The following is a 72,089-nucleotide window of genomic DNA, read 5'->3' on the forward strand; positions in this document are numbered from 1 at the left end:
CTAAAGTCCCATTGTATGTTTAAAATTACAATACACTAGAACGGCAACAATTAATGACGGTAGTGGGACCAGATACAAGAAACCCCACGTATTATCTGATATAAACTGATATTTTAATAGCTTTTATATAGTAAAAATATAATCGAACATTATCGGTGTTTGATACTCTATTCCGTAGTTGAAGCTGTTAATCATTGTCTGACGTATTTTTTTTATTCAACGTTTCGTTTGTAAACAATATATGTGTAGAGGGAAACATTTCATATGAAAACAATATTATTCGTCTAGAAAAAGCATGCATCATTCCATTCAATTTGAGCTTCTGTTCGGTTTTAGAGGTATGTTTATTTTGGCTGATTAAATAATATTGTGAAACTCACGTGTTAAGGCGATATATTTATTACTAGACTAACGTTCTTTACCTTAATTCTCTCCGTGCTGGATCATCATCATCATCATCATCATCATCATCATCATAATCATCGTCGTCGTCGTCGCCGTTGTCATCATCATCATCATCATCATAATCATCATCATCATCATCATCATCATCATCATCATCATCATCATCATCATCATCATCATCATCATCATCATCATCATCATCATCATCATCATCATCATCATCATCACCATCATCATAATCATCATCATCATCATCATCATCATCATCATCATTATCATCATCATCATCATCATAAAAATAATAATAATTATTATTATTATTATTATTATTATTTTATTATAATAATGGGACTAAACTTGCCGCTTTGATAGCAGTTTTCGTTGAAAGTAGTCTTTCTGTGAAAATGCAGTTAATGCGAAAAGAGTCAGCCCATATTAGCCTGTGCTGACTAAACAGGATAATTAGGGTCGACATTTTAATCAAATGCATTAAGGGTGGGTTCCCCAGAGCGCGGCTAAATTAATACAGCGTTGCAAGTTCCGCTGATGACATACCGACATAGATGTGCAGGATGTGCGAGGATGACATACTCAGTGAATGGTACGAACGGAGTGAACACCTAAATAAACTTCAGTAATCTCTCAATCTGACACATTTGATCTCTTAACCCTGAACAACGTTAAAATGTTTATCTCAATTGTTTACCAATATTGACATATTGTTATAAAGATATGGACATGTATTGCCTTGAGTCAAAAAGCTAAACACCTTTACATGTTTGAGGAAACTGAATCTAGCTACAGTATACCCATTTAACACAGTGTTCACTCATATTTGAAATATAAACATTTTGTGAAAATACAGTATGTAAATGAAAATCTACCAATTTTTTCAAAATAATAATGCTGACACAAGTGCACATAATACGAGGGATCCAACAAATCTGTTTATAAAACACATCTAGCTGATACCATAGCACCGTTGTGGTTTTGGAACACAAGTTGGGGTCGCTTTCTGATTAATATTATCAGTAATCTTAAAATTAAAACATTATCTTTGAATCAAATAAGAATATAGAAATCCCAACTAATATGCGCATATTTGCCAAGGTAACTGACTCATTGTGACACACATAGACCGCTATGTTCCGTATATGTTTTATTTTTGCTGAAGGATTTCATTAATATAGTTTTGTTACTTGAGCAAACTCATTTAAGAGAAACGACAATGTGCAATGTCTCCCGCGTAATCAAAGTCCATGATATGACACTAGTTTTAAGACCCTCTATAAAGTACACATGTATTCGAAGGTTACCAGTGTCAGACTAAAGATTCCTTTTTTAAAGCTCTGACGTCAATTGATTATGACTACCAACATGTGTGCATATTATTTGTTGCACTATGCGTGAGTAGTACGAAAATGTACAGTATAACTTTATTGGCATCGAAGGCAATCCTAGCAAATTTGGTCCACGCTTAACAAGCATTCGTTTATAAATACATTTTGAGCAATTTTGTTACACTGACAACACAACAAAACTAGGTTTGATAGCACCATAGTCAGGTTATTAATTTCATAGTGATTTCGAGTATCTTAAAAACAAGGTATTTTGTTCCGTGTATAAAAATGTTTATTTTTTAAGCAGTGACCTAACACAAACCACATCTTGAATAAGCATACAACTGGCAATCCTGACGATTATTGTTCAAGTGTAACTTTATTTAAATTGGTTCAGTGACACGGTAAAATTGCAAACAAATCCATCTATGTAGTATTCTTTAACCTGGGTAAACTTACGGTAAACGTTTGCAATACACCTTTTATCCGCATGTTATCTCGTGGGAAAAGCACATATCGTCAACAATAAAGTTGTTACTTTCATAGAAAATTATATATAGAGAAAATGGAAGCACAATATGAGCTACAGATTCTGTCAACCGTATAGGCGTTTATATAAGAAGTTAATTTTTATTAAATGTTGTATTTTATTTTAAGATGTTTTGGGGGACAATGGCGACGTCTATTAACCATGCTCTACATGTCTTTTGTTGTTTTTCTCATGGTTTGGCAACAGGTTCCTTTCAATAAATGAAGGGCCGCATTATTATAATTAGGTTCTCTTCTGGTGTAGCAGACAGAAGTTCCACTCAGTATCACGGATTATATTAAATAAGACCGACCGACATTTGTTTAGTTTGAGCTTTTGCCATATAAGTCCATGTAAATTGGTAACATCCCATCCGTTGTTGTCCTGTATAATGTACCATCTGATACGTCAACAAGTGCATATGTCTTCGCACATTGCCGGCACTCCAGACCTATACCAGAATTTCATGAAACCTCATACCTATGGCATCACTGATACTGTCTGCCACGAGAACAGTATGATAACCTAACTATTAATACAATGGGAATTTCGATTGCATTCGGAGTCTCAATTATTGTTTCCGTAAATTATTTTCTGGCTGCCGTTTATATTGCTAGTGATTTTATGGAAAGTAAAGTATACATTAATCATGTATCAATATGCTCAGTAGAGAAAATGCATTACATGTATCGTCGTGTAGTTATTACCAGACTACGTATGGTCAAATACATTTTGGACATACATTTATGTTTGAATCACAACGTTGACTCGGAGTTGTTGCGTATTTATTGTGTTGACTTGGTTTGATACTTTCACATATAACACTTGTGTTAATTTTAACTGAATGATAATTTAAAATGAGGCGATATACACTACTATTAATCTTTTTCTGCAAAAATGTAAACAGTTCTTTACTAAATATGTATGGTACAATAACCAAATTTATAGAAATTCTTATTAAAATTATATAATTATTATTTGGTTTATATTAAGGTTGTGTTCAGTTTTGGGAATGTGATATCAATTCAAATTCAGACCATTTCTTCCGAAATGGCATCATACATATGTATTGATTTACTCTTTTACATTGAGCGTCTTACAAAAACCATAATTAAAGCCATGAACGATACTAAGGAGCAATACAAGTAAACTGCACACTGTTCACATCTTTGTGTCAAAAAGATAAGAATCTTATTAAGACACGGGCGTCGAGGGTTTGTTTCTTAAATGGTAAGCATATAGTTCCATTGTAAGATATGGTTCAACGTCATGTCAAGGTATGACTGGATATATAGAAGACCGCTTTACTCAGTTTGTCAGTCACATGTTCGTAAATTATCACGCCATTGATGTTCGTTACCTAGATTGTTAAGTCATTGTTATAACACATACTAAGTGTATACTTGATATTACCATGTGCATCCACTCACCAAAAACGCAGTATTCATATGCATATGTAATAAATTAATATTGTTTTGTCTTAAAATAGTTCTAAACATATACCACCAAATGCGCTATAAAGCTTCATATTTTGATATGATTAATATGACATATCTTGTGTGTGATTTATACATGACATAACATTTGCATTATACATTTAAATATCGTTATCATTTTGCAACTGAGACTGGATTCAATATGTTTTACTCATAATGCTTCCAATATCACTGTATTAAACTCCTTTTCGTATTCAATTAAAGCACAATATAAATAATGCTTCTTCAAAGAACATTTTGTATAATGATGTGTACGATCAAAAATACAATCGGCCCTACGTCGTTTGCCTTTTAACCAGAATTGTTGAATACCACGATCGAAAATGTAATTAAACATTAAGTATGATATGGTGAGACAAAAAGAAATCGGCTAAATTGCTGAACAAGTTACAGTTGTTATTACGTTTCATATGAGATATCGTTTTTCTTACTTCTTTTGCAGTAAATGCACAATCGAGCGTTTCAATAGAAGGCAACAAATCCAAGTGATAGGTGTTATTAGCATCAAATCTACTGATATGTGCAGTATTCGATGCTTGTCTAAAATGGTTTAAAAAATGATCCATATTGATATAATTACTGTTTGAAACATTTTTCTTTTTATATGTATGTATGTATATACAATGGATTGCCAACATTAATTTGAATTATTTTTGCTCAGTTAAGCTAATGTATGCTTATTTTATTGTAATATATGCGTTTTAATTCCCTTTTCACAGGGCAACTCGTTTTTGTTTAGTCTGCATTCCTCGTTAAACCATAACCATTTTTTAACGAATTTAAGTTTATATTTGTTACTGAGTGTACACTTTTACCATGAAGCTAAAAAGATATATCACAAATAGTATTCAATAAAGCATTAATACAGTTATTAAGTTAGTCACGATCCGATAGCAATATTTTTTATTTTTTAAAGTACGATTCAACAAATCCATATTATTTTGCATCTTATCTATCTGTTTAAATTTGTGCCATTGATTTGTTGACATACATTTGTTACACTAAAAGGTTAATTCAAACAGTCAATTATCAGACAATTCGGTAAAATCAAGTACATTCATAGTGCTTATGCGCGTGTACACATTGTAGTTTACGATCATACAGCACAGTGTTTCTACAATAATGTTTTAATACGTATTAAGTCCTGGTTCTAAACGCACATTAGCAATAAAACTCTATTTTCTTTACGAAGCTTAAAAGTGTATGGCCGAACGAATTCGTCTGCCTATCCGCCGATAATCGTTGTGGTAAAATATCAATAGGTAAATCAGGCTCAGGCATTTTAATATAGCGGTCGAGATTTAAATCATGTACCAGATCCGATCTTTAACCTTTTCGTGAGTTAAAACATTTGTTGTCTTGCATTCATGAATGAGTGCGTCTCACTGCAAATCAACTTTCAATATCCGCGTTATTGTATGTGTTAAACCTTCTTTCAATCTGACTGAAAATGATTTGCACTCACTACATTATACGAAAATCGTTTCATTTCAATTATTCATGTCAAATATAATCTGATATATCATGGGTGTATTATGTTCACTAAAATCTGGGAGTAAATGTGAAATCGAAACGCACAATGCATTTTATTATTTAAATTTCATAGTAAGACAAATAATTCGTTCGATATTTTTCCCAAATTCATCCGCGCTCAGGGGATTTTGTTATAACAAATGAGATTTCGTATTTTAAATAAATTGAATAAATTATAAAAATGTTACACAAAATAAAATAGTAAATTTATTAAAACATATTAAATCATATTACGCACCTGAAATAGGTTAATGATTGCAACTAAGAATACTATGGTTCTATGGTTGTACAAGAACAAAATTGTTAGATGCGAACTATTTTTTTCCCATACCTTTGTGCATGTTGAAATTCGTAATGCGACTTCAAGTTTCATAGTTTAAAAAAATCTTAAAAACCCTGATGAGTATTTATCAAGAACAATAGAGTCTGCCTGAAGATGAATAAGCGGTCGGTCTTCAACCGTACGTTGACAGCGAGTATGTTACATTAGTGTTAATGTCGTGTTAATATAACTGATAAGGATGATGCTTTATCAATATGAAGTGTTTGGTAAGTACCATATACTCGATATAAGATATCAAACCATAAATAAATGATTCGACCAAAGATTGTATTTATGAGATTTTGAAGGATTTTGAGGACAAAACCAATTGTTAATTTCTCGATACATTTTACGAAGCAAAGTCATGTAGTATCATAACATAAGCGATTATGGTGTACATATTAAGTACGGACTATTTACGCAGATATACTATAATTCAACGCGAAAATGCAACATAATCGTGCTCGTCATCTATAAAAATTATTCCGTTCAATCCGATATGGTATATTGATAAGACATATTACTGTTTTGCCTTCTAAATTGTGATTAAAACACTGCAATAAATTCACGATTTATACGACGGTTAGCGCTTGTGCGTTGTTTTTTATTTATAAAAAAGATCCTATTTAGTGATGTTAAATACAGGTACATTCAATTTTATTGTTGAATACTCCTGGAGATATCTGTTCGGAGATTCAACTTTTTACAAAAATGTGTTATGCTGAAATGACAGAATAAATTACATACGACTTTTGGTTATGGGATTCGTTACATCGATAAAAAAACTTATCAAATGTCGTAATTGAATTTAGTATTTTCAACTGATTAACCTATCGGGAAAACAATATCTCCCCAAGAAGCCAAAAGTCTTTGTCTTTTAGACGCTCAGATAACATCGCTTCAATGCACTTTGTCTGGTACGAATTGAGTTCCTTAAAGTTGGTATGTTTATGTGTCTAAATAAACATGTTTTGTGCTTTGTAATAATTGTTTGCTAAAGACTTGGTGAAAAACATACAATTTAATATCCCTTTTATATCTTTCAACACTAAACAAGATTTGCAACGTGAACAAACAATATTGTTAAATTATGTTCAATTAATTCAAATACATTTGTATTAACGATACAATGTCGACTGTTAAACATCTGCAGCGCAAATACTGTAAGCACATATTTTAGTGTAAAGCTTATTACAAATGTAATATTCATTGCATCAACAATTCTTCTACATCTGCTAGGTCTTAATTAATATTCTATGGCCTTTCCTCTCAGTTGAAATAAACGGTTAAGCACACTGCTCTTTTTAAACAGGTCTCGAATAGAGACTCGATATTTGCTCTAGCAGCTTTAGACACTACCGCGACTTCTTTGGAAATCGGACCGTTTAATAAATATTTGTGGTAGGTATGTTATATTGTAGCGGTTCAAACAAAAGACTTATGTCATGTTCTCTGGTATATTTGAATCGTGACGACATGTGAGATTCGATTGCTGATTTGGTTAACACAGAGATGAAAGAAATGTGATTTAACACTTTTCATGATCAATGGATAGACGTTTGGATAACAAATCTAAAAGGAAATAATGACTTAGTAAATAACTGAAATTTAGGAGGCAGGAAAACATCCGTTAAAACGAATATCCGAGAGGCTATTTGAAAGAAAAGTACAATGCAATTCAACAAAGTGAACTACTAAAACAAACAAAACAGTGAAATATGCAGTAATGAGTTTAAGAGTTTGTTCCAAAATCAAGACGTTTCCTTGACAGTTCATTACAATCCCGGGTTCGATACTACCCGACCCGGGATTACGACGTGACTTCAGTATCGCCCAAGAACGAAACATGAATATCGACCTGTGGGGAGTAATCCCTCTGAACAAAAGGTCACTGACATTTTACACACCTGGGTCGACACAGGGTCTGATTCTCAGGGGAACACGACCGCAAACGACTCCGGATGAACCGGAAGCGACGCTAGTTAACCAGTTGACGCCGGAGTGGAGGGTTCCGATTTTGGGACCAACGAGACAGCAAACGCAGCTGTACAGTAAAACAATACGAGAGGGGCTTTCCGAAACGCGGTAAGATTCTTCTTTGTGCCACGGACACCTCAGTTTGAATTATTGTGTTGTGTATTGCGTAAGTCTTGAGTTGTGAAGGTAATTTATAACTTGTAGTATAAAAACACGTTGACTCGTTACGAACATGCTCTAGGCACACTTGCATTCACAGTGTTAAGTTTACATCTGTAAAGATTACTAGATTAAATAGAGTTTCTGATAAAAGTTTGCTGTTAAGTAAATAAAAGGTCTGGATTATAGTGTTAAATAATTATTGTTATACTCTCCACATCAATTTTCAACGAAAACAATGATTTAGCATATATCATGTACGAGCAATTCATCCACTATTTTTTTTTGTCATTTCCAAAAGTCTTTCAAAAAATTAATTTCTTAAAGAATAAGCCTTCATGTTTACATTCCAGTGTAAATGTATTATATTTTGTGCAACTGGTTTTTAAACATGCGAAATTGCAAGCTCTCCACTATTAATTTTCGCAACACATGTTGGTGTTTTCTAATTACGTGGTTGGCCTTGCTATATAACAAATATGTATTATGCCTATAATTACTTTGTGTTCATATCTTTGCTATTTCTAAACACTCTTTGAAAGATATTGTACACTTGAATTGTTGACTTTCAGGCTGTTATTTGAACAAACCTTGGCCATAAAGTACATACTTTTTATTTGAATAAGTTGATTCAAAGTACAAAACACTGATACTGAGCAGCTGCTTTTATCACTAATCATCGGCGACACTACTGACACCTTAACCCATTTATGCCTAGTGGACTCTCCCGTCCTTGTAAATTGGATCAATTTATTTCCAAAATTAGGGTTTCTGGTATACTTATTTCTATATTTAGAATATTTCTTACAGAAATTCCTTTAAGCAAACAGCGCAGACCCTGATGAGACGCCTTATCATGCGGCGTCTCATCTGGGTATACGCTGTTTGCAAAGCCCTTTTTTCTAGACGCTAGGCATAAATGGGTTAATGCGATTATCAACGTCCGTATTTTGCATTTACATTGAAAAGGTTGTGAACTGTATTGGGCGAATTTCAATGTAGACCTAATGAGAAATAATTGACCAGTTTTAATCCTCACACTTTGTGCGACCCCACGCAGACATATTTGTAGTCCTACTGATGCTTTAATACTTGCTGAACTCATTATACCCGAGTAAATATCAATCAATAGTCACCCGCGCAGAATAATAATTAATATGTATATACCCGATTATTTAATAATGATTTAATTTAGTTCATGTTAGAAAAAGTTACCTCGAGTTTCTAATGTTTATCCTAAAATGTCATTGTATTTTCAAAATCACAATTGCACTTAACCATTTTACGATAATTGGGAAAGACCACAATCAATGACGTCAATGAGACTAGATGCACCTGTTTGCAAGGAACCCCACGTATTTCCTGATATTAACCTGATTTTCAGCACCTCTGTATGGTACACATATACTAAAAGGTAAGCGGTTTCAGACAATCGATTCCGTTGCTAAACCTTCAAATCCCTCTCTGACGTTAATAGTGGGAATATATATTCCAATTCTGTAATTGTAAAACGATATTTTCATGAAAAATTTTAACATTTAAGAAATAATTCGTGTTCGTTATAGTTTGTTGCCGAATAAACCACGGCCAGATGTTTAGATGCGTAGGGATTAAATCCCGAGTGCGAAGCACGAGTGATTTGAAACCACGCATCTAAACTTCCGACGTAGATTATTCGACAACAACCTATAACGTACACGAATTAGATCGATTCTAACACAGTTGTTACTAAAGATTTATACAGTGTATCTTTTTTTTCTTGTGTAATATTTTATGTGAAGTTCCGCCCATAAAAATAACTTTCGGCTGTTATGTCGATCAGATCTCTGCCCTCGATACTTTCATTCATAAAATACCGGATTATTACGATGGTGGAAAATGTATCGGCATATTTTGTTTAGTTACAGAGCGTGCTTTCATTGTATGAGTTCCACCCATAATTATTGCAGAATTACGCATAGACGATTTTCTTCTTTGTTTATATAAAATTTGGCACGTGCCGTGTTAGAATACAAAATATTTCTATCCTAGAAAAAGGCATGCAATATTTCATTAACTTGAGCTTCTGTTCTCGAAAAAAGTTTGTATGTGCTATGAGCATTGTATAAAGAGACTAACGGACTAACACTTTTCTCCTGATACGATTTTTTTTCAAATTTTGATTATTGTTGTATACGGTATATGCTGCGCACGAGTTATTGTTAAGAACTTACAATAAGCTGTTCGGTTTGTATGGAACACAGGGACTGTAACACTTCAGTCGTCAATTGCTCACACGGTTTTCCAATAGGCTTTGTGTTTACAAAGTTCTTTATGAATTTGTGTGATATAAAGTTTTGCTCTTTTTGTTAACGCTTTAATAATTCAATAAAATCCACAATCAACGAGGCTTTTCTGGGTTGATTGTAATGTCGAATGGCAAAATTATATTTTTATATATTTTCAAAGGAATACTATATATGTTGTTTTGATTTTCTGTTCTGTTATCTAAATCTGTTTTATAAGTATCTTCTTGTGCTGCGGTAAATACGTAATATTGTGTAACTCACGTGTTTACGTGGTCATTACACGAGAAATTGATAGCTAGATTATCATGATGTAACTGAGACGGGTTCATATTCGCGCATTGGTAACTTTCCTTTGGCGACAAAAGTAGACGCGATAGACGGTTTGATTGTTATAAACTATGAACAGTAATTTCATTATTCAAAACAAGTCAGCTTTATGCTGTAACACAGATAGAACGATAGTTGATACAGATTTAAAAAAAAGTTTTATAAAGTATAATCGATTATTTGAGAGTGGTTGATACGCTCTCTCTTTCATTCTTAAGTTCTTGTAAAACATTACTGGCTTAAGCCGCTTTCTTAATGGATTAAATGAGACGCGTTCTGACAAAACTGGGCTTAATGCATATGCAGTCCGCACAGGCTAATCAGGGACGACACTTTCCGCTTTTATGGTATTTTTAGTTTCAAGGAAGTCCCTCCTTAACGAAAGTCAAGATTAGGCGGAAAGTGTCGTCCCTGATTAGCCTGTGCGGACTGCACAGGCTAATCTGGGATAACATTACGCACATGCGTTATGCCCAGTTTTCTCAGAACACGACTCAAATATGATTCTTAAATATTTAGGTTTTGCACGAAATATATGTTATTCATATAGTTGTAATGTTCAATAAAGGGTTATGTAATATTTGTTGCACGCAATTGTACACACTGAACTGCAGTATAAAACACGTTTAGCTTAAGATAATATCATAAAGCAGACTTAAGAATATTCAAGACATTGGGTCATGTTGTTCACACGGTGTGCAGACAGAACAGCAGCTATGTAATACAGGTTTTCCAGCTTCACTGATGACATACTGACGTTGGATGTGCCGGAAAGTGCATATAAAACACGAGCAATGTAAACTCCTAAATAAACTTAAGTAATCTTTAAATCCAACATATTTGATCTTAAAATCCAACATATTTGATCTTATAACCCAGAACACAGAACAACGTTGTAATTTAAATCTCAGGTGCTTACTTATATTGACATATTGCAATAAATATATGGATAAGTATTGCCTTGAGTCGAAAAGCAAAATATCATTAAATTTTCGAGTAAACAATACTTATCTAGCTTAAGTATTCACATGTAGAACAACGTTAAATATAATACTTTTTAACTTTTTACTGATAAATTGAAAAAAAAGTGTTGTGAACATACGAAAAAGTACGAAACTGATCAATTTAGAAAACATACAGCACGTTGACATAATACGCCGGATCGTGCAACCATTTTTTAACCCATTTATGCCTAGCGTCTATAAAAAAAGGCCTTGGCAAACAGCGTAGACCCAGATGAGATGCCGCATGATGCGGCATCTCATCAGGGTCTGCGCTGTTTGCTTAAAGGAGTTTCTGTAAGAAAAGTTCTAAATATAGAAATAAGTATACTAGACATCCCTAATTTTGGAAATACAGTCCAACCTGTCAATAAAGACCACTCAAGGGATTTGGTCGTTGTGGTCTTTGTTCACAGGTGGTCTTTATTCGCAGAGTCGATCGAAACTTTGCAAAATATGCTAGTAGTTTTTTTAACAGGTACCTTATCTATGTATGTGCTCTATTGTTTAAATGTTTGAATACTTAGGCATGTATAATGAAATAAAGGATTGAAAACACAGTTTTGTTTTACATTTGTATATTTATTACATGTTGTATTTCTATTCCCTTATGTTTTTATTATTTATTTAATTTATCATATACTGTATAAATAACTATTGACATACATGTATACGTAAATGTACATGTAATTCTACAAAGAACAAAGTACAAAATACACATAACATAGCAAACATTTATACATGAATCACTACTACACAACCAGTAAAGTTGACAATGATGGACAATAAATGATATCTGATATTTATATAAGACTGAAAACATCCAAGAATAAGATTCCAGACAGATACTCAACGTACCAGTAGAAACAACAAAACACAATAAGCACTACGACCCCCGTCCCCCTCCACTCAAGACACACACAAAATCAAAACACTCACTTAAAAAAATCACTTTAAAATGCTCTGAATTTGAGTTTTTCCTACACCAAGATCACTATCCACTCGTCTACAACTGTGTCCTTTACCTAACAAACTAATGACCTTAACGCGTTCTTCCAACGTCAAAACTTACGCTTGGAAGCCATGATGGTTAACTTGAACTGACAATTACTTTTCTATAATCTATGAACGTCTTATTACGGAGAAATTTAAGAAAAGAATAACTATCAAAATGTTTGTCTTCAATAGGCATCGTAAATGATATGAAACGTTAATTTCCTTAATGTGTTTATGAAAGCTCAAAATTTGTCTTTGATATTTTTGGCAATTAGTACATTAATCGCGAGTCGCTTAAATACAAAGGCAAATTTTTACACTTTCGACAAACTGTCAAATGCATAAAAGAAGCAGACGACTACCAATTAGCAATGCATGTTAAATAAACAAACAACTGCTATCAAGTGCAATAAACTGTCACTTGCCAATACCTCCATAGCGACCGACGAGTCCACTGGTAAGATGTGTATCACATGACTACGCAGCGTCCTGGCGGCCATTTTGCTTTTTGAAAGTTGCGAAATCGTTGATTTGTATGATTGCAGTGGTCGTTGTAAGCTATCAAAATGGAGATTTGGGAATGTAAAAGGGTGGTCGTTGGTCTTTGTTCACAGGTTGGCTTTATTCGCAGGTTCAATATATAGTGAAATCGTTCGGGAGGAAATCGGTGTGGTCGCTATTGATTGTTGGTCGCTATTAACAGGTGGTCGTTCGGGCAGGTTGGACTGTACATTGATCCAATTTAGAAGGATGAGAGAGTCCACTTGGCATAAATGGGTTAAACACATGTAGCTGATACCAAGGCGCTGACATTGTTTTCGTAACACGGGTATGGGCGCTTTCATATGTATTATAACTATAGCATCAGCAATGTGGAAAGTAGTAAATCATATACAATGAAATGAACATGTTTAATTCCCAACTAATATACGCATACTCGCCCAGTAAACATAATCTTAGAACATGCCTATATCTGAGTGTCCCGAACATGTATTTTTCTCCACAGGATTTTATTAATACAGTAAGTTTGTGTTACTTTACAAAAATCTTTTAAGATAAAGAGAACTTAAAGTTACGTTTAACCTTCTCGCATGTATTTTATTTTTGCAAAAACGTAACATTGTATCAAATGCAGAACATGGGCAGTGTACAATGCATCTGTTCTTGCTGAAAAGTTGTACACGTGAACGTGAAAGCAACAACCACAATTGTATAGCCTCTGTTTCAATTTGATAATCTTCATAGATCGCAATCAATGACGTCAGTAGGATCACATGCACCCATGTGCGATGACTCCCGCATAACCAAAGCCCTGATAATAAACCAGTGTCGATACCATCTATAAAGTGCACATATACTCGAAGATAGACAGTGTCAGACTATCGATTCCGCTGTTAAAGCTTTAAATCCCTGTCTGACCTCAACTGATTTTCATAAACAACCAAACGTTCATTTTCATGCATTTGCTTTGTTACACGTCATTCGGATAGTGTGAATTCGTACCATATAACTGTATTGGCAACGAAAGCAAAGCTTGCAAATGTGTACACGTTTTTCAAGCACTCTTTTATAAATGCATTTGCAGCAAAATCATGACACTTCAAACGCAACGGAACGAGATATGGGGATTTTCATTGGTTATATTGCGATATCGAATATCTTAAGAGCAAGATCGTTTTTCGTCTATCAAAATAACAATTAGTTCTATGAGCAATGACCAAACACCTATCATACCGGGAGTGATCATAACACTGACAAGTTTGACGATTATTGATACATTGCAATTTAATTGAAATTGTCAATTTCAGCCTTTTGAGAATGAGAAGGGCGTTCAGTGTATGCGTTAGACTTCTACATCATTGTGAAGGTTGACATTGGACTTTGTAGAAGCAAAATAACGTACATCCGGCGCATGAGGTTGCAATACAATATTTCAGAACATATTACATCGAAAGGTCAAATTGGTTGTAAGTAGAACACTATGCAAACATTAGTTTCGATCAGCGTGTGACCAAAAGATACACTGCCTTTTTAGGGGCATGCAATATACAGCCCATTCCTTGATACATTTTAATAAAGCATTTTATTAATTTCAATAAATGTGTGTGTGTGTTTATGTGTCCCATTTGACGTCGTTGATTTCATATGCCTTGGGCCGGTTGACAACCCACAACCTGGTAAAATGCTTTCTTGTAAATCTTTCCATGTTTTTCGTTTGAACATTTCACCGCTTGTAGTTCAGTTTGTGACTACGGCTTTTACAGCTTTTTCGCTTCACATGAATCGTTACTATTCTTCTTATAGCAGTGTGAAAATGACTTATTCTGTGTGCGGTGAACAAGTTTAACGAAAGAGTTCATGTCGTCAGTGTTTGTTTGGGATAAAAGCATACTTCTTTACATTTGTCATTGATATTGTAGCTTCAGTTCGGAGAGAGAAGATAACAAGTTTATTATTATTTTAATTTATTACTGGTTTCTTCCTTTACTTATTTGAGATCCAGTAACTTCGATTGCCGGTATGAGAGACGAAATGGAATCATACTCTAAGATTTTATTTCACCCAACTGTCTTCCATTGAAAACATGTTGTGAATACTTTCTTCTAACATTGTTTCCCTTTCTTTGTCCATGGTCATTACCCTATCTTCAAAGACAGATACTTAACAATAAACAACGCGGATTATGTTTACTACCCGGTAATTTGATAGCCCAAACCCTATTATCAAACCAAATTATGCTTTCTACTTGAGTTTTGAAAGACGTGTTGTCAATGTTTACAATTAAAAATTGACAAATAAATAGAACATAGATACCTCGTTCGAAAGACGATTATAGTATGTTTAAAGCAGGCATGTTACATGAAAAAGTGTATGTACTTAGCCAATACTGTAACAGTGACTATGCATGAGTTGTATCTAGGAACCAAGTGACAAAACAAGTGGAAAGGGATGGTTTGATAAAAGTAACCTTATTGTGTGAAAAGCAACGTAATGTATACATACTGTAATTTCCTTCTTTGGGAATATAAAAGTACTTGAAGGATTAAGTCATGCAGTTTATTGGACGGTTATACTAGTGCAAGCTGCAGAATAATTAGTATGTGTAGACATCATCTTTTATAATCACGAACACGAATAGTATGTTGCCAAACAGCGGAGTGTGATTTTATTCGAACATTCGGAAATACATTAAATAGTTTATCCGCGATGTCTTGATTCTTGCAGGTGTGTTTTAAATAGCAATAAGATAAGTTCAAGGTACCATATAATATATTTAAGCTGTGCTAGTTTGGTTGGTATATTCTTTAAAACCATCACTTGATATATACCAAATTGTTTGGGATTGTTTTTGTATTTTTAAATTGGCTTTAAATTATCTACGTTTAGAATAAGATAAGTTGTATAAATAATATAAATAGTGTCTTTTGGAAAACAAAAATAATGGAAATTGCGGTTTAACACTTGGCATGATGTAATATTGTTTGACGTAATGAATATATAATGTAAATATTAAACCTTTAAAATAACCGTACATTCACTTTTTGTTTCTCAACTGTAAAAGACTGCAACATTTCACTGTCACTTTGTCTTGTGTTAAATTTTTGTCAATATGATAAGTATTATGCGTTGAGTATAGCTTTTAGAGAAAAATGACCCAGAAGTCACCAACATGGCATATTAAGCTTTAAGATATATTCTAAATGTTATTTATAATAAACCTAGGTTTCTACGGTCGATAATCGATATCAATTATTGCTTATTTGACAAAAACATAGATAAACACTGTAATTTAGTGCATATAATGTTAACAAATATCATACATATTAATAAAATGAACTAAATGACCCATCTGCAATATGAAACTTTACTTGGAGCTCTAAGTTATACGATATCCATTATCATTTAAACAGCCTGATCAGAATATTGACCTATTATTTTCTGCAGTATTTTTGTTTGTCACATACTTCAAATAGTGATCAGATTATGTTTAGCTCTGTGCGACTATGGAATATATTTATAAAAAAAACATTAACTTCAATTTTTGGAACAATTAATAACCCTATAAGCGGTTTACATTGTATGTGTATCTTTCGCAATTAAACTCAAATGAGATTATAAAAAAATCATTAAGACGCTGTCAATATCGGCAAATACTTCATTCAAAATGAAAAATGCCAAATTCATTGATCATTTCAATTCATATCCCGTCTTTATTGAATTTAAGGTCATCTTTGAAATCGGATTAAGATTTTTATCGAGCACGATGTTTATTAAAACAGGCAATTAGTAGCTGTTTATATTGTATTCATTTCGTTTAAGCAGAAATTTGAACTAACGCCCATTTAAACCCAGTTTATCTTTAATGATAATAAAACATTTTGCTCAGTTAATAGGGGGAAATTAGATCTAGTATGTATACAGCGCATGTACAGATAATGCGGGTGTCAGATTATGAATTAGGAACGCAACCTTTTGGTTAACTATAATTTTACATATTAAGTACACCCCCGTTCTTTGTCAAGATGTATTGAATTTAATGCGACATTTAAACAAAATACGCGAAGTGGCAAAATACATACTTACCGGAGAAGAATAATAAATATTTAATTGAACATCTTCTACATTTGCTTTGGATATTTACTGAAGGATTCTCCCGGCGCTTAACAAGATTAAAGAGTGTTTTGCTGACAATAAAATCCTTCAATGGATGTGTGTAGATAAATCAAGATAAATCATTGTTTGCACTTACATCATGAACGAGAGGTTGATCTTCGCAAAACCGTAGACCATTCGGTTATCGTTTATTTAACATAAGGCGATGTAATGTAATTACATGTCTTTTATTCAATAATTTGTTTGAGTGTTCAAGTGGTGACTGTTTTGTTTGAAATTTCAAGTGATGGTTTTAAAGTAGGTAGATTATGAAAGTATTTCACCGGAGAAATGTTGCTTGAAACTTTTCATACTAAGGTATTTCACAAGTGTCATACTATATTTCTGTGAGTATGGTCATTGAATTTAATCAATATTGGACTAACCAGAAAATGCGAACTTGAAAATTGTTGTATAGATCTACAACATTTATCAATTACCTTTTGTACCGATTTGTATCAATATATAGATAACTGAATTAAGTTGGACATGGCTTTCGATTGAACTTTACAAATGCAACCTACGGATTTTATAATAACTATGGTAACGGATTGTTAAGAGCGCCCATGGAAGCAATAACATGTTTACGATTCATATATGACTTGAGTGTTTATTAAATGGAGCATCATACATTAAAGTTGTGACAAAATATCCAGTCAAAAATGACGAGTAAATACTACGCTCCAGTGATATTGGAGAGGTTTAACTCCCGACAGATTCGTCGGCATCACCGACGGATACGAAACAAACAGATGTCGGACTTCTATAACAGGTAATAAGTTCATCCTCACCGCATGTATATTTTGCTATCATGTTTTTACAGGTAAAAATCAGCTTCTTTTCAATAAGCCATGTAAGAATATCAAAGTCAAGTGCTTTAGATGTTCAAAACAAAGGAAATACTTTTATATAAATTTGTGGGTTAGATCTTGTTACATTTGAGGTGGAATTTTTATTTCAACTGTGTCTAATTTGAAAATGGGCAATATCAATTAACAGTATATAAAGTGCCGTTAATAAAGTAAGGACATTCATAAGTATAACTGAAAGTAAAGTGGTTATACGGTAATACATTCGATTAGAAAAATTAGCGACTGCAGTCAATTTATTTAATGTTTTTTTAAACTGTAATAGATTCGTATTGTTATTATGAAAATTATATCATGACGGTCGCATTATTCTTTGCATTACCGGAATAGAACCGCTTAAAATACGGAAACGTCAACATGTTTATTGTGTACTCTCGCCTTGCGAGCTCGTTAACCCTTTGCATGCTGGGAAATTTGTCGTCTGCTAAAATGTCGTCTGCTGAATTTCTAAACTTAGCATTTTCTTCGATTTTTTTCAAAGAATACTATCAGAATAGCAAACAGTTTGGATCCTGATGAGACGCCACGTTCTGTGGCGTCTCATCTGGATCCAAACCGTTTGCAAAGTCCTTCAAAATTTGGTTCCAGCACTAAAAGAGCTTAACAATTACTATATTATTCCGACAAAAATGTCATAGAACATTTACATTTTCATAGTCATAACATATTCCAAAATAGTGATTACCTGTTGTATTACATTACACACGTTTTTTTAAATGACTTCATATATACATCTATAATTAAGCGAGGTTTGCCTAAGAGTTTGATTAAATAACATCTAAATGCTTTCAAACAAAAGAATACATGTACATTATAATGATTTTGCGTTTAAAGTTAAAAAAGCAATTATAAGTAAATTATCATATAATTCGAACAATCAATTTCCATGTTTACACGGATTAAATTAGAAAAGGTTAGGTGTAAGAGTAGATCGAATAAATTGATAATCACCACTTTATATTATTGATTTCATTTACCATATTTGAATGGCAATATCAATTTAGCTAATTCAATGTACAGTTTACATGTGCAATGGTGGATGTAAAACACATTAAAATAGGATCGAGGTGTTTTATGTATAAACTGTCAGGAATTTTATAACCGAGTTATCAATGTGATTTAGCTGCTAACTTATTCCGATGTAAAATAAAGCAAGGCTGGTCTTCTCTGAAACAAAAATCCAATATTCCTGATTAAATTATGCATTTTGAAATTCAGATGAGTATGAATTGTTGACTGTATTATTTATAGCACAGAAAAGCGATTAATCCATACCATGCGTGATCATTGATATGATCACGCAATGATTTCAAATCATAATCCGGAATTTAATCGGATTAAAGTTACTAGTATAAGACTTTCGTAATTAAAACATCACTAGTACTGATTTTTATTTTATTATCGATGGATAATTCAGATTGAAATAAAACCGGTCCAAGTAAGTCGAGATTTTGAACACATACATTTTCTCATTTGTTTTATGTTTCACTATAGTATGAAATCATGTGTAGCATATGGAATAGGTTTAAATGAGCCTCGCTCGGGAAAAAAACGGGCACAATGCATGTTCGTAAACTGTCGCCCCAGATAAGCCTGTAAAGTCAGTAAAGGCAAATCAGGAACGACACTTTCTGCTTTTATGGTATTTTTGTTGAAAGGATGTCTCTTCTTATTAAAAATTCAGTTTATGCGGAAAGTGTCGTCTCTGATTAGCATGTGCGGACTGAACATTCTAATCTTAAACGACACATTGCGCACATGCATTAAGTCCCAATTTCCCAGAACGAGGATAATTAATGTAGTATACGGTAGCTGGTATGTGCGATGGTAACCATTCGGATATAATCGTAATATCGGCAATACAATGTCCCTGGACATATTCTCTATGTCTGCGTTTTTATGAAATGTTTCGCATCATTGATTCAGATCTAAATGCATGGAAGGCCAATATTTATTTATTACAATAAACTGTTGACTGACAGATACTTAACTCTTATTAACTGTTAAAACCTTATCGTAGAGCTGTGCATACAACCGTTAAACGCTTCGATTGAAAGCGGTGTATCTGATGTATTATTCCTCGTGACATTTAGCTAATTACAATAATTTTAAACAGCCATCTTTATTGTGGAAGTGTTATTTCAGTATATAATATTTAATGTAAAATTCAAGCTTCTTACCGATCGTACAATTTCGGTTAATATGCTGTTTATTTAATCATTAATGAATTCAAACAAACGCTTAGTTAATAACGGAGTTAACAAACAAGGCCTGTGCTGTTGTTTTTTATTGTAAAGGTACTCCATACAGACCTGTGAGGCACTTAGTTAACGTTGTATATTTGCTTCTTCATTACCACTGGGGTTTATTGATATGGCATCTAATGCATCATAATATTCATGAGCCATGCTCTGAAAAAGGGGATTTCATGCATGTGCGTAAAGTGTCGTCCCAGATTAGCCTGTGCAGTCCACACAGGCTAATCAGGGACGACACTTTCCGCCTAGACTGGATTTTTGCTAAGAAGAGACTTGCTTGAAACGAAAAATATCATAAAGCGGAAATTGTCGTCCCTGATTAGCCTGTGCGGACTGCACAGGCTAATCTTGGACGACACTTTACGCACATGCATGAAACCCCCTTTTCACAGAGCACGGCTCTTATCTTGCTAAATATACGCAGATATCTTCAATGCGAACAGACCGACTCGATTGCTCGGATTTACTGGGTCAAGTGTGAGGTTATGCTTGTCTATAAACGGATTAAACTTCCAATGCCCTGCATTGACCGACCCAAGGCGGTGACCCCTGTGGTCATATAACAGTTTGTTGTCGTTTGTATTATCATATCGTGTGTAAGCAACTAGTGCCAAATTGGTCATTGACTGCTCAGGTACTATTTTAAATTACCCAGGGTACTCGTAAGTACACCATAAGATACCCCGGGTACGGAAAAAACGCTTTGGGCACCTAGTCATATTCCGGGATACTGGCTAGTATATTGTCCGTGCACTGGGTGGTTTGAACTATTCTTAAGGGTACCCGGGTTTGTTTTAAAAAGTTATTGATCCTACAATAACCAATCGTACCTTGCAACTTGCCTATAATCAAGTGCGATTGAATGTTGACTCTGGCGATTGCTCATAGTAGTCTATATTCTTCTCTTGCAAAATATTATTATTTAGCTCTTTTACTCAAAAGTGTCAAAACAATACCTGTTCATTATCAATTTCGTCCGCCACAAAAGTCTCATGATTACTTTATTCATGACACTTTTTTAGATAAACTGCTCGCATAAAACTTCGTTTGTGTAATGATATACCCGTATATTTATAATATTTTTTTTGTAATTCATATGAAAATTTTTCAGATTAAAGTGTCTGTTTCAGTTAAAATTAATCCGATTATTTATCACTACATCTTTAATGAATGCAACATTTTTGAAAATGCATCTTTTATTGTTTAATTGTTATAAAAAGAACAGCGTATGCATAATCGTCTGTGTGTAACGTAAAATTTTGCTTATTTGCAGTATAGCTGGTTTATACAAACAATAAACCGTCATGATTGGAGGGGGGTTCTTCGTGATTTGATTGATTTTGAATTCAATGCACTGGGTGTTTATATTTATTTGATAAAATGTAAACAGCAATTTTCAATGTCAACGGACTAAGTCCATTATGTTATTTGCTTTAGAGGTAAATGCAGACTGTCCAAATTTCTGCATTTAGTAAGTGTGTGTGTTTCAAAATATTGTATTAACAATATCGCGTTCGCTTTGTTCGCAACTGTACAAATAGCTGAAAGTGTAATTATTACCGTATATTCAATGCCGAGCTACGTAACAATATAATATAACAATGGCATTTCGAACAAAATACTTCTTACTGTTCGCATTTTGTTAATCCTTTTGTTACGTTATATAAAAACTGCATTCCAGTATTTAAGAAAATCTTTATTTTTTTTATTAGGCATAGGAATGTACAAATGTATAGGCATTCAAGGTCTTTAAACGGTTCGTAGGGTTCTTTCCCCATATTACGAAAATCGTCCTGTCAAAAACATTGTTATACATATTAAAAAAAGAGAATAAAGAGCACATATTAAGAACCAAGTTTGAATTATTATATTCGTCCTCACTAATAATAATAATAGTGTTGCTGTTTGTTTATTTTCATTTGTAGCATATAACACCAGTTTAGTAATGGTAGGCTTTATATATGGTTTCAATTAGACTGCGAAACACGATTATAATATAGTGGCACAGTGATATAGCTGGCATCCTTGATGCAATTGCAAGATGTTCATTAAACCATACTCCACAAATTTGTTAATCAAAAACCACATTAGAAACCTTGGATCAAAACGTTTCCGTTTTCAGAGATCACATATATATGTCCGTAAAACAGTCAAGTTTACAGCGTAAATATGTGTTTCGATACAAGGGCGACTATATTAAGTGCATTATCAACTTTCCATGTATTTTTCAGTGTTAACAGTTACATAATAAAATACAATAAATTTAACTAAAAAATGTGGAAATATAATCAAACAACAAGTTTTAATTATTCTTTTGCTATTTAAGTCAAATTTGCTTTTTTCCATTTTTTTGTTGTTGAAATTGAAGTTTATTTCGAACTATTTGAGGCTTTAATTCCATGAGTAAAAAACGGGAAAAGTTAATAATTTCACAACAGGTGAATCGCGAACAAGCAAATCAATACTAATTTATGAAATTCTACGTTTAAGAATTTCTTTTGAAAACAAATCTATTGTAGTTGAGATGCTGGTAGAAGTTCCGGTTTTATAGTGTTGTTAAAATGGTATTATCAGAGTTACAATTAATAAATACAATCGACTATATTTATATTTGTGCTCCGATTGTCTCAAAACATATTAAAAACAAAACAAAAGAACGAATGATATATTCCAGAGCATTACGTGCATTTCACGATAAACCATTGTATCGAACCTTCAAAAAGCTACCGTTTCAAAAGTCACACTTAAAAGCGTTGGAGCGTCGGATAGATAACGCGCCGTTGACATAAGTATAACAAGTGCCGTGAGACATTTTTAGGGTTTCGCCTAGCAATTATCGAGTGTTGTTGTAATGATTGGTGCACTTCGCGAATACAAAAGAATGACTACCGGTTTTTTGCATGTTATAAAATATTTATACCTGTCACTTTGCGATCTACTCTTATGTGTGATGGTGGAACTTAAATTTGCATTTGAATTAATTAAGTGCGTACATAGTTATTGGATCTATCCGTGTGTTAAATATTATGTGACAAAAGTTTATATAGTTTGCTTTAATTTAGTTATACTATATGTGCGCGAATTAATTATTTAAAACGAGTTTAAGAATTTCATCTGTGAGCATTTATAATATATACAAAATGTATTTGTTATGTACATATTTCAGTCACCTTTTTGTAATTGTTCAATTCCGTTTTACATGTATATTATTTCAATCACTAATTCAGATAGTCATTCAGCATTTATTCGTCGAAATAATCCGTTTAATCTTTTTTGAAAACGACATTTATTCAAACAAACTGCTAGTTGGACATATCAGGGGTTGTTTTTATCTTTTCCAAAATCGTATTTCATATATTCCATGAACAAGCTCTAGTTGTGTATTCAATTGTCTTCTCGCGGTTGGCGGACTTGATTCGGGGTTAATGTCCTTTGGTTGTTTTTACACTAAATACCATTTTTTCGATGGTTCTGTAAGACCCCATTTTGGCAGCGTATTTTGCATTTAAAGTGTTTGTTAAAAAAATAATGTATTATGTTTCAATGAAATATATTTCTATAACGTGTCTGTGGACAAAAACGATTCTATTTATCTGCCTATCTTTTTTGTTTTACATGAAAGAGCTCCATTAACACATGTGTATATTTTCGATAATCGATTAATATTGTTACTCTCAATACTATAATTTACTTCATAGACATTCGTTTCTGATTTTCCTTTCATGAACAGTTATGATGCGATAAAACAAGTGATAATAGCGCTCTATTGCTATCGACACAAGATAACCACGACCGACGTAAATTATTCGATAATATTTGAAACCGGTGTCACGATAATCGTTATTTTCATATTTTTAAAAACACGCACTACTATGTTGAGACACAATGTATATATTTATGTTTATATATAAGTCGTTGATATCAAAAACGCTTTTGTATAAAGACTTTAACAAACAAAACGGTCGGAATTACTGTGACCACTCATTTAATTCAATGTCAAATAACTCGTTTATTTGAAAACATGTTTTCCCCTTATCTACATTATATACTTTGAAATTGTTCAACAGTGTTCGAAGAACATGATCAATATAAATGCCGAAAAAATTATATTGATAATAATTTGATTTATGGAACAATCTGGTTAAGAATTGTTCACTTGCTGTATACACTGTCCACAAAAAATATTTGTTGTTTTTGTTTTTATTATATGAATACATAATTGCAAAATCATTAGTAATTTGTAGTATATTCAGTTCAAAATCACATATCGGTTTAAGTACGAGATTGCACCAGATTACGAACATTGTTCATTATATTGAACATACCACAATAACATATTACTGTAATTTGAACTACTTTTTACGAAAGTCAACACTCAAGGTTGATAAGTGTCTTCTTTAACTTGGCAGAAATCAACGAGGTGTCAACCTAGAAGAGTAATTAGCTAAGGACCAGTGGTCATATAAAGAATATGAAACAGAAGTGTGAAATTGTTATGCGAGTTTTTCAGGGTAAAAAATAACCGTGTTTTTTTTTGTTGGATCCAAAATAACTGTCAGATCCGGTTTTAGTATAATTATCTACAGGGTCTAATTTGACATACAATTATCTAGTGGCAATAACAAAAGGGTTTCAGAACAAGAATTGTTGTATAATGCGGATTGCGTGATTAGGGCAGTGTATTCTTGTAACTGTCTGCATTGAAAGGTTTACTGTATTTACAACTATAATCGTCGTGTTTTGTTTGGACAGAATAAATTTAACTCTATGACGCTGCTTTCAGCTTTTAGGAGATTTAACACATTGATTAAGGTGACTGAAATGTAAGATTTTCTTAAAAAATAGAAAACCGAAAGTGTATGGAACTGGAAATAAATGCATGGAACTGTATGTGTTTTTTGTGGCAGAGAACGAAAGAAGGTGTTTTCATGACAATATAATTTTCTGTAATTTGACTCTATGTAAAAATGTGATGAAAATTATAAATTATATGTGAAAATACAAGAAAGTTTGAAAAAAAAAAGTATGAAAATCGCAATAAATAGTTTCAATAAAGTTGACATTTCACTTATAATACATCATATACTGTATGTAAAAGTGGAACAAATGAATGCACTTACATATCAGAGTTCAGGGTATAAATAATTCTCGCGAGAATGTTAAAACTAAAAGTGGTTAACATCAAGTCCCCGCAGTTGTCTCGGTTGAAATGGCCTCTGCTTCATCCTATACCGGAAGCGTAAGTAAATAGTGATTGGCCCAGCTTTATCAAAGATGATATTTAATATTTAAGTTATGACTGAATATTGTTTTGAGATTGCTATTGACAATCTTTGAGCTCTGCTTTAGTTCAGTTTTTATATCGTAATAACCAGTTAATGAGGTGTAGTTATTAACACGAAAATGCATACCATATGTCTTGATAAAATGGAGTTAAAATTGCAGAATATTGACTCGAACTCGTATTATTACATCGGCATGCATCTTTTACTTAACTAACTGGACTTATGCTTTCGAATCAAAAAACGTAGTTTTCACACTCTCTCAAAAGCACATTAACAAGCAAATTCGTTGAATTGATATCCCCGCCAATATGCTTCTGGACACAAAAGTGTTTTATTTTACACTCAAAAAAGCATTTTTTCAAGATACAAAGGGCCATACCTCCGTTATTAACAGATGATGTACAATGCCATTTTGCGTGCATCATCCTCTTATCCATATACTAACTCATACGAAGTTTCAATGAAATACGCCAAAGCACTTCCAAGATATGGCTCCGGACGGACGGACGGAAAGACGGACGGAAGGAAGAACGGACGGTCAACGCCAAAACAATATCCCTCCGCCAATAGGGGGGATAAAAAAACTTCAGCGTTAATATCATCACGCGTTATTTTTACTGTTTGTATAATTTCAATACGTATTTAGCGTCTATAACGAAAGTATCGATATTTATACCTAGTAAAAAAGCAGTCATTATAAATAAATATATTATTAAAAAAAAACTACAAAGTTGGATTTTGTTAATAATAACGCTATATTAAGAAGAAAACTAGATTTCCATAATGCAGTAAATATGAAATAATAAACATAAAGTAGAAAATTGGATTTAAGCGAGGAAAATAAAGAAATTGGTTAGTAAGTTGTCAATAATGTGAATAAATAATGGGTAGCTAAGTAGCAAATAGGGTTTATTTGATTGATTTCTAGAAAACATATTATTGCTATAGTATTGATGTTTTTGTTGTTGTGCGTGTTTCTGTTAGTTCGACCAATAAAAAGTCCATGTACCGGTTGTTGTATTTAATTTCGATTTGAGCCTCGCTTTGGGAAACTCAGGCCTAATGCCTGGCCCTTACCACTGTTATGATTTTTTCGGCGTAAGCTGAATAAGCCAGCTTTTCACCCTGACTTGACCTTTGTAAGTGTCCAATAATACTCAAATAAAATTTCCCGCGGCTAGGTACGAATGAATACACTTCATTTATTCCATTGGCTGATTTGAGTATAACACCAGAACATTGGAAACATATCCGCGTCTTTGTAACACTGTTTTACTGCATGAAACAATTTTATCTCTAATGAAAAGGCCCAATAGATAGAACAGTTTTACAATCAATTTTCGACATAAATACAGTTTGTGCGTTCACCTTTTATTTTCAGAGAATTACCAGCGCAAAAGCGTTTAACTAAAGGCTATGTTGTCATATTTAGTACTTACTTGCATTGCATTTCAACCCGCGAGGTTTCAGGTCAATACGCGGTCATTTTGTGAAAGTCAGAGTTTATATACAGTTCATCACCGGAGTTCGCAAAAGGGGTTGCGATCATTGTGTCTTACTGACAATAACGTAGTGACTGTAATGCATTGCATTCCAATCCGCAAGGTATCAAGGTCAGTTTGCGGTCAGTTGCAGAAATCTTTATATAAACGCCGTCTCGTAAACTGTGTGCACTTGAAGTCTGTTTTGATCAGAAAGATACTAAATAAAGATATTCGGCGATATTATTGTGGTATGTCAATCATCGATTTTTAATATGGTTTCAAAATTTGCATGATAAGGACCAATTTTGATAAAATTAATTAGAAATATTTATCCATTTAGACCAGTTTATTAAGCATGACCACAATAATTCGCTATACTATAATTATGCAATTAAATAAGATTCGAGTATTGCCGGCTGACCTATATGCACTCGTTTATTTTCATGTTTCTTGTGTTTTTCTATTCTGTAAATATAGATATCTGAGTAATAATATCACATAAAGCAAAATAAGCCACGAAATCTGGCGCAACACCCCGTAATTGATTTGCTTATGATGTAGCTAACAACTGCGCAGAAAAAAGGCATCCGCTACTTTTTATCTCATAGAGATAACTTTTGATCGTTCATAAACATCGACCACAATCAACGCCGTATATCTTTTTTAAAGATATTTCTTGTTTCTTTTACAGGAACACTCTTTTCAACGAAAATTTAATCTATGCGGAGAGTATCGTCTCTGAAAATCCTATGCAGACTGCACATGCTTATCTGGGACGATATTTTATGCAGATGCGTCATACACGGGTTTCAAAATGACTGTTTCATTTCTATTGATGTTTATTTAAATTTGTACAAAAACATATGGCGAATATTGTGTATGCATAACTTGGTTTTTGAATCGGAACGTGTTAATAATTTTGCAAAGTGACCAGACAAGATTACAGGGCCCGGGAGATATTACTTACATAAATCATAATCTACGATAAATATCATGAAAAACACAAGGGCTTTAAACCCTTTTATGTCCCCCACCACTATAGTGGGGGACATATCGTTTTTTCCCTGTCTGTTGGTCTGTATGTCTGTTGGTTTTGCGCCAACTTTAACATTTTGCAATAGCTTTTGCTATATTGAAGATAGCAACTTCATATTTGGCATGCATGTGTATCTCATGAAGCTGCACATTTTGAGTGGTAAAACTTAAAAACTTAAAACTTAAAACTTAAAGGTCAGGGTCATCCTTTAAGGTCAAAGGTAAAAAAACTAAATCAAAGCGGCGCAGAAGGGGACATATTGTTTCTGACATTTCTTAGTTAATCTCCTTATATAAAGTTTTATGTGCTTTTTTATACAAATTTTCATAACATGTAATGGGTTTGCTTTCTTCAACATCTTTTAGTATCCAAGCCGTGATATTATTCGATTAATTTTAAATGTATGCATGTGTATAGTGTTGCAATGGCTTCGATATTCACTTCATGTAGTGTGATTTAAGGTGTTAAAATCATACATCGACTGCATTTACAGTAATGCTTTATAATATAATTAGAACGTTCATTGCACTCCTTTTACATTCAGTATAATATGTTTGGACTGAATAGGTTAAAAAGAGACGATTCTTCACGCACATACATTAAGCCCCATTTTCCCAGAGCGAGCCTCAAATGTTAAATGAACGCTTAAAAACTGTCGGAGAAACCATTAAACCATCGAATAAACCAACACTTACTATATTTATCAATTTTGTATAACCTAGACAACTTTCGACTCAAATGTGTACATGTATGGTAAATTCCTGTTGTACAGGCCGAAATAATTTAAGTAAACAAATATGTGTGTTATGCCGGATTTGTGTAACCGTTTTATCAATTTTAAAGCAAATTACATGACCGAGTTCAGTTACTTATTTTATCGGGTTGCATTAAGCTATGTCACCTTACTTTATAGATCAACCCGTGCATTAAATGGCAAATCTTCATTCGAATTGGTAGTTGAATTCAGACAAACTGACCTTATACGTATGCACTCAGTCAGCAAATATTTATATGATGCTTCGATGCAATACGGGTTACTTCACAAAGCTACTTCATAAATAATGAACATTTGAGAGCCAAACTTTATATACAGTTGTTATTTCAGGCAAGCCGTTGTTCCGATAGACGGTCCCACCCGGCAGATAGCGGTGAGCGGCCGGCTTTCTTCCGGTGACCTCGCGGTATTCGACGACAAAGCGGCGAATGCCGTCCTTTTAGACGCCGAGATGCAACTGAAGTCCGGCTATCCGACGATCGCCACCTCCTCTATGGTGGCGCGTCGGAGCCACATGAGCCTCCCGGAAGATGTGGAAAGCCAACCGGATATGAAGTTTTTCGCGGAGCTAGTGAAACCCGTTAAAAAATGGAAATTCCAAAAGGAGAAATTAAAGACGCTTGAACCGTCGAAGCACGGGTTTCACCAGAGGAGTCAGTCTCCGACGTTTCGCAGGCTTGTCAGCGCAACGGAAAAGCTGCAGCATTTAGTGACTTTGGGCGACAGCGATGCACCTAGTCCTAGCGTTGATATTATTGAGACTCAAGTCGAAATGCCTCCGGAGGCGGTAGTGCGTTCGTCGTCTCGTTATACTAAGTCGGAACCGAACACCACGCGGGTGAACAAAGTGGAGTCGCTCCCGGCCACCGGGAACTTTTACCCGACGGGTCGGTTCAATTTTCAGCCCGAGGTGCGGACAATTGAGCCCGTGCGACGGGAGGAACCATTCGTTGAGGAGGACGAGGATGAGGAAGATTCCTACACGTGCACGCCGAGCCCCAGGCTGCTCACGCCGCCACCTCCACCGCCTCCTTTTGTTAAAAAGCATAAACAACGCTCAAAGCGGTTGCATCAAGAGTTTAAGGTAGATTTCAAAAAGCTTGACTCTCATTCGGAGCTTCATTTGTTTCTTCCTCATATACAAGACAATTCAAGGGCGGCTACTCCGGATAGCCCGAATACAAATTATTATAAAATGAGACACGAGTTGCCTCCCATTAATGACTTTCCGGGCCAAAAGTCACCGGACGATGAAAGGAACAAATCAAAGAAAAAACAGACAAAAAAGAAAAAGAAGCATCCTTCGCGAATTAAATCGGGAATTAACGATGAAACTGGTGTTAGCGACCATTTGAACGATGTACCAACACTTATTTCACTCGCAAATGACAATGATTATCACCCCGAGTCAATGTGTGTGTTTGAAAAGTGCAAATTTCACCAGCATAGAAAAACTATGAATATTCGACAACCGTAAATTTTTGTCAGATAGAAAAAATAGTTCCGTGTTCTGTTTTTTGGTCGATCTTTTAATTTTTGCCTTTAACATGTATGCATCTCTCCGTGACGCATATTTCTGTCTTCAAACGCTATATAATTTTACCAAAATTATAACAAATATATTATTTGCCGCCCTTTTATGATGACATATGTTCCCATAATTACCACAAATAATCAAAATATCTTTGCGCTTTTCGATGACTTTTATAATTTAAAACAGGAACTTTTATTTGAAGTATTTTGGTCAAAAGTTTACTTTTATAGGTCTTTTGTGATCTGTCACTGCATTACTAACATGAACATTATAGATCTGTATTCCGTTGCCTTGAACGTATGACACAGAATCCTCCGATAATAAATCCCTTTCTTTCTACCCAGCATTTTTTTGGGATAGAAAATCGAAAACGGAACTCGTAATATTTTGCTTTTTTTGTCATCTATCATCAAATATGTTAACATTTACCTTAAGGACTAGATTGAACAACTAAACGAGAGTGATAAACACATAAGAGGATTGTTGGATATATGAGTCGCGTTCTGAGAAAACTGGGCTCTATGCATGTGCGTAAAGTGTCATCCCAGATTAGCCCGTGCAGTCCGCACAGGCTAATCAGGGACGAAAAATGTCATCCCAGATTAGCCTGTGCAGTCCGCACAGGCTAATCAGAGACGACACTTTCAGCTTTTATGGTATTTTTAGCTTGGCGTTTTCGGAGAAAACCCGAGGTATTGTCATAGCCAGCTCGTCGTCCGCCGTCCGCCGTCCGACGTCCGCCGCCCGCATCGTGCTTTAACCTTAACATTTTGTTAAGGTTTTGAACATTGGCTCTAAAATCAAATTGCTTCAACCTACAACTTTGAAACTTAATATGTAGATGCACCTTGATGAGTTCTACATGCCACACTCATTTTTGGGTCACTAGGTCAAAGGTCAAGGTCACTGTGACCTATAGAAAAATCTGACAAGCTTTCATTTATTCAAAACTGCACACGTAGCCGAGCTTGGCACCCGTTATGCGGTGCTCTTGTTAGTTTCAAGGAAGTCCTCCTTACCTAAAATCAAGTTTAGGCGGAAAGTGCCGTCCCTGATTAGCGTGTGCGGACTGCACAGGCTAATCTGGGATGACACTTTACTACGCACATGCATTAAGCACAGTTTTCTCAGAACAAGGCTCATTTATATTTATAAAAAGTTATGGTGTGCAGTCATGTCTTTCGTTTTTTTATTTCTTGTATGCTAAAAATAATGCATTCAAATTATCACAGCTTTCTTTTTTGATCCGACATCCTTATAAGCGACAAAAACACAATAATACCCGTTGTGGAATCGTTATAATTTTGATGACAGACACAGTATATGTTATTATTTGATGACCATATATGTTATTATTTGATGATATTATATGTTTTTATTTGGCTGTTTTTGTTTCCCAGAGCCTTTGAAACGTTATTTTAATATACATGCTTGAAACACAGATACAATATTGCATTTCTGTTTACAAAAATATATATAGTCTTCTGGAAAGATATTCAAAAGTTAGGCAAAAGTTAGGCATTGTTGTATTCATTTAACGGTATTGAAATCCATACTAGCAGTATTTATATTCGATTACAATTTTCATACAAGGTAGTTCTCTTTTCTAAATAGATATATTTTTTAACTTTATCAAGTTTCAATCTCAGTTACTTTTTTATAACTCAACATATTTTGCAAAAGTTCCAAAACCCTAGGTTTCATAACTATTAAGGGAGAAAACTTTAAATTAAATAGCTCGTCAAAACTGTATTTTAGAGTTATCGGTCTTCATTGTCCAGGTGATTTGTTAAATCTCTAAATGTTTTGTTTGTCTCAGAACTTAACTGTTTAAATATGTTTTTCAAAGTCAAAATACCTGTACTATGATAAGACAAACGCATAAAACGATTTTGTTACTTATATATTGCCATAGAATAGTAGACAAGGTAGTTAAATAAACCTATTTTTCTTGGTGGGTTGTTTACTGCTGCGTGTATGATCAATGCAATTAGATTGAATAATGTTTATACAATTTTACTTATATATTTAACTCATTTATGCGTAGTGGACTCTCCCATCGTTCTAAATAGGATCAATTTATTTCCAAATGTCTAGTATACATTTTTCTATATTTAGAATATTTTTTTCAGAAATTCCTTTAAGCAAACAGCGCAGACCCAGATGAGACGCCGCATCTTGCGGCGTCTCATCTGGGTCTACGCTGTTTGCAAAGGCCTTTTTTCTAGACGCTAGTCATAAATGGGTTAAATGAAGAACAGTTGTTGTTAACAGAACACACAATGAGGTCGTTTTATTCACTGAAATAAATGTCACATGTTGATCCATTGGCAGGTGGTTAAGGTTAGCCACCACTAACAAACGATGCATTCGATTTTTAAGAACTGTATTTTGTCATTTCTCGCAAGCTGTCAAGTTTATTTATATTATTATGTGGTAAATTTGAACAACACGTTTTACATTTGAAACGGTTATCTCATTGAACGAATCTTAATATTTGTAGAGGGTATTTATCTCTTTCGTTATTGTCTTTATAATAAATTTTAGTCATTACAAACTTGAATTACATTATCCTTTGTATATTTTATAATACATGTTTATAAACGGTTACCCATAGTTGTATTTTGTATGTAATACATTTAAAATTTCATTATCAATGACATAAAGGCTATTCAGGGACGAAATTTTCTGCCTAAACTGGATCTTTGCTAGAAAGAAACTTCCTTAAAACGAAAGATACCATAAACGCGGAAAGTGTCGGAATCGATTAGCCTTTGCGGACTGCAAGCCTAATCTGGGACGACACTTTACGCACATGCATTAAGCACAGTTTTTCAAGAACAAAGCTCATATATATCCGACATTGTTTGTGAGTTACCAATGTTTCGTTCTCTTCTTCAGATCAAAGTCACCCAAATAAAGAGACTTATCCACGAAACTTTCAAGTAAAAAAAACTGTTGGTATATTTGGACGTCGAAAAAATCTGCATACATAATGGTATCACGATCACAAACAAAGAAATAGTATATTAATTATTATGTTAACATGAAACACGCTAAGCTGCCTATAAACATATAGCGAAATTACTGCTGTGAATCTACATATCAATTACATATCCATTGTGGTCTCACACACACATTGCATGTAATATTCAATAGTGTAGCAAATTATGTATTAAACTATCTCGCATTTTATGTTAGTTCGTAGCAGGCTTTTACAGCGCAACATTTGTAAAACGTACAGATATGTCTCAAATGGAAACATAGATTGTCATTTAAACAATCTTTTACGATTGTAGAAGTTACTAAGTTTTTCTCTTTATTCATGCACTGTTTTGGGTAACATAAAAAAGCAACGACGTATTGCAAAGTGATATTAAACAATAGCTGCAAAAAACATTGTTCAACATGAATACACCGCGAGCCTAGTCGAGCGTACAAACTAGTATTTAACAGAATATGATATGAAATAACACTGGTTTGGTTGTCAACTTGTTATTTGACATGCTCTTGAATAAATTCAAATTTTATATCTACCACCAAAAATGTTTCTACATTATAAAAGTTGAGTACTCGTACGGACATCAGTTTGAGATATCACCTACGTATCGAAGATGTGGCTTCATTTTTACGTTCGGAAAATCTGTAGCCACTCAAAAAACGAAGAGGTTATCTTTTACAAGTGAAAGTATATTTCGTAATGGTTGCAAAGTGACACTTTAAAAACACTTTTAAACAAAAACTAAAATACAATAAAATATCTGTAACCACACTTGTCACATCAGCAATAACTCGTTCTAAATGTTTCGTCTTATTATTTTGTTTCACTGTGTCAACTGGTCGTTCCTATAATCTAGTCGACATGATTGAACTTTCATTTGAAGAAACCCGTTGCTTTTTCTGAAAATGATAAATATAATTTTTTGATAACATTCGGGAAAAACTGCTCGTGTCTGTTTGATTATATTATGACAAGGAGTTTTTTTTCTTAAGTTAAGTGTAGTCCTCTAAGAATGGAAAACCTTACATGAATGGCAGTCTAGAAACGACTAGACTTCAGTAAGGTAAAACACCTAACAATCAGTAACATGTGGTACCACAAGTTATTTATGGTTGCTAACTGTTTGTAATAATTTCTATGCGGATATGATTACCATAATAACACTTTGTTTGCCCTTCCAAACCCATTCATCGAGTTTTTGTTTCATTTTATGAGAGGATGATTTTTTTCGGATAAGATAAATACATGTTTACAAAACTCCATGGTTACAAATCGACCATATCGCGGTTCCTGGTGTGTGTTTACCACACCGTAAAGCAATAGCACAAAACATTATTATCAAGATAGCAGATCACGCTAGTTGTCCGTCCGTGAGAGAAAGCAGTAAAGACCTGCGTAAATTTTGCGTTCACATATTCGTATTCATTTCAACAGCATGCGACTTACTATTATAATAGAATTCTAAAATGAAAATTAACATAATAATAGGCAAATATTCTTGATAGATTGGTCCATAACACGCCATTTAATTCCGGAACGAGCCTTCCTTACCACATACTCTCTTGTAGTGCCTTCCTTGAACTGGGAACCAGAGGGTCGCATCTTTTTTCTCAATGCCTGCATTACCTACAATGTAAACATTTGATTGCTTGAACATTTTGAGAAAAGAAGTGTTCTTGTATAAAGTCGCATTAGGTAAACTCTTGATGTGAACACATGTTGTCTCTTCAAAATGGTACAATTGAAAACATAGTACCCGTGCCGGATAACCACCGTGGAGGCTAATAAGCAGTGAAACATTTGGTGACCACGCCCAAGGCCCCTAGTCGACCTAGTGCATACTAGAACGCCAGTGCTAAGACAATTTCACTTGTTTAAATTAGCCTACCAGAGCCAAGGCTGACAAGACATACAATTTTCTTTTATAGGTATAAAATGTCATTATAATACTGAAAAGTCAATACGGCAGTCTAATAATTAGATTAAGAATTTAAGAAACCAATCCATATAGTCTGTACACCTACGTATAAAACTATTTATCCTGAACTTAAATAACGATCTTCGATAGGTAGTTACCGTTCGGTTATTTAAAAGTATTTCGTCATAGTCTCAAGAGGCCCTAAAAGTCGCGGGGCCCATTCGCAGTTGACTACTCTGCCTAATGGGACTGCATAGTACATATAATGTCAATAAGCTAACATTGCTTGTTCTATTTCGAAAAACTATATTACTTATTTTTTTATTTTTAATCAGTATATGTAAATTTTGCTGAACACTTAGGTCGCGTTTGTATAAATGCTCATTGAATTACACATATACACATGCTAGCTAGTAATATTTATACTGTGGTGATGTAAAATTGTCATATAATTTCCCGATACTGTAGGCGAGAATTTACATCCAACTTATGCCTCAGTCACAAATTATCTGGTCGCCGGCCGATGTGTCCGATCTCCAGGCATCGGGTAGACTGGACACGTCGGAGCCGTCCGCCGTCCGATGAGTGACAAAGTTTAAAACCTCAGTCACAAATAGACACTGATCACCGTCCGATCAGCGGCCGACGGTTTTTTTCCGCTCATCGGGCTGGCGCCGGCCGATGATCGCACGCACATCGGGTCATTTTGTAGCATCGGGCGGCGTCCGGATTAATTTTTTATATCACATTTTTTTTCCCGACATCGGGCCCGGGAAGAAATCGAGTTGAGATCGGAAAAAGATCGGACGATCAACGAACGGTTATCGCCCGGCGTGCGCCCGACATCGGATTCATTGTACGTGTATCATAACGAGCATCGTCCGGCGTCCGTCGGGCATCGTGCGGAGGCCCTCCGGCAATCAGACGGTCGCCGGCCGATGTATATGCCTCTGGGAAATACCTTTAATTTTGCCGATACACGTTCAATAAATCCGATGTCAGGCGATCGCCGGGCATTACCCGTGTGTTGATCGTCCGATCTTGTTTCGATCTCAACTCGATTCCTTCCCGGGCCTGACGTCGGGTAAAATTTTAAGTGAAACTGAAAATTAATCCGGACGCCGCCCGATGCTACAAATTGGTCTGGTTTCCGTGCGATCATCGGCCGGTCGCCAGCCCGATGAGCGGATAAATACGTCGGCCGCTGATCGGACGGTGATCGGTGTCTATTTGTGACTAAGGTATTACTTAATCTGTGAATTAAATTTTGTTTGCATTTTTTTTATCTAAACGATTCACCAACATGTTGTATACCTAAATATGTAAACAACGGTAAACTGTATTTGTTTTAATACGCGTATATTACGGGGAAATAACGTCAATATGAAACCTGCAGACGTGTTCACACGTTGCACATTTTACCTGATTGTTTAACAGGCAATGGAAAACGAAAATGGCTGCACCCTGCAATAGATAAAAACACGGTTTTGATTGCAGCTTAATTTAATATTTATTTGATATGTCTAAATATGTTGATGAAAACATGTACTGTTTGTGAAATTAACGTTAACACGCATGACACTTTTCTATTATAGTATTTAATGCAACACCTAAGAGATACCTGCAAACTGTTGCAGACGGCGAACAGGTACTGAACCCAAGCCATAGTGTCATCTACGTAAAGAAGACCCAGTACCCACGATACACCAGTCACCGGAAGAAGAACTAGCAGGCAGCGAACTGTGCACCTGAAGGGGAATAGGCTGTTTAAAAAAATCTTGACTCGGCCTGTCTGTTTTTCTAAGGAGTTTCATTCAAGAATTTACTGAACAATGGTTAGGTATGGCATACGTGTTTTAATATTAATCGACGATATATGGTCAACCATATCCGTGATTGGCATTCCGTGACTGATGAGTAAAAATAAACATCGGTTTAACGTAACTAGTTGAAGAATACAAAAATGCTGTTATAACTCAGCGGCTTGTCAGAACAATGTCACTCTGACGTTATTTATGTATTTGGTTTACACGTATATAAACATCAAAACCCGATAAAGACCCGTAATAGAGTTTCTAATCAAACCATGTGTTTGTGTCATTGTGTTTATATAATTATAAGACGCGTCCGTACTTGGCCTTCTCGATGGTGTCTTTATTCGCAACGTATGTAGCCCGATGAACAGCTCGTATAACTATCACTAAGAGGGCGATGTTTACCTTAACAAAGAGAAAAGCATCGTCAAAACCGACACCGTACTGTATTAGTTGTTAGCCCATTCCACTCTGAAAATGATTTAATTCATGCTGATCGACATGATTATTATGAATGAAAGAGGCGTTTTATTGCATTAAAAAATATTTCAGTCGTAAAAAATAGAGAGAGAGAGAGAGAATGAGAGAGAGAGAGAGAGAGAGAGAGAGAGAGAGAGAGAGAGAGAGAGAGAGAGAAGAGAGAGAGAGAGAGAGAGAGAGAGAGAGAGAGAGAGAGAGAGAGAGAGAGAGAGAGAGAGAGAGAGAGAGAGAGAGAGAGAGAGAGAGAGAGAGAGACAATAAGGTAATTAATCTTGAAACGTTTAGAATTGGAGCGAATGCAATGCCTATTGTTTTGTATTTTTGTCGCTTAGGTGCAAATAATTATACCCATTGTATTGGTTTTGTAAAGTATTTGTTGACCAGGTCTATCATTTTATAGATACCCATTAAAAGAAACGGATTGTACAACAAAATCGTAATGCAAAAGGAATTTCAAGGTATAACAATATTTGCAGTAAATACCCTGATGTAAAAGTAAGGTTACTATGCAACCTACCAATATAACGATCGAGGCAGGGGCCACAAATGCCCAGATCGTTCCATCGTCCACGGTAAGCCAACAACTGGCGAAATAAAGCAATTGTAAACATATGTTTTTAATTGACAAACATCTTTGTTGCACATACATTGCTGATCATTTGATATCATAAATTGAACCACTCTTAACGAAATCACAAATATTTAAACTCTTTCCTTTTTATTATGTTCATCTTAACGTTACAACACATCCGCAGGTACAGGTCTTCAATTTTTGATCTTTCATACTTGAATTAGTATCGTATATGTACGATTTAATGCGGTAATTACGAACAATACTACGTGCTTGTTTTCTTAAGACATGTAGATCTGCAATAATTGCCTATTTTAGGGCGGAAACGTAAATGGAATGTGACATAATACAAAAACTATGTAAGGAGAGAAAATATAACAATGGCAAATCAATAACATCATTGCACTTATGAAGAACTGCCTCAAACTGCAAGTACAATTTATAAACTGCTTCTAAATAGTTGAATAATATACAAGAACATGGTAGAAGCTTTCTAGATAAATACTAATATTCGTTATACCTTTTCTCACTACCAAATCCTCTTGTTTGTGTTGCTGCTAGGGAAACGCCAACCACAAATCCTGGTATAACTGTAAAAGTTAAATTGCTTACTGATGTTATGAAAGATAAATGTGGATGTTTATAAAAATTTTCCTTAAACAAAAGAGATACTTGTAGTAATTTGAACATAAATATATTATTAAAACCCACGAATACAATAAAAAAACACTTTTTATCATGTTGGAAAAACTTTGCATCATTTAGTTATAGTTTATACATGTTTTATACAAGCTGGTGCTACTACAATAAAATAAATTTTGACTAAACCACTTATAAACTGGAAAACATACCCCATGAAGCAATCGCCATCTTTTTGATAGTCAACTTTCGTTTGAACACAAATATGATCGACATGAATACATCTATCCCCTCCACAAGCATCACACAAAACACAACCAGGTAGATGTAGTGCAGAAGCGCAGCAATGACTGTACAAATCGTCTAAAAACAGGTTTTATATGCCATATTTATATTAAATGTGTGTTTATTTACAGAAAATAACTAGTTATTGGGATTAAATGACATCTAAGAAAGGTTTATTTTTTATTTTTTAGGCCTAATGAATATCTTTGAAATGTCTTCACAATCACGTTTATCTTTTCAATTAGCATGACATGTTAGACACGTAATCACGCACGATCACGACATATACCCGTAACACACTTGGTTCACAAAACCCAACTGAGTGTGAATGATTTTGTTATTTCACATGTGTAATTAACGAAAAAAAAAAGCACACACTACTTAATATTTAAATCTAGAAATGTGACATTAGACTTAACCTTGTTCGATGTGCGATCTACACCACCAAGGAACAAGGCATACGCAAGTAGCAACGCCAAGGAAAGGTGCATCAAAATCACAACGCGATCATTCTTGATATGCCTATAAATAAAGTTTCATAACGCAATTGTAATTCAGATGTTAAAAGCTAGAAAACACGCTTTAATTACTCTATTAAAATAGAAATTACATTTAACATTTTTTAGATTTGTAATGGCAATAAATAATAAACGACAATATCATTGCCAAACATGGATGTTGTTGTGTTTGTGCTTTTCGTATGCTTTTGTCTTCGGTATAAGTGTTTGGCGAAGGAGCACTTGTCTTTGGTTGCGGAAATAGCAATGGAGATAGGTATAAATACTTACTGATGTTATCGGAGGTGCACATTACTTATATTTGTTAACTAATCAATTCAAACCTACTTCCAGACATATATATTGGCGATCAGAGTCAACAGCAGGCACACAATAGATATACTACATCCAACAAAGGTAAAGATATCAAGACCTTTGATCGCAACGCTGGGCTGCAAAATACAAAGAATGTTTACAAAGGACTGACATGCGAAACAAATATAACATTATGTGATACAGTTGAACAATTTAAAAACAGGATAAGGTTATTGTAAAAAAAAAGGTGCCTCACAGCAAAAGTTCACAGATAATGTAAGACTAAAACAATTTACCCGAAAGGTATCCAACAGTTATATGATCTCATTGTCCGCTATATTTTGTTCTTGATGATTTATTATATATGTTATGTGTTGCAACTTGTCAACATACCTCAATAAACGGACTCATTAACACCGCAAAGTGTGTCAGATGACTACACTGGCAAATTGCAGTCGTATAATTGGACATCTTTAATTCACATCCGTCTGTGTCCCATGCATTTCTAAGATTAATGAAACAACTCCCAATAATAAGATATGATCACACATCCTGCATTTGATATGCATATTGTTAATTATTCGTAACTATTACCAAATACACATTTGAAACAATCGTTTTTCCACGTTATAAGATAAACTTTCGATATGCAAGCAGTTTAAAGCATACAAAGGAAACGTACGATGATAAACAAAGCAACTGATTTGTTTAGAGTTTTAGTTTTTCAAATGTATTTGATATAATACGCATTCATCTGATGTATGGGCGAAGTGTTTGTTATGATAAGTTTTACACCATTGCACTGCACGGCTTTGACCAAATGCAGGTAATAAATGTAGCCTTAAACAGTCGTTGAAACTTACACAGTTGAATTCCAAAAAGTACATATTGGCGTGCCTATAGCATTCTGGAATAAACAAAAATAAATAATTGAAAGTATTGCAGGTCGTAGCGAATGACAAATGATGGAAATTAGGAGCATATTATGTATAGATTCAAACATGTCCACCAATTTTGTTTTGTTGATAATTTCAGGCAGAGACTAACGTTGGCTAGAAATTATTATTTGTGTTACAGATAATAAGTATTTCAACCTACACCAACAGGTTATCAAAAGCAACATTACAATCGTATTTTTGTCACGTTGTTCCTTTGGTTATCATACCTTTGTAATCCGTGTTGCAATCTCCACTACGAATTCGTCGAGGTTCTGCCAGTTATCGAGTGATATCGACACAATTTCAGAAGTAATTACAAATTTCTCTCCGCTTCTGTAGCACATGTAATAGCATAATGTTTAATTTTCTTCAAACAATTTAAAGAATCGGTAGGGCGCTATTATAGAAATTTAAACTGCTTCATTTTAGCCGCAAATCAAGCTTTGATTAGACAAGTAATACACATGGGCAATTTCTTGCTACTGACCTCGATCCTGAGATTTGTGTGGGCAAAATATAATCTAGGAATCTATAAATAACCACTGTCAAAATTGTCGAACCTTGAATAAAAACCAAAAATACAATCAATTTCATTTATAACACATCGATAGAAATTCGTGTCGTGTGAGGCACATAATAGAAATTGTTAAAGTCGATAAGCTACAAACGTCAGATAAGATTTGTTTGTCGTAATAAATGAATGCATGTTTAACAAAGTAATAAGAAATAAAAAAAGAAATACCTATCGGTATAAAAATATAAAGCAGCAATCACAATTTTACAGAGTTGTACATCACTGCTGCTCAACAAGTAATATATCAAGCCTAATTTCAAAAGCGACAATTTAACTTGAAGTTGCAAACATAAAATGACTATAAACATTAACCTTTAAGTGATTTTTCCGGCAGGCTTATATAAGTCCCCATGTGTTCATGCTCTGGGTACTTCATGTCTCCAATTGTATTATTTGTAATTCTGGACACGTGAAGGACTACAATACATTGGGATTTATCGAAAAGTGTTAAAAATGCAAACCAAACCGTTAATTTGGAAGTGTCATATACATTGTTGAACAGATTCATGTTAATGTACACGCTGATAATAAGATAATTATCTGGCTTTTTTGCTTAATTTAAAAATTAGCTTATTATTCTTTTTGTCAGTTTTACCAATGTCATTAGTGTCTATAGTTGTGGAGCCGTCAGCTTCTAACGTCACAGCCAAATTCAGCGCGTACTTTTCTAATACATGAAATGTCTGCATTAGAAAAGCATCCGGTTTCTGAAAATCATACATAGGCTGTTTAGAATTTTAGAGAATGTATATATATACATCTATAAAAAAATATGTAAGACGTTTGTAGTTGATAATATTTACTTGTATTAAATGACGTATTAGAAAGTTATAATTCTGTTGGTGGGTTTTACATTCAATCATTAAGTACTTGAAGTGTTAAATAATTTTTCATAGATTCTCTTTAAATTGTATATTAACACTGAATTGTGAAAATTTCTCTATTGAGTGTGGGATTATGCGCCTTAGAACCGGTTAAATACCCTAAAGCTTGCTTCGTATTCAAAATGCTAATACGTTGATGTCAGTTGTATTCAGTTATAGTCGAATTTCTTGTGTATTCAGTTATAGTCGAATTTCTTGTGTGCGTGTGTGTTGTTTTGACTTGATAGGCTTTTATAATTAACTACATAGACAAGGGATATTGACCGTTTGGCATTTACATTACAAATGGTTACGAATAAGCCTTCATTTAGGCAGTTGCTTATTTTTTGCACTTTGCTATTTTGTTGTTGTTATTGTTGTTTGAAATACGAATCAAACTAATACATCAAGTGTCTTAATGAAAATTAACACAATGGCGCCAACATACTGCGTATGATTGATGTTTTCAATGTGGAAATACAACTCAGTTTAAACCACGAGGTATTATTTCGTCAATGTAGGTGCGATGATTGGGCAAAAGAAAAACATAAAATAATCAAATACGGAGTACATCATATTAGAACTTTAAATGCCAAGAATTGGAGGTTCTAACTGTTTAAGTGGCGAATTTTCCTAGCCTCAGACTGACCCCAGATTAAGTATTCAAACGTTTTCATTTCACTTTCATGAAACATGTCGAAAGTTGACTTGTGCTTTAAAGGTACTCTAAATACTTTTCTGGTACCTCCGAACTGATCTTATTTTCCTGGGAACCGTTCAAACCTGAGCTGCTGACCAGCAAAGCATTCCTGATAGCGGACACGAACTGAAATGTGTCGTAAGCAATAATAAAATATAGTTATAAGTTCCAGTGCCATATCCAATATACAATAGTTAAGAACTTTAGATGGAAAACAATGATTTTTGTTTCCATCAATTAGTATTTTATGATTCTTTGCAAATAAGCAAAACAACACTAATCATAAAAACGACTAAAATTAGGGTCAGCGCCTTCGAACGGTAAATAAGTATAAGTGCTTTTAATCGGATTAAAACTGTCAACCAGATTGACGAAAAAAAGAAAAGTTCTAAAATACCGTATTTGTTACAATTATTAGTTTCTATTGATATTAAAATATCACGACTGGTATATTACATTACATGACAAAAGTTGTTATGTTTTCATATTCAGTATATTCGGTAATATAATTTTACTACCAGTTAACTATAAATAACGCAAGTAGATTGATCATCATCGTCACGTTGTAAAATGCAAATTGCGCATGCGTAGTGAATTGTTTATACTTTTAATAAATAAATTGATCAATCTACTTGCGTTATTTATAGTGTGTATATCGTTATGTCACCTATTTTCGCGATGTACTTTCGATTTCACATCGTTGAACTGTATTACCGAATATACTGAAATTATGAAAACTTAACAACTTTTTTCAAGTACTGTAATATACCAGTCGTGATAGTTTAATCCATATAAACTAATAATTGTACAAAATACGGTATTTTAGATCTTTTCTTTTCTATGTCAATCTGGTTGACAGCTCTTTTAAAGTAAAAGCAGAAAAATTAATTGAAACATGATTATTAAAGTAACTTACTTGTACTGGCCCTACATTGGATCGTGTAAGATGAGTGTCATTAGCTAAGACATTCAACACGCCTATCAATGCTGCGAGTTCCGAGGGATATAAAAGGTGACCCTTTTGTGTGTCATGTGTTAGTAAATTGAGTGTTTGTAATATTCTGTTAACGGGTAGTGGATGAGTTTCAACCTTGACGGAATGTAAAGAAATCATGTACAAAGTTTAGGTAAAAATAGCAACGACCATATACATACGTTATTATAATCAATTTCTTAATTTTTATTTACAAATGATACTAGAATTATTATTTTAACCATAATGTATGTATGACTATTTTTATTGAAACGTTTTGATCAGTTTAATAAATAAATCTTTTTGTTACACCATTTTGTTTCTGAATATTTTAGTGGCATTCTGAGAAAACTGGGCTAAATGCATGTGCGTAAAGTGTCGTCCCAGATTAGCCTGTGCAGTCCGCACAGGCAAATCAGGGACGACACTTTCCGCTTTTATGAATTTTTAGTTTAAATGAAGTCTCTTCTTAGCAAAAATCCAATTTAGGCGGAAAGTGTCGTCCCTGATTAGCATGTGCGGACTGCACAGGCTAATCTGGGACGACACTTTACGCATATGCATTATGCCCAGTTTTCTCAGAACACGACTCATTTAAATATCCGTTCAGTCTTCTGACTCTAGCAGCTTGCCAGACTCTATATGTTTCCGAAAGATATATATACAAGTTTTAGTTATATTTTCATTTCTGTACCATGGTAATGACATCATTTACTCTCTTTGAGATGCAGTTGTACTCTGTTGGTAGCCATTCTCCGTCTGCCGAACAACGTTTAGTCACATCCCCACTGTAGCCTGAAAGCAAAATGTAAACGCTTCTTGAAAAAACGTTTAAATCAAGAAACACAAACATAAGTTTAATGTATTTTAGAGATGAAAATCCTCATTTAAGGCAACTGAACATATTTTGAAAAACTAGTCCATTCGTGTTTATATGTTCAATTTGTCATTACTGAAAAAAAGTAATGCGAATGGAAATAAGAGTTTTACAACTACACCAATTTACAGCTTTTATCCCAATAGTATACACTTTATTGAAAACTACCATAAGGGCATTCGTTTGCTATCTGAGTCCCGAATGTAGATTCTGACCATGCGTTTCCTTCAACATCTGTGGTTACTTGACACATACGAACATTGATGTTGTCTGTATAAAAAAAATGAAAATTCATTGAAAGCCGAGTTTTGCATTTCTGTCGTTTAAAATAAGCATTAGTGCGCAAAGAGTAAAAAAATATTAGAAACATATGTGGTAACATTTGGAAAAAAATCTACATAAACGTCACGGGTGCGAATGATGCTAATGCCTCGGTCAAACTGTCACGAATCAGAGCTAGGAATGAGCTTCGATTCAATCGGCTACGAATGACTACGGAATTGTTAAAATTCGTAGGCCGCAACGATTTCAGCACAACGAATCTTCCATCAAAATGTTGGAAAACGAACAATGAAATGTATGGACTGCTACTGATCGACGCGATTTAGTACGGAGCGCCACGAATCGGTACGATCAAACTACGAATCCGCTACGGTCTGGTACGATAAAGTACGATGCTACGCGAATCAGTACGATCTAACTACGTATCCGCTACGGTCTAGTACGGGTAAGTACGAACTAGAACAGTCCGCTACGAAGAAGTGGGAATTGCGATGGACTGGTACGGACAGGTAGGAACGAACTACGATTGAACATTGCGCTCACAGCGCTTTGTATTGTCATACACATAATGCCTCCCCAAAAAGGAACATTCCAGCGGCAGCAACAGTGCGTAACAGAAATAATGGAATCAGCCGTGTCTGCGGAAAAGTCTACCTCCTCCATCCAAAACCAAGAGCCGGGTCGTCTCAAAAGCCAGCCTCTTATCCACCACCTACCTTTTCTTCTTTGACCTGATAAAGTATGTAATTATTGATGTACAAATGTAGATTATGCTTAGGAAAGTTTGATTAATTTTGTATTGTATTATGTCGGCTATTAATTTAACAATTAATAAATCATGTAAAAGTAAGAGCAAGATTCAAAAGGCATATGAGGCAGACACTAACCTGCAAAAAAAAAAAAAGTATTACTAGTAAGTTCAAATTCTAATTTTTGCAAAATACGTAACCTTTAGCACAAAGCTATACTAGTTATACGATATTGAATCATTATTACCTCTGTGCATATCGTCAAGCAGCTCGTCTACGGCCTCTGCATTTTGTGCCACATGTGCGGCTATGATATTAATTAGTGAAAACATCATTTTGAATGATAAATAATCATCTTATGACAAACAATCAAATGCTGGGTCAACTTTTAAGAAATAACACGAAACACAACTGGCGTGACCTACTTAACATCGATCTGACAGGATTCAAGACTGAAATCTTTAGGGAGTAAAGGGCATTTTCCCTGCACAGTTCACGGACCTCGATACCATAATTCAATAACACGTATGAAAAACATTCTGACCGTGCTTGCCGTTGCATTATGCATCGAAACTAACTATCCAGCGCCGTTTGAAACCTTTGTTTACATACATTTCAGCTAACCGACATTTTAAACACACGAGTGATTTCATTGGTCCAATGCGAAGGTGTGTCTTTACACCTTAAGATTTCATTCATCGCTATCAAGTAGGTCACGCGAGTTGTGTATCGTTTTATTTCTTTAAATTTGACCCAGCATTGGTAGAAATATAACAAGTTATATACATTTCCAGAAATGAAATTCATTTCTGCGTTGAATAAGACCGGGTTCGTGAATATCGCTGCACAATGGATGAAGTTATGGCTGTTCAAAGCGATGCACCCTATTTTCGGGTGATTTTTGAGTTGGATACCTTGTTATATATATATATTTGATGTTAATTTTTTCAGAAAAGTTGATTTTGTGTTATAATATGATTATTGTTCATTTAAAATGATGTTTTCACTAATAAATATCATAGCCACACGCTAATCGCCTGTGTTTTGTGCCATATTAATATCCAAGTGAAACAACGCAATTTGCTGGCGGTTCATGATTGTGAACTCAACAAATGCAAGTACGGTTGATGTATTTCAGTAGCAATTTATTGTAGTGGACCGTACATGTCCGTACTGTTTCGTGCTGAAATGAAGTACATCGTTCAAGATCATGCAAATTCCTGCCTATCTGTAATACAACGTACTAGAACCGTGGCTTTCCGTGGTATATCCGTGGAATACTCGTAGCGTATACGTAGCGCAACCATACCGCTTCGTAGTTCTTCGTATCAATCCGTAGAAGTCCTTGACAATCATTTTGGCCTACGAAAATGTACGGACGACTACGGTAATCGTTACGAACTAGTACGGATCAGTACGGTTTAGTACGGACTGCTACGGATACACTACAACCGATAGCGTAGTGGGCTCGAACCACTTACCCCTGGAGTCCTGGAGTAAAAGTCTACCGATTTGACCACTCGGCCATCTTTTAAACATGTTCAAAATTTGTCAAGAGTCGCTACGGACATCCAAAAACTACTACGACTGATCACGGATCAAGTACGGAGTGCCACGGTCCAGTAAGGATAGCTACGAACTGTGCCGAAAAGTATTCGTAGCTCGTTCGTAGCTCTAATTCGTGACAGTGTGACAGAGGCATTTTTTGTTTCATATCAATATACCGTTTTATGGAACGTTATATACAGAAGCATAAAAACACTTAACACATACAATGATTTATCATTCATGCATGTTTTGTCATGGAACGGCTCCCTTTTTCATACAGTTTGAAGTAAGTTTGTTTAAAAATAATCAAATAATTTTAGTTGACGTTTGAAACATATTTAGCTTGTATAAATGAGTTTTATACAATACATGTACCAATCTGTGAACCTATTCCTTTACGAAGTGGTTAAACATACGTGAATCTTAAAGCGCATTTTCACATATTTTGGCATGTATTGAAGTTTGTCATTAAATGGTTTATATTTATAAATATTAACGTTAGATCTAAAATGCTCCAGTAAATAACAAGAATAAAATATAAAATAAAATAAAAAAGTAACCCTCAACTGGGCTCGAACCACTTACTCCTGGAGTCCTGTAGTAAAAGTCTACCGATTTGACCACTCGGCCATCTGTGCGCATACAATGACGGATGTTTTTGATACTTTATACAAGATAAGTATTGATGCAGAGCATCAAAAGGCGTCGGGAATTTCAGTGTAACAGGCAATCAATGAAGAAACATGGAACGATTTTTTTTCTACTGTAAATATAAATATATTGCCCGATTATTTGAAACAAAATAGAAAACGATACTGGTATAACCATTATCTATGATTTTGTGTTATAACCCCCAAATAACCATTATCTATCATGTTGTGTTAATATCCCCAAATAACCATTATCTATGATTTTGTGTTGTAACCCCCAAATATTTCATAGTTCATTTTATTTACATTGGTTTCCTTTTTTTACTGGCATTCGTGTGCAGTTTTCATCAATGGAACAGAACTGTGTAGGTTTTAAAACATTTGCTTCATCTTGTAAGCGTAATTTTATAGTTTTCTCAACTTCAAGGGGAGATGATTCTGAACTTATTCTAACGTTGCTCATTTACGATAGGGGTTGAGTACTCATTGATATGAAAACACTGTAAAAGTTTTAATGTGTTAACGAACCCCTCTCCCCACCCTCTCACACATATATTTCATGGGCATAATAAAAACAAAAAATGGTTACAATTAAACAGCATATTTATTTAAACTAAAATGTCTACATCAAAACAAAAAGTTAACATAGAACACAAATAAAATAATTTGATTCTACTGGGGCTCGAACCTTGGGCCTCTCACTTGTGAAGCGAGCGTGTAACCACTACACTACGGAACCGCTTAAAAAATCACCTTCTAACTAAGATATTAATAAGCTATTAATAGTCAGTTTAAATGTAAACCCGGAAGTTTAAACGCTGGATAGTGAGCGGGGTTAAAGGTCAATACCAAAGGGTCCATACCACTGGCAAGATACGGGTCAGGCCTGCGGCCTTCTATATGTGGTTCTTAAAAAAACGGTAGGAGGACTTGATAGTAATGAGACTGGGGTGCTGTGATGGTGCCTCTCATTGATAAGCGGCTGCTTCCTTTATCAAGACTCATTATTACAATTAATAATACGCTTCGCGCTTCGCGCTCTATAGCGCCTTTATTAGTAAATAGGTGGTTGCTAGGATAGTGGAACAAAGAATTTTTTTTTTCTATACAAAACCAGAAAGTTTCACCGGAAAGAATTAGCTTTGCATTATTGGCAATAAATGTTGTAGTAAATGTAATAGGCACAAATGCAGTACTTATTTACAATAATTAACACAAAATATCACCACTATGCAAGATATTTTGACAACAAAAATATATACATTGATCCGTAAAATAACTTCTCCCATAAGCGAAAAAAAACGTATTACATACTTGTCGCCGCACTTTAGTGCGACCCCAATTAGCAGTCCTCGTAGTTTCACAAAATATAACGACAACAACAAAACGTTCCAAATTATTCAATCGTTTCGCGTTGCAACGCTTTATAGTTTTCAGGGTATTTTAGAGCATGGCAAATGTTCAGTATTACTGTTTCCCCACAAATATCAAGACTGAAATGAAAATTTGCGAATCTGATTTTTTTATATTGTCAATTTACCAAAATGTGAAAAGACTCTTTTAAATTGTGTTTTAGATCACACATAATTAGACTTGAATGACATACTCGTATTGTTGCTTAATTATATTAACTAATTTAAACTATATATAAAATGTCAGTAAACGCTTAAAGATTTGTCTTTGGCAATACATGTGTTTTTTAGTTTAGGGTGACATAGCCATACTAATCGACTTAATGATTATTTCAAGTATCAACTAGGCAACTTGGTAATTTACAAATTCAAACATCTTTGCCAAAGCCCTTACACCTATTTAAAGCGGTTAAATAACATATACAGTACACACCTGAGCACGCCACATTTTTTTTTATTTTAATTTATTAAATACTTAAAATGTTCCGGCAATAGTCTTCATCGGTAGTATCAAGATTAACATACCACACAGAAAGTAAAGTGACGGCATACAGTAGCGTATCAACGTTTGGCGGAGAAAATATATAACACATATAATCACACAAATAAAAGATCGATAAGTGTTATATTATTAGTAATAATATAATTATAACAATACAAGTTATAAGCAAACATCAAGTGTATATGTAAATTATTCGTATGTTCTATGTATCCTAAATTCTTTTATTATTTATAGCATTAGGAATCATAGATTTAAATGTATGTATCGATAATGTCTCTATGCATAAACGTTCTAGATTGTTTTCAACAACAACAATGGGTACAAAAGGAAAATCTGATAAAGCAAAATCAGTGTTGGTCGATCCAAAGAGCAACATGTCAAATATGATTTGCTAAACAGTTCCTTATAACCAATCTATGGTTATTTATTCAGCGGGATATATTCTAATAAGTTTGTCCGACGTTTTGTTTATGACAACTTTTACTTGTAACATTATGTTAAGTACAAGCAATATCATAGTAAATCATTCGATAAACCAGTGCCAATTTTGCTTTATAACTAAAAGCGGTTGTAAGCCTAGTCTTACCTGCAACACATATAGGAACGGTGCTGCTCCATTGTCCATTTCGCAAACAACGTAAATGACTGGTGCCAAGCAGCACGTATTCTTGTGGGCAGGATATTGTAACGGTTGAATTGAGCACACCAATAGTTATTGGTGATAATATTTCTAACGGTGCATGGACGACCAATTCAGGACATTCTGAGCGATAAAATAAATGTAAATGCCTAAACTAAGTAAACCATATTGCAATTAATACTTCTATAACTTATGACTCTTTAGAACTCCAGTATTTATTTATAAATTTCATTGAAAAGCAGTTTCTTCAGTTTCTATCCTATTGAGTGTTATGGATTCTGGCCATTTGTTTTCGCGGGTGTCACTTTTCGTAAGGAAAGGACCTCGGACTGGAGAAGCAGATTCAATCCAGCTGGCGGGTAGAGGTTTTTAATTTTGATAATATAAAATTCATCAATAAGAAAATGTTTTTTTAAAAATTGGTTAATTGATTATATTTTTAAGTTTCTACCTAGGGGAACACATCTTGAAAATATGTGCATGCTCCATGTGGAATTGGACAAACATATCGCTGACTGACTTCTGACGCCTGGCTGAGATTCCACGTGGTAACCCGGGTCGCACGTCATTATGGCTACAGACCCGAATGTCGTTGTGTTGTAGTATGCAACAGTTTGGTGATCAATCGAAATATTGGAGACGGTCCATTCCCCACAGTCTATGTGTAAAACATGTTTGATCATTCAGTATGCGTTGCTTCAAACACAAACAAATCTTACGCATCCCAACGTTGATTGATAGTGACATGTACGCTAATTGCTTGCAAAGATTTCTAAATAAATCTTATATTTAATTTTATTAGCAGTCAAACATCCATAAATACTTGATTTGGAGTTATTTTATATACAAATGCTTAATGTATACATATAAATTGAGAAATTCTCGCACTTGTTATTTAAATTATACGAAACATCAAACCAATATGTAAACAATTCAATTGATTAACAATTTAGAATATATTACCAACTGGTAGGCATGTGAAGTTGGCTGGAGACCAGTCACCCGTCATTAAACACGTTATTTCCTGTGAGGCCGAGCTAATTTGATAGCCCGGATCGCATACTACTCTTCCGGATTGGGCGTATTCTGCTGTGAAGTTATTTAGTAGCACTTGTCCGTTGGATATTGCGCTCATCTGGGAACATTCTGCAGCCAATTTTATCAACGGTTTAAGATCAAATTGCAATCATTTACAACAGCTGCAATTACAGGTTAAGGTCAAGTTATTGCAATGTTACTGTTTTTTAACGATTTTTGCGTCTACAATTGGGTGCTGTTGGAACAGTCAAGCATAGTCATAATTTCGCCTATTGTTTTCTAAACTAAATTTGAACAATGTTTTGAGAATATTACTTATGTCTTCTCGAAATGCTTTAATTGAGACCACTGTAAGAAATATGACAGCAGCAGGTTAAAGTATTAATTGGTTACCTTTTGGCTCATAGATCTTGATTTCGCACACACTCAACAGTAGTTCATTATGTGAAGTATTCCAATAGAGTTCGATAGTCACACGTGAAGTCCCGAATGGCGAGTCTTTTTCGTAAATGAATACACTGTTGTTAAAAACTATTAGATTTATACTCAAACCAGCGTGTTCGCTAGGAATTCCGAGTGCTATTGATAAGACCGCATGCCCATCTACTGGTAGAGACGAACCTGAATAACAACCACGCAGACCGATAAGCACTTTGACGCAAACATGGGAATATATTTTTCCAATGAATTAGACGGATAATCCATATAATACTATTTCGGTCATAAGCATTATAAAACGTTCTTTTCTTTTATATGTGTATGTCGAAAAGACTGTAAATTAAAATGAAAGATGCTGAAATGTTCGCCTATTATCATTTAGTTTCTTCTACCATTGATAAATAAAAGTAAATAAAACTGTTATAAAAGTTACATCTTGATTTCGTTTATATTGATACATCATAAAACAAGGTTGATACAACCTTTTGTTTTTCATCTGATGACAAAATGTCATTTTTGAATTTTAATGGTAGTTCAAATATGTTTAAAGGCAATGGATTTCAACAAATAATATTTATATGCGAAGGTCTTCCAAAAGAGAGGCGGGCAGGAAAGACCTTACGGATTTTAACAATCGGAAACGACACGGCTTGTAAACGGAAGCTTGCTGGATGAAAACATCGTTTGATCTGCCATTACGGAAAAGTCGTTAATTGTTTAAGACGACCATGTTAGAACGGGATGAAAGTCTGATGTTACTGGAAAATACCGAAATCGACGATAGGTCTACGTGAATTTCGGAGCCAGCTTATTGTAAAGCTGATGTACCTAAAAAATCAGACTGGGAAAGGGGAGGGGGTTGTAGCCAAAGGAGATAATATTACACATCCATTCTAGTTACCATCCTGCTTACATTGTGACGAAAGTTTAGACAAGTTCGCTAAGCCTAAAGCCGTAGGGAAAGAATGCTTCTTAACTATTCAGAAAGATCCGAAGGAAGATGAACATTCTACACCATGTCCGAAAATAGAACCAGAAAATAACCATCTGAGATACTTAACATCAGTGCACCATCTTAAAGGGAAGTACAAGAAACAGTGAAGAAAACTAGAGACTTATCTTCACCAAGCAAAGCGGAATAACTTACACAGTTTACACGAAGTGCCACAAAGAGGAGGCCGAAAAATAATAACCCAGTTTTCGAGTACTCTCTGGGGTAGTCGCGAAACGGCTGACATTATATATGATTTACAAGAAATATATGGTTACCTCTATCCAAAAATGAGACATCTGTAAAGCGCAATTTGTGGTATGCCGACTGCTCAGATAGGCAAGCAGAACAAAAGAACCTGACTTTTGTATGATTGGTTTGATCAGGAAAACGCATATCATTAGGAATATTCTGAACAGCAACATCACGCTTCGTCTAACTGTCGACAGCAACACTACATCATGACATTGGTAGAAATAGTGTTAATCATGGTAATTAACGTATCATCAAAGCGGTTGCACGATAAACCAGAGACCTAAAGACATGCTCAAATATCAGAGTCATTGCAAATCGAGGCTTGGGTCAGTGTGAAGTTTAATAAAAAACAATAAATACTAAATGCTTATCGTAATGCACGGAAGGTTTACAAACGTCCGTATCATGTGTGGTGTAAATGGTTTGATGACACATTGTGGGATCGCAATAGCACATGCAGATTGCAGAGTATTGCTATTAGGGCGCTATCTATATTTAAGGTACAATGAAACGCATCGAGCAACCTAAAATAACTATCAACTGTAAAATAAAGAAGTGGTAAGGTTTTTCCTTTTTTGCCAATCGCTGGTCTTACACGACAAGCGGAGAGCTAGGTTTTCCAATGTCTTCTCTACTGGAAGAGTTCCATATCGTACGGATATGCTTCTCGTTACTCTACGAGACACCACAGACGAATCGGACATGCTGGCAAAGGTTCCACTGTCAAAAAACAAATCGTCATCCCTAAATCTGTCCAACATGCAGTCATTTTACTAAGTCAAAGAGTTTAAGTATGCAAATAATACGGCAAAAGAGGCCCACGACGAGTTGATGTGTTCTCACAAAGCCAAGACGACATAAGGAGGGTATCTTGTTTAACAAGATATGAAAACGACATTTAAAGAAGAAAGAAAAGTTAGAGAGCTCCAGATAAGAGAAATATGGATTTGGTATAAGTTGAAGGCTAGATAAAAGCATCACGTAGCAAGTGATCTTGAACAATTAAAACTGCCAGCTGCAGTTGCTCTTTCCCTCTATGATTTCCTCCCAACAAAAATGTACCTTCATTACAGGAAAGTGGTCTTCCGTCGAGCACATCTTTGTAACAAACGTTTGTCAATGCCTGATAAAGATGGCGTCAAAACCAAGTAGTGCGAATAATTGCTGAAATGCTAGAATTAGAAAAGCAATGACCTTTGCCACACGAATGGACTTCTTACATACAATTCTTCACTAAAAGAGGCGCGAAACCACGTCTAAGCAACTAACAAGTCTCATCTATCCTTCGAGTGTTTGGTGAATGAAAGATGAAATTAGTTTATAACCCAAACCGTCAGTTTCCATACATAGTTTGAACAAAACTAAGACCATATATTTTAAATACCTCTCAAAGGGTAAATAATATTACCATTATGAACATGTCTTTCCCATGCAAAGAGAGTTCTGTGCATTTAAGCGAAATAAAGATATACCACAATCATAACAGGGATACAGGGACAAAACCAAGGTGGGTAAAAACTGGACCCACCAATTGAACGTTAGTTTTAGGGGCTTCATAGCATACTATGTAAGGCCAATTCTGAACCTTTCGATTTATTAGGACAATAGACGGAGCTTAGTGTTGCTGAAAGAGGCTTTAACGCTTTTTGGAACAATTAGAATGCCAAACTCCAATTATAGATATGAGGCCAACATTACCTTGCTACCATCCCGAACCTGTTCTTAGACTGAAAGGGCGAACAGGCGGTGACGGATGGCGGTAGCAGCCAAGTGTAAGTTTTCAATATTGTCACATAGAAAGGAACTTTATGTTAGAATAATCAGAAACATTTTTAAGCGAACACATGATCATTTTTGTAAACCAGTGGCACCTTTAAAGATTTTTATATCAATGGCATCTTGATATCTAAATCTTTCCTTGTAGTTTAAGAAGAATGAAATACCACTATCCTGGCGGAAAAAATGTTTTGTTTAGTTAGAAGATCCTACAAACAAATATAACAATATAAACAGTACATTTGATTAAAATATTATAAGAACACTTAATTTATAAAATGTAACAACTCTAATGCGTTTGGTCTACACCAGGTAATACATAACACTATCAAAGAGGTAAATCGTACATACAGTCACTTAAACAGTTATATATACAAAACTACTTGTTTACATGAAGTAGGTGTTATTCAAAATTAAGCGCAATTAAATAAACGATTGTTTGCATATCAAGCAATTTAATACCAAATATTTTGCAAGGAATTCAATTTTGTTTAAGTGTATACGATATATAGTCAACTGAATAGTATTTTTAAGTATCCACAAACTTACATAATCTGGAGAAAATAACAGCGTATTTAACTCTAATAATATAGCACTATAATTTAGCATATGTAAAATATAATCTTTGTTTGTAATTCATCAAAATCATTTTTCAATTTTAAATGACGGGATCTAATAATATTTATGACATCATTTTTCAAAAGTCGTCATTTAAATACAAGGGAGACATGTAGACAATAAAAGTGCATATAATATATTGTGTATTAAACGTTACCCTTATTAGAAATGCTGTCCGGGAACTAATTTTGTGTTTCTGTGATTGGGAACAACATATTTTTTTCATATATTTAGTAACGATAAAGTGGTCAGATTACACTTGCGGGTCAGAAGAAAATATTCTGATTTCGCTTCCGTGAACGAATGATTGAACATTCAGACGTCGATTGTTTATTGCGGAAAAATCGTGGCTAACATTTTGTTTGCATTGTAAGAGACGAGTATTTTTAGTTCAAGCGAATGCATCTCTTTGTTTACCTCACTAGACGATTGCGTCATTAAAATGGACCAAATGATTGTGTATATAACTGCTTGACTAAGTATTTTGTTGATATAATGTTCGAATTTATAAATTTATTTGAAGTTTTTGCTGTGGTCAAACATTGAAAGATATTTTGTGTTAAACTATAATTATCCGCTAAACTGATTGATGCCCTCCGATGACGCAGTTTTTAAGTAGGTGTGAGCTTTTTAGGCGAAGTCGTTTCATACCAGCAAATAAGTGATTGCAGCAAAAGCATTTTTTATATTCTGATAAAGCGTCGATTAGAGGAATTCACATTTTAGGGAAGCATACATAACATTTCGAAATCTGATCAGCCTTTCCTTGCAAGATTTTCAGATATTGTAAATTATACTAGTCAAGTAATGACAAAAGGCCCGGCTCTCGCGACCATGTTTTTAAATTATATAACGAAGTATTGGTACTACACAATGATGAAGTGTTTACAATTATTTCAATATTGGTCAAGTTCTGTTTGGCAAGACTAGTTTTTGAACAAGCTGTTAATGTTAGGTTTGAAACCTTATGTTACAGTTTTAACCTTGTATTTTTTCCCGATCACGTAGTTTTATGCCATACGAAACATTGCTGTAAGGCACTTGTTCTCAGTTTGACAATATGACTAAAAACAATGTCATATAATCAAAAACCGAATGTTTGCATGATATAAAAAGACAATACTATCACAATTGACACAGATTTTTAAAACATATGTTCGTTTATTGATAATCGTCAATATAAATCGTTGAACTTATGGAGCGTGTGTAATTGTTTTTAGGTAATTTAGCAAAAAGTATATTACCTATACAGCGTTAAAACAGCATTCGAATTCAAAATTATGCGTGATGTAATAATAGCGTGTAAGCTATTACGTCTTGATGTCCCTCAAGGCAGGCGCATTTTTGTTTTATTTCATCTTTCTCCTAGGTAATGACCTTTTATTTTATAAAACGTATGCATATTCAACATTTTGTCAACAATACCCATAAACAACCCAATGGAGATTATTACCTTACCAAATATGTCAATGCGCCGCACGTAAAATAGTCTGTCAGGTCTGAAATCAATGGCGATAAAATCTCCGTTTCCAAGTGTAACACAACAATCACATGTCTGCGGATCGCCGATGACGCCATCTGTGAGTCGGCTTACATTCCGTGATGAATTGCTTACCTCGCGGACATAAAGAATTGGCTGAATGCTAACAGCGTGGTCAGTCAGCAACTCGCCTTTAAAATAAAATAAAATTTAAGGTAAACTCTGTTGCATACAATATCACACTGAAATACATGTGTATAAGATCTTCTCTACGTGGCATAAATGGCACAAACTATTGTTGGAAATAATGAAGACAACTTTATTAATAGTAAACATAAATGTACCTGACATCAAATAATCACAGAACATCCCAGCAAGCAAAACACACATAACTGTTATCATTTTAATATAAAATATAATGGTTTCTAAACATTAAGTATTGTTTCGTTTCAAATAATCACAGTCCATTAAATGAAATACACTCTGCAGAGTGTTCAATTACAAAAAGGGCTTATCAGTTTTCATGTTTTGTCGTTGCACTGTATTCGGTAACTTTGCATCGTATCAATGATAAATGATATGTTTATTTCTTTTAAATTACAGTTTCGTATTATGTTTAATCCATATTTGTTTATACAGCAGTTTTAAGTTTACATTTCCATGTGATAAAGGTTTAGCGAGTTTATGCTCGGCCTATGTGCCATGCTGATAATGATATTCTGACTGTTTGTAAACACCACTATTTAAGACAATAATCTCCGTTTATTTCAAACGAGCAATTACCAATGTGTATTATTCAAACGAAATCATACCAGTCTGTGTTCTTTTCTGTACTCGATATTCATTTTAGCTCGACTTTTTGAAGAAAAATGAGAGTTATACTACTCGCCCCTGCGTCGGCGTCGGCGTCGCCGAAGGTTAAAGTTTTTTATAAAGTAAAATTACTTTTACACTATCAAAGATTATTAAGTCAAACTTGGAATACTTTTTTATGGCAACAAGACAATTGTGTATGTAAAGGTGCATAACTCTGTCAGCATCATTTCTAGAGTTATGCCCCTTTTTATACTTAGAACATTGAAAATTTGGTTAAGATTTGTGTTTAGGTCCACTTTTTTGCCTAAAGTATCATAGCTATTGCATTCAGACTTGGAACACTCCCTAACTGTCATAAGGGGACTGTACAGGACAAGTTGCATAACTATGGTTGGCATTTTGCCGAAATTTTCGACTTAGTAACTTTGAATATTTTGTTAAATTTTGAATTTAACCGCACTTTACTTCTAAAGTATCAAGGCTATGGCTTTCAAACTTCAAATAATTTCTAACTATCTTGAGGGTACTGTACCTCGCAAGTTGAATTTGATCTTGACCTTTGAATAACCTTGAATTTCAAGGTCAAATAAATACACTTTGCTTAAATTGCCATAACTTTTTTATTCAGAATCAGATTTGATTCATATTTTGACAAAACAATTTTTACCGGACATACCAAAATGTACTCCACCTAAACCATTCCCCACGCCCCCACCCAAGAATCCACCCCCCCCCACATTTTTTCCCCAGTTTTTTCTTATTTTTGAAATATCATCTGATAAATGACCACATCCCCACATTATTCCCCGTCCCCAGCCTACCCTCTACGAAAAAAAAAAGAAACATGGTAACAAAACAACAAATATTTATTTGTATTATTTTATTTCTGAAACCCCATCCAACCGTCCCACCCAAGCTATTTCTATCAAACTTAAAATATAATCGTATTAGTTTGTGTTATATCGTTACAAATGTTCAGAATATTGTGGAAAATATATGAAATTATTCTTGGTTTGATAAATACGGTATAGAATGGTTGTATACGTGTTTTTATAAGAGAGATTATGGTAATGGTTTAGCGCGAAAATTGCACGGGTTTTGTGTTTTAGATTTAGCGCGAAAGCGCACGAGTTTTTCGTGTTGGGGTATATATGATGTGCAAATCTATTGAGTCGCCATTCGAAGGTTATTTGACAGGCAAAAGTACAATCTCTTGCACGACGGTTACATTACATTCACCTACGTGTTGGGCTCAGAACGGACTATTGTTATGAAAGCGTCTCATTCATGTCATGATCATTCCAAGCGTTCATCATTGAGGTTACAGTATACTAAACAATATCTTGCACGACGGTTACATTACATTCACTGCTAAAAAGAAAACCATCTCATAACATGATATCTTATATCAGTCTTAATTCATTATTATAAAATTGATGTGTTTTTTTATGTTTAGAAACCACCATACATAAATACGTCAAAGCAATGCCTAACGTCACTCAATAAAAAATATGTTCAATTGTTTACATTTGTGAAGTGCGTGGAATGATTCCATCTGTGTAAATGGGCAATAAAATAGTTCCAAATAATTGCATTAAAACTCACAAGTTTTTGCACGATTTATCGTAAATTTCAAAGTCATATTTCTTAATTTAATGCATGCGATCTTAAATATCCACTCAAATATACATTGAATGCGTGTGTTCGGTTTAATCTATTTGGTAGACAAAATGGCGTGCTGAGCCTTATGCAGAGTTGTATGTGAGAGCAAGGAACGACAACTCTGCGAGGAGATTGGCAAAAGTAATGGAAAAAGAAAACGAAGGGGTGATTACCCCGCCCGCCCTTAATGGACATGTGTATGTCTAAATAATTGGTTACATTATTTGTACGTTTATTTTGCAATATTAAAGTCGTTATTTAGTTTATTTTCAGTTCGGTGCTAGTCCATGGGAGATGGGATCTAAACATGAACCGATTTCTTTACCTAGAAAGTCGATGGGTGTATTTACATTGAAGTCTGAATCAGCTAAGTTTTCTTGATTATTTTGTTTCATCTTATATTTCCTTATATTATATTTTTGTTTTCTTACGTAAGGAACGTTTAATTTGAAAGGTATTCTATTTTTAACGATTAATTAATGTTTTCGTTTTAGTGTGACTGGTTTTATGTTGAAGTCGGTTTAATGAAGAATTTATATATATATATATATATTACTCGGAATACATATGATTTATCAACATTTTAAGTATTTTATGGATTTCATGGCTTGAGTGATTTGTTTGTTTCTTGTTGATGTCCGGGTGTGTACGGGATGCTGTTGATGTTTGTTTGTTATGTTAGTTTGCGCTATGAAATTGATAACGTTTTATTTACATGTTTTGTTAAAGATTACTTAATTTTTACAGTATAATAATAGCTGCTTATTTTTAGATTTCTCTAAAATTAAAGGTTTCGGGCGGTGATGAAGGCACCTAGACACCGGTCTTGAGCCATGGGTCATCTTACGGCACGCCCATTAAAAGAAAAAGAAATAAAAGTAAAATGGCAGAAGGGTTGCGTATCCCGCTCGCGGTTTTACCTGAATCGTTTATTACTACCGATTATTGTTTGGGGTGTACGTGAAGTCATGTACACTTCTCTTGATTGGTGGTGGTGGATGAATCTTGCGGATAACAGCAGCTTAATTAAGCAAATTATTGTTTCACATTTGTACATGTATAATATTCAAGCAACTTAACGTGATTGATTGGCATTAGGGGCGTCCTGTGTGCACTTTGGGCATCGGCGGGGATCAGTTTATTCAGACAGTTACTCTCGATTTTAGGTAAATACTTGCCGTCGAATTGTTATGAAGAAATTTGCACTTGTTTTAGTTCTTTACAAATCTGAACAAGGATGTTACACCGTTTACAGTCGACTCGAGACTAAAAAAGACATAAAGACTTCTTAACCAATGAAGACTTGTTCGTAGATTGTAGTGAAGAAGTTATTTACAGCGCTCCTAAAAAAGGAAAACTTAATGTTGACCCAAAGGCTAAATGGTGGGATTTTCTTTCTTTGTATTTACATTATTGTTCAAAAATTAAAATACTTTCTATTTCAATATTTTATATTACTTCACATCTACACGAATTCAAATTTAATCAATGATGTATCAGCCTTTGAAGATTATTTGTCAATCGAAAGTATTGCCTGTGCATGTAGTAAGTTTCTATTGAGTACACCTGTCATTTCCCATATAACAATCGAAGTAAGAAAACGTGTTAGTTCGTTAACGGGAAATTGTGCAGTGGACGCTCCGTCCCTGAGCCGACCCTGTGTCTTTAGTACACGTTGTAACCCACCTGCACATCGCTTTAACTTCTTGTGCAAAAGACGAGTTAGTTGGTTAAGGGTTACCAGGGATCGAATATGCGACCAGGTTTTATTTATAACCATAAAGCCAAGTATACACTTTATAAAACAACATCTTGATAAATAATATCAGCTTTTTTTAAAACTCATCGCGACGCTGTATTTTCGAGATGCATGCGTAGTGATAACGTCAAGGTCGAAGTAGTAGAAGCGTATATGCCACGCTAAAGACGTAATGGGGACGCTGCGAAGAAGTCGCGCGAACGCTGAGAGGTCTCAGGTTATTATGCAACTGTCAAAACAATGACCAAATAACACCTGTCTCATAAGTTATGAAGAAAAGACAGTGTTACTGTCCGATAACGCAAGTGTAGCCAGAGCCAAATTTTTTATTATCATCCAATATTTACTAATTCTTAAGTCACCTCAAAATTAAACTTTTTTTGTAGGAATGTCGTTGGTAAGTTAACTACAAATGGGTCTATGTCAGATGTTTAAAAAGTGTTGATACATGAGTTAAATCATGATTCAACAGTTCTGACGAGAAAACAAACAACACTTAAAAGGATTAACACACAAGAAATAGTAATTGAATGAATTAGGAAATGTCATTGCAAACAATAATTAGATTAAGACAATTTACAAGTTCAACAGTCGCCATCTTAGCGGTTGACTGACTATTATGGACATGATAATAGGCATACTTTAAAGGTCTTGCTTTTCAACCAACGATAATCCACTTTGATCATTTAAGTGTCTATCATTAAGCTGGTATTTTTTGTGTCTTAAGACATCTTATTGTACTGCGCAATTTGGTTTACGTTGTCGATTGCAGTCAAAACTTTTCCTCATCATTGAGTTTCGCAATAAATCTACGTAATACTAATAAATACGTCATGCAACTGATAAATTTCGTTATTTCTTCAAAAGTCAAGGTATCAGTTATAAATAGATCAATTTAATTGAATTTTCGTTCTTTTCTCTTAAATTCAATACAAATCACATATGCGTAAACAAAATATAAGGAAACTCATGAATGTTTTCTTTCCACATCTCTTATTGTCCCAGCATTCTCAAGAGTAATCGTCAGTATTTCATATTGTTGGCGTCATATCATGGCCTTAAACGTTAATGACAGACTCACTTTTTAAACATAGCAGTGGTTGTATCTTTTAATCTGTATTATGGAATAGTATGTGTTTTTGTTTTATGTTTATAGTTCACGCATTTGAACCGCACATATTATGTACAATGCAATCTGAGTGTGTTGATAGATACAATGTCGTTATTTAATTATAAGTATGCTTAATCTCACTTTCTTTCTTCTTGTTCTGTTAAGTGAAAAAATATATTCTTAAATTATATTATTTATGACTAAATCTAGACTTCTTTGGTGTTCAATACACATCGATGCATGTAGGCGTCATTAGGCTGTCTCATTCGGGTGTTGTACTGTACATCGCAAAACGCGTTGTTTAAGTTTGCTTATTTCTTTTTATAAATATGTGTTTGTATATAAAAGTTGCACAATAAATGGAATAAATCGTAACTGTCTTATGCTAACATATTATTATCGTACTCAGATGAATATCGACAGAAAAGCGTCGGAAAACCTCGGCTTTAATATGTCGATATCATCCTCAACCTATATCAATGTGTTATCATGAATACTATATGTACATGCATTGAAACCGCATGCGACGCGATTTTAAACCGATCACGTGAAGAAAGCCTTGGTTTACTTTGAAACAAAGAGATCTCAAACAAACGGTAAAACAACCGAGAAAAACTACAACGCACGTGAAACCTTTCTTCACTCGTGGGATAAATATTCTTCTATAATCATAAAATGTTGGAGAGTAAAAGTTATTCATGTTTGTTGTTAAATTATAGTACAATTAATGCAACAAAGAGTTGATTATAGATACAAATGTACGGATATCACATATATTTATATAATATGCTTTAAGTCTGAATGGTGCATTTATCACAGTACATCATTGGGTAAAGGTGTGACGCAATACGGTCTTGCTTATGCATATAGGGTTGAATATATGTGTTCACCATTGAGTAGAATCATTGCAGCTAACCAGCAGCAGTAAGAGAACTTGCGGACGTCCTTTCTGTCGTAGCAAACAAACGTAGGAATATAAATTAGACCACTATATGATCTTGCATTGTCACTACGAATGAAGTAACGTGGCTTGCATGTAACATTAGTTTCAGTTGTGCCTGTTTCGACCATTTATTATCTGGTAACGAACTTAAATTAAAATTGGAAAATACAAATAAGCTGTTTAAATGTGGGTATTGATGCGCTATTAATCGTATTGCAGCATATTGCGACGTTATTCGCTGATACCGAGCGTCGACGCAAACAGAACCGTTATTTCAAATTGTGCCATTTCTTTGACATTATTTGGCGAAAATGGCAGACCAAGCACTTTTTTAATATATATATATAGGTCCATAGGTAGACAATGTATCATTATTATCCACCACATTGGGCGCACAGGTCTTATCACATTGATTGGTGGTAGTCAACCTTCAAAGACATTCGAAGAGCATTTTTTCCCGCGTTTGTTCCTAAGCGGTGACGATAGTACTGTTAATACAGAAAGAATAATAGTATTATTTCTTGTAGTGCATAGGATTACATAACCTATTGTGTATTATTTTATATTGTGGCAAAATATCACTCGTGAAGATAAACTGTCATATTTTACATAACCGTACATTGTATTTAACCTAATATATAAATATCTTATACTTTATTTGTTAGGGACTGTACACGCGTTACCTGAATAAACGTTATCTGAGCTGTACCACACAATCTGTTTATCAAAAGCGATGTTATTGCCTAACAGACATACTTTGGGAAATGTTGTCCTTATCACTTAAAATGTGGTCATCACGAAACTCTGAATTTGAAGAAGAGGAAATCTACAACAAATCATACTTTTCCCCCAGAAGGTGTGTTCTCTAATGGAATTGCTTTCAAATATAAATTCCTAAGTGTCATTTGTTTTGCTTCTTTGAATCGTATTAAAATGTTATTATGTGCTGTTCTTATTTGCGCGAAGATGAACATTAATTGATTATGACAAGTATGTTGATTGTTTATTTTAATCATTAAGGAATGTACGGCTCTACGACGCTCAGCTACACAACAACACATATAAGACACAATTGCCTTTTTTTCTGGTACAAAAGGCGCACACATTAAAAATTTAATTCAATGATGCATTTGTTCGAACATAACTATAATATTAGTACAATATATAATGTTTTTGTGATCGATTGAATCAACAATACGTGTTAATTGTCCTTAATTTCCACACAGCAATCACACGTCTGACAACATCTGTCAGGCGGCTTCCAAGCAGCTGTGAATTTCTTACTTCACGTTCATAAACGCACGTCTTTATCCTATCAGCATGGTCAGTCAGCAGGTCGCCTTTGCATTAAAAAATACGTACGTTTTCACGAAAATCATCCGTTTTAATAAGATCTCCGAAAAATATTTATGACCGCAAACTTTTGCCAAACTTATAACTTCACGTCATTATTTTTAGGCAACGTATTAACAGTAAAAAAACATGCACCTGTTACCAAACTATCAACCAACATCCTTGCTAGGAAAACAAACAGAACTGCCATCATTTTGTTTCCAAATATGATATATTAAACTCATTAACACATTAACAATTGATAGGTTAAACAAAACGTCAATTATCGCATTTCATATGACCGTATGTTCAATAAGAAAAAAGTCTTATCAGTATTACTGTTTGTCATTGCAATGTGTTTAATTTCTTCGTATCAATGATCAATGGTATTTTTATTTAAATAAGTGCCATTAGACGTTTAATCTATATTTGTTTAAAAAGCAGTATTAAGTTTACCTTTCCATCGGGTAAAATATACTGTTTTGCAAGTTTGTGCTCGGGCATGCTGATAAGTGTTATTCTCACTGCTTGCATAAATCACCTTGTAATACCTAAATGTCCATTTACAGTAACAGCATTACATTTGAAATTAGTAGTCTGCATAATGTGTATCTATCCAATTAGAACACAAAGGAACAATACGTGTCATTAATTTGAATTTTCACTACGCACGCGCCTTGATGTCTACATAGGCAGGTTTATAATAAATTCTTTTTTTTTCTTAAAGCATGTTTTTGTTACTCATTACTAACGCGAATGCAACATGAAAAAGTCAATCATTTCGTTAAATTTGAAACATAATTAAATTATGAATGATCTCATTAAAATTTAGCAATTGTTTTATTTAAGATATGCCTGTAAATAAACACGTACGTGTTAAATATTACCAGTGTCGAAACGCTGTAATAAACACAGATTTGTGAAAATTCTGAATAAACGTTTAATACAATACAGCGTTGAACTATTTGTGATAGTTTTATAGCGAGTATATAGGGTCTCCTTTTGCGACCTGTTTTATGCAAGTCAATAATCCCCTAAACAATTAATTTACCAATACTTGCTACTCTATAGAAGTCAAACAAGAAGGGATAATTGCTTATCCATCGGGTCGTTTCATTTACTCTTTGGTTTTTGGAAAAAGCGCCATATCTGCATGTGTGGCTTTTCTGAATGATTATAAATTGTTATTGACTGGATATTTACATATTCTACTTCAAATTTATGCGAGGCTATGTTTACCGCATTGAAAATATGAGATGAACATTGTATTGAAATTATAGCAAAAGACGATATGCTGTCGTTTGGATCATATTTGTGGATGGAGTGACATAACAGTGTGTCAAATTCTGAACATCCTCGAACAAAGATGTCCAGTAACACGTAATTTTAATTACTTGACAAACGATCACGTGTTTAAGCGTTAAATCACATTTATAGACTTAAGGTACTTTCTTGTGTTTTTTTTTCAACCAAGCATGGGTAAACAAACGTCAATAATTGTGATTAACTGTGAATTTATGTATGTATTAGGTAGCGGACTGCCCGATTGAACGTTTGTTAAGCATAGTGTACGATTAGGTTGGAATTACGTTGATAAACAAGCTAGACAAACAGAGATTGAATGTGCCACGTTCATTATATTAAAATTCGCGTGGCATGACGTCCATCTATCGTTTTTGTTAACATCGAAACTAAAAACAAAAGTACATTGTGTTTCTCAAAATATCAAAATCTTTACATTCAAACCTGGCCAGACCACCGCACCTTGTCCAAATGGCAAACCATCACAGACCAATCAGCGCCCTGTCTGGTAATGGACCTATCAGCGCGGCTACAAGAGAGGGCCAAAACTGCGTCAGCTATTTTGGGACGACGACATTTCGAGAAGGATCAACACTTGTTGCAAATAGAAATGTTGCGTGGAGTTAAAATTGGCTCGAATTCGGGCAATTTTTCGATTAAAAATACTGATTGCACTGCAGACTGCAGATGCATTAAAGAAACAGGTGCAGTGATTTCGAGCAGTAAGAGTAGTTTCGGACGTCGGAGAATTCATCAATTTAGACCGAAGACATGTGCAGTATACCCGTACAAAAATGCATCTGCGAAAGATGTCAGTTTCTTGGAACATTCACTTCAGGTTTTATCACTTAAGCCTTCTATTGAATCAAGCCAAAGGACTTATTTACTGAAGCCTTTCTACGATTCTCAAAAATATGAATTATGCATTGATAATGCTTGTGCAATAGAAAACAATACTGAAAACGAAGAGCATAACGGCGACGTTACAGTAATGGCTTCGTTAAGAGCTAAATCTGCGCCATCACCAAGCTCTGAACAGTTGCCAAGCCTCGTTCGGAAAACATTAACTGAAAACTCACTTCCATTGTTCTGGAAAACGCGGGAAAGGAATGTGAATCGTAAAAAGAAGGATTTACTTAAAATTGCAACTAAAAGTGAAATAAAGCAAAATAGCGATCAAAATTGGACTTTCCGCAGGCATAGGCTTTGGGAGCGACCGAAAACGAATATTTCCGGTTCCGGGGGATGTCCGTATCAGTGTCGCAGATGCTTCCGAGCATTCTTTGCGTCAGAAGACTATCTACAGACGCGGAAAACACAGCTGAGCAAGTAGACCAAGGCAGTGAAACAATACAGAAATTCATTATTTGGTATGCTAATGAACAATACAACTTTCAAAATGACATACATGCATGTTCGCAGATTGATGACTGTTCAAATGCAATATAATTAAAGCAAAGCCCAATGTATACAAAGATAAAACACGTTTATTTCGTTGACTTGAGTTATTATATTATATAATGCTATGCAATATATAGTGTCTATAAATAGAGTAGAAATAAACCGAATTTGCAAAACGAAATCTTTACACCGGCATTTCTTATCGTCCCACATTTGTGCGCATTAAAACCTCATTAAAGTGAAAGCGGATCATTTCTGGAATAAACTGTTGAATCAGTCATTTAAATTGTTAGTAACACATTGATCAAAAATAATATTTGCAGTACATACAATAAAACGTCATTAGTTTCGTTTTGTGGAATTTGTGGACATAACACTGTCGACATGTATTTTATGAAAAAGTTTCGTTTATAAAAAGTAGACACATTCCTTTCCCTGAATGTTCATTGTACTTCTGAACATTTAATGCAACAGTTTAAGAATCACAAACGAGCATTCTTTTTACCGAAACAATCAAAATACTGGACATATAAAGATATAAAGCAGTAAATTTTACAATAAGAATGGGTGATAGTGAAATGAACACATGTGTGAGTTGTTTTATGTACAATCAGGTATCAGAACGAAAATTAAGGCACAAGTTAGAATAGTGTTGTTATCTGGGGCATTGTCTGTTTTTCGGACAAGATTTAAAACCCAAAGGTGCATGGCAAGGAAATGCCATTTACAAAAAAATAATTGTAAAGCACATTTTTCGAAGGTTTATGCTCTTAAAGTTTTTATTGACATAGCAAGTTTATGGTTCGCTTCATATCAATTTGAAAATGCAAACGTTTTAATACATCTACGATAGAAACGAGATAATAACTAACTTCGGTAAAGATCGATGCATGCGTCATTTTGAATTAAATTTACAGCTATACGATTCAAGAGTTAATGAGTCCGTTTTCATATGAACAACAAGTCAACTAAACCTAGATAACATTTTGCAAACTGGTTATTCAATCTAACACAAGAAGTCTCCAAAGTTACGATTTATGATCCGAGATCAATAGATCGATATATATGAATTATTTCAAGCAATTGCCTCGTTCGTACATAATTTTCGCTAAATTGAACCTATCCATGACCTATTAATTGAGCCATTAGTTCATTGAAAAGATTCGCGGATAACATTTTGTCAATTACTTCTGTTATGATATTTACCTTTCGCTAGCGACAATACTCGAATTTGGTTAATGCTTTCGGGTGATATTTTTACGTCAAGCTATGCGTGTTTAATATCAGTTTACTAATATAATAAAAGTATGGTACATGTATGTTTTCATAAAGACTTCTTAAACAATGAATACTTGTTCATAGCTTGTAGCGAAGAATTTATTTACAGCGCTCCACAAAAAGGAATAACTAATGTTGCCCGAACGCCATTGGGTGGCGTGTGTTAAGATTTTATTTCTTTGTATTTACATTATAGTTAAACAATTTCAATGCTTTTTATTTCAATATTTTTAATTACTTCACATCTACACGTATTCAAATTTAATCAATGATGCCTTTACAAAATGGGCATCTTTCGAAATTATTGCGTGTGTATGTAGTAGGTTTGCATTCAGTGCACCTGTCATTTCCCAAATAACAATCGAACTCAGAAAACGTGTTAGTACGTTAACGGGGAATTGTGCAGTGGACGCTCCGTTCCAGAGCCGACCCTGTGTCTTTAGTACACGTTTTAAATCATATTGTACACTGCACTTCGGTTAAACGTCTCGTGCAAAAGACGTGTCAGTTGGTGAAGGTTACCAGGCAATCGAATATGCGACCAGGTTTTAGTTATAACCATTCAGCCAAGTATAAACTTTACAAGACGATATCTTGATAAATAATATCAGCTTTTTAAACACGCATCGCGACGCTGTATTTTGGAGATGCATGCTGAGTGATAACGTCAAGGTCGAAGTAGTAGAATCGTATATGCCACGCTAAAGACATAATGGGGACGCTGCGAAGAAGTCGCGTGAACGCCAAGAGGTCTCAGGTTATTATGCAACTGTCAAAACAATGACCAAATAACACCTGTCTCATAAGTTATGAAGAAAAGACAGTGTTATACGGTCACTGTCCGATAACGCAAGTGTAGCCACAACCACATTTGAGATTATCATCCAATATTTACTCATTCTTAAGTCACGTCCAAATGTAACTATTTTTGTAGGAATGTCGTTGGAAAGTAAACTACACATCGGTCTAGGTCAGATGTTTAAAAAGTGTTTATTAATGAGTTAAATCATAATTCAACAGTTCGGACGAGAAAACAAGCAAAATTAAAAGAATTAACATACAATAAATAGAAATTGAATGAATTACGAAATATCATTGTACAAATACTCAGGTCAGTACAATTTACAAATTCAACAATCGCCATCATAGCGGTTGGTTGAAGATTATGGACATGATTATATGCATAATTTAAGGGTCTTGCCTTTCAACCAACGATAATCCACTATTATCATTTAAGTGTCTGTCATTTAGCTGGTATTTTTTATGTGTCTTAACACATCTTATTGTACTTCGCAATTGGACTAACGTTGTCGATGGCAGCCATTAATTTCCCTCATCATTGAGTTTCGCAATACATCTACGCGCCCATTTCTCCCATAACATACCTCTCCTGTGGTCTTAGTGACAAGAATCTACTCAAAATGCTTGTACTATAATTTACGCATATTATAATATTTTTGTATTTATCATAAATAGGTTAAAATTAATATGTTGATGCATATACTGGAAGGTATTTTACGTCAGTGACGCAGGTAGTATTTTGAAGTGGTGCCGGGGGCTTTTGTTATTGGCTCGGCAAACGTTGTTATCCTCTGACTATACAACAGCCTGGCCAAGGATGACTAATTCAGCCAACTACAGAGTTGAATGAAATATAGTGTTATAAGAAAATGCTTTATTCAAAGTTCGGCGTGTGTTAAATCTTGTTATTAATGAAAAGACACTCAATAGTTTAAAAAAATATTAGAGCACACACAATTCGTTTGTGTAAATTAGATACACGAAGACTCCAATCCTCCTGAGCGATCCATATCCGGGTAACACATTATAACTATCATTAGTAAAACTCTGAGTGAGCGAATGAGTGAGTATGTGAGAGAGTGAGCATTGAATGCGCGATTTTGTAAAATTTATGAATGTGTCCGCGAGTTGATGAGCTTGCATCTTGTCGGGTTTGTATTTTAAGTGATGCAATTGCTATGTAGGCCGTCATCTGCAATACTGTAAATTTAAGGTAACAATCTAGACTTCCTAATACTGTGTTCTGCTAGCAAACTACGACAGCAATCATTACAGTTTAAATGTTCAACAGTTCGTGCGGGGCTGCAGTGAGATGTTTAAAATGTTAACAGCGAAACCTTTTTTGTCGCGTTAAAAGATAAGGCAAAAAGAGAAAAGAAATAAGCATGGTTGAATACAAAATATACTTTTAATTTGAAAAGTCCTCGGTGCTAACATATTGCAAAAACAGACTTAGCCACAGGAGTTGATATTGAGACAAGTGTAAATGTCAAAATCATGGATATTAAAAACAAACTAAAAATGTGCTTCTTTGTCATTTCAAACGTTGTTGTCAACCCAACCAAGCTGCCTGCCTATCTGGGAATATACCTTCCAATGTGAATTGTTCAAAAACATACAGTCGAGCGCATACTATTCGAACAGTGACGTTACCTGGATTCGCGAAAAATTAAAACATCCGAAATAATCGTGTTCAAACTGTTGCCTTCCAGAAAAAAGAACGTATTATTTACCGCCACTTTACCACTTTACTGTAGACACGATCAGGCAAGAGCTAAAGCTACATGCGAGCGTTTTGAAGGATTCCTGACTAGATCGATACGCCGGCTGATAATAACTAAATCGAAGGTATGTGAAACATTTCGTGGTGCTTCTTCCTACTGCATCTTCAATTTGTTCCGTAGGGACATAAGTTTATATAAATATAATACATAATAACATTAAAAGTTATCTTATTCTACCCATTTAAGAAACTTAATTTCTTATTCTTTTGTAATGCCCAAAGTCTGAATGGTGCATTAATCATAGTACACCGTAAGGTAAAGGTGTGACGCATTATTGGTTATCCATGTAGGGTATAATATAGGGTATAATGTGTATGTGCCCACCATTAAATATAATTATTGCAGCTACCTAGCAGTAGTATGATAACTTGCGGACGTCCTTTCGTTCGTAGCAAACAGAACGTAGAAATAAAAGGTAGACCACTATAGGTTACAATATACTAAATACTCGTTTCATGTAGGGCTGTACTCTCTAAAAAAATATCATAGTCGATCTGAAGGCATGTTTTACATCTTAAACTATTGTTCGGGTTTTATCTTTCGGAGATAATGGTAGGGCATAAATAGGTGTTCACGACCGAATCCCTGAAATATGATAAACTTGGAGACTTTAGTAAAGCATTGCACTGAAAAAGGTTACATTCCACTAAGAAACGGCCGAAAAAAAAGTTGCAAAAACAGTCGATTTTGATTAGCGTCAAGTTCTTTTTTGGTTTGAACATGACATATCTTTGTTATTGCATAAATCGATTCCGCTCAGAATGGCCTTTAAAAAAAGGTATGGTTATGGGGGTCTCTATGTGCAAAAT

At 34.4% G+C, this 72,089-nt stretch overlaps 2 protein-coding genes across 3 annotated transcripts; one reads left to right on the top strand and one right to left on the bottom strand.

Annotated features, from left to right (window-relative positions):
• Positions 1-16,726: 16,726 nt before the first annotated feature.
• Positions 16,727-32,431, top strand: LOC127854214 (uncharacterized). Of its 2 annotated transcripts, none has more exons than XM_052389244.1 (2): positions 16,727-17,798; positions 29,064-32,431. In XM_052389244.1, exons 1-2 carry the CDS (start codon positions 17,689-17,691, stop codon positions 30,208-30,210), a joined length of 1,257 nt encoding a protein of 418 aa, XP_052245204.1. In that variant the 5' UTR covers positions 16,727-17,688; the 3' UTR covers positions 30,211-32,431. The 2 variants fall into 2 exon arrangements, with proteins under 2 accessions (XP_052245204.1, XP_052245205.1); XM_052389245.1 differs by lacking the exon at positions 16,727-17,798 and adding an exon at positions 25,126-25,392.
• A 1,142-nt stretch (positions 32,432-33,573) lies between these two features.
• Positions 33,574-52,496, bottom strand: LOC127853524 (adhesion G protein-coupled receptor L4-like). The gene is made up of 23 exons (XM_052388080.1): positions 51,459-52,496; positions 50,947-51,153; positions 50,442-50,618; positions 44,881-44,982; positions 44,530-44,630; positions 43,779-43,952; positions 42,908-42,988; positions 41,895-42,006; positions 41,612-41,716; positions 41,213-41,285; positions 40,953-41,058; positions 40,651-40,694; positions 40,181-40,292; positions 39,821-39,924; positions 39,395-39,497; positions 38,903-39,053; positions 38,572-38,641; positions 37,998-38,064; positions 37,320-37,405; positions 36,808-36,934; positions 36,609-36,650; positions 34,820-34,894; positions 33,574-34,167 (listed from the first exon to the last, which is right to left on the bottom strand). Exons 1-23 carry the CDS (start codon positions 51,628-51,630, stop codon positions 34,114-34,116), a joined length of 2,445 nt encoding a protein of 814 aa, XP_052244040.1. The 5' UTR covers positions 51,631-52,496; the 3' UTR covers positions 33,574-34,113.
• Between the last annotated feature and the right edge of the window lie 19,593 nt (positions 52,497-72,089).

This window comes from Dreissena polymorpha, chromosome 12 (assembly GCF_020536995.1).
Source record: "Dreissena polymorpha isolate Duluth1 chromosome 12, UMN_Dpol_1.0, whole genome shotgun sequence".
Taxonomy (NCBI): Eukaryota; Metazoa; Mollusca; class Bivalvia; order Myida; family Dreissenidae; genus Dreissena; species Dreissena polymorpha.

What these genes read in the sequence shown, in the direction of transcription:
- LOC127854214 (XM_052389244.1), top strand. Translation starts at nt 17,689, where the DNA reads ATGACGAGTAAATACTACGCTCCAGTGATATTGGAGAGGTTTAACTCC. An exon ending in ATGTCGGACTTCTATAACAG is followed by an intron (nt 17,799 to 29,063) that starts GTAATAAGTTCA and finishes TTGTTATTTCAG; the next exon opens with GCAAGCCGTTGTTCCGATAG.
- LOC127853524 (XM_052388080.1), bottom strand. Translation starts at nt 51,630, where the DNA reads ATGAGCGCAATATCCAACGGACAAGTGCTACTAAATAACTTCACAGCA. An exon ending in AGCAAACGAATGCCCTTATG is followed by an intron (nt 44,631 to 44,880) that starts GTAGTTTTCAAT and finishes TTTTGCTTTCAG; the next exon opens with GCTACAGTGGGGATGTGACT. An exon ending in ACTTTTTGGAATTCAACTGT is followed by an intron (nt 40,293 to 40,650) that starts GTAAGTTTCAAC and finishes CATTAATCTTAG; the next exon opens with AAATGCATGGGACACAGACG.